Source organism: Gossypium arboreum, chromosome 12 (assembly GCF_025698485.1).
Source record: "Gossypium arboreum isolate Shixiya-1 chromosome 12, ASM2569848v2, whole genome shotgun sequence".
Classification (NCBI taxonomy): domain Eukaryota; kingdom Viridiplantae; phylum Streptophyta; class Magnoliopsida; order Malvales; family Malvaceae; genus Gossypium; species Gossypium arboreum.
The window spans coordinates 116,367,339-116,428,286 of record NC_069081.1 but is presented as its reverse complement, the minus strand read 5'-3'; the positions used below and the strand labels follow the sequence as shown (position 1 = coordinate 116,428,286).

Below are 60,948 nucleotides of genomic sequence, written 5' to 3'. Positions count from 1 at the left end.
CACAACAAAGCACACTATCCAGATCAATTCCGGTAGCTTTTGTTTTATGTTTGAAGATTTATATGGCATGTATAGAGTTTAAATGAAATGAAGTAAAGATGTTATAAACTAGTTAACAACATTTTGTACTAAAACAGTTTTTGGTTAGTAGCAGTAGTTTGAGTTTGAAAATTTACCATAAATCATGAAAATCTAATTAGAGGTTGAATAAAATATGAAATTAAATTTTATTGAATCTAGTTTCACATAGAAGAAACGGTGTAAGCAAAAGGCTTTCATATCAGGAGATATTTGAATTTTTGTGAGACAAGGTCAGAGTGATTTTGAACTCCCCTGTTCTGATTTGTAAAAATCATTAAAAATTGTAAACAATTAATTAGGAGTCATACTATATATGTATGGATTCCTTATTGAGTCTATTTTTAATAGAAATAAACGTCTTGGATATTTGAATTCTGTACATGGAGAAATTTGGTTCGTAGTGAACAGGGGTCAGAGCAGCCGAACCCTGAAACAGGGGAGACTTCAACTAATAAACTGTACTAATTGGCCTAACCAAAAATTCTAGAAAAAAGTTAGTAAGTAGATATATGAGCCTAGATTTGGGGAAAATTTACGGATTTGGATTTCGAGTTTTGTAACTCGAGATATGATTTTTTTTGCATCTGTAACGCAGTTGGACAGCTTGTTTGGAAAGTGTGATATAAATTGTTTGAATTTGTTTAAGTGCTCAAATAAGTTTAGTAATTCCTCGTGCTCGACTCCGGCGACGGTCTCGGGTAAAGGGGGCGTTACATTAAATTTACGAGAAGTAAAAAGAATATTTTAAACATAAATAAATCCTTACAAAAAAAATAAATAAGTAAAGGACTACAAAAGCAAAGCCCCAATTGGAATAGACTATAGAGGAAGCATCTATATATCTGTCACTTCAATCACTGAAAAACGTGGGAGAAAAAAATAATGGAAGTTTCTCCTTTTGTCAATATTTATTTGCTGGAAAACCTTCTTTTTAAACACCTTTGATATTCACAGTTATACGATAATATTAAAAAGAAAATGAAGTGAAGAGATAATACCATTTGGAGCCGCAGACACAAACTTTTAAAAATTGCTATTCTTTCTTTGTCCTTTAAAAATGGGTTAATTCCAAAAATAACCCCTTATTTTTGTTTAAGTTTTGATCGCTGATGTATCAATTGTTACGCAATTTATAATAATTTGATGACTTTGCCGGTATCATTGGTTAAAAGTATAACGGAATCTGTTAATTCTGACTTGGACGCCATATTTTTTATTTTTATTGTGGTCCCGCCACTTATGTATGTATTTATTTATTTATTATCTCTCCCACATAACGTAACAGTAATACTCTCTTCTTCTTTTTTTCTTTCTTCCCTTCTTTTCCTTTCACAAACAATCATAATCTTCAACCAAATTATGTTTTTTTTTAAAAAAAAAATTGGAGTAAAATTTTATACGAAAATGACCTGTTTTTTATAATGTTCACTAGTACTGTCAATCATTATTAACCAATCATCGACTTTTTTAAAAAAATATATTTTTTTAAGATTAATTTATATATTTTTTCCAGATACTCATTAAAAATTGGGAAGAAAATAAAAAAAAAATATTTAATGGCCACCACCGTTTCCAGTGTCAGAAACAATTCAGTTTTTTTGTTTTTGGTGGCTAGGCTGTGTGGTGGTATAGGTGTAAAAAAAATTTCAAACATTTTGTAAAACTGCTCTCAGTATCAGAAGTATCTATACCTTCAATATACTATCGATACAAGGACCCAAGTATTGATATCCCTAGCTGGTATCAATATCAATTTCAACTTAGAAGTTCAGAAAAATTGAGCAAAAATAAAAAATATTGACACTATTAACAAAGTATCAATACTTTCACAAAAGTATCGATACCTATCTTTGTATCAATACCGTTTTGAAGTCGCCAAACAACCTGATTGCACCCAAAATAATTAATTTTTAAAGCCTGACGACACAAAAAATTTGACTTTTTCCTAAAATGGGTGTTGCCACACATTTAAAAACAAAAAATCTTTGATAACGCTAGAGAAGACGACTACACCTATTAAAATATTATTTTTTTCTTTTCTTTCCCTAACATACTCGTATTTTTAACGTCTATTTAGAAAAAAATACATATCGGTGCCACCAAACACAGTGGCGACACCAAAAAAATTTATTCAGACAAAAACGATGATTGACTAATGATTTAGGGTCAGTGCTGCCGATGTGTTTGGTAGCACCGGCTGGCACTGTATAAAACGGGTTGTTTTTTTACAAGATTTTACTCCTGAGTTATTTTCATAATTAATTAATTTATTTGGGTCATTTCTGAAAAATAACCCATTGATGACCTAAACATAAATTTAAACAAATATAAGGGACTATTTCTGAAGTTTACACTTTAAAAATTGTGTTTGTCTCAAAGACCCAACACGAGATTGCTTCTCAATCAACCTTATGCTTTACCGTGCATTAGTGGTGGTCAGCTCAGTGCATACATATATATTTAATTGGATATTCCAGTTATATGGGATCTTTTGTTCTGTCTTGTCAGTGCATTAAGAGCTTTAATCACAAGAAACGAATTTTGGAGGGTTTCTCTTCTTTCTGGGGGGAAAGAAAAAAGCAGTCAATAAAGCTTTAAAAATCCACTGCTCGAAACAGTTTCGAACATCCAATAGCTTTCTTAGCATCCAAACACACGTCAGTTTTATTGCAAGAAAAACAGGAACCAAAGTTCTCATTTCTAACTGAATCAATTCCAGCTCTAAGAGATTCATACAAGAAGGTGCTGATTTATTGGAAATGCCAATCATATGTACATCAACAAAAGAACTGTTAGTGAGATCCCGGAGCCGGTTCGATATACTAGTTCTAACCTATGTCACAAGAACTTGGGACAAGTATCAAATACAGATAATTTTCAATTTGTTTCGAATGTTTGGAGAATCATTGACCGAACACATGTTTGAATCGGACATAGATACCTCAAGAAAAATAAGGAACCTGGGTAGCATAAGCTCTAACCGAGTTACTGTTAACAGAAGAACCCCTAACACATGTTAGGAACCATTTGGGACTTCAACATCAGAACCCAACTTGCAGTCTGTCCGCAAAGCTGATAACCATGTGTCCACCTAGGAAAAGAGAGAAAACAATCAAAGTCAAATTTGATTTTGAGAACACACAAACTTAAGAAATCGGAGCAAGAGAATTCTACGAGTTTAGAATGGCAGAACTAAATGCAAAAAACTCGTCTAAAACATTGTATTTTGATATATGCATATTGAGTACACAAGGTATACTATACCTGTACTTCAGAAACATGTGAACACTCGTAACGCAGTCCTTGACGAGTTAATATATAAAAGGAATATTGTGTTCCTTCACCTTCTCTTATAAAGTTTGGCAGAGGACCAACTTCAACAACATCGGACAGAAGTGTGGAATCTTGAGGGCTCAAATCTGCAAAGTATAAATTAAGAAGTTTATCAGCAAGTAATGTTTATGATCCACCAGCCCATGCTGTGTTTACATTCGACCAGCCTATTGAATCAATCCTTTATTGTTAGTGATCACTCTAGACCATACTTCATTTTAAACTTAATGATGTGTTCATTAAAGAAGAGAACAAATAAAAAATTGCTTGATCATCTCGAATTTGAAATTTCAACAACTTTTATGTCATTTTCCATATTGCAATTTGTTATAGTAAAAAAGAAAAAAATAAGGAGTATACATCAAAGGCTAATTACCTGTGGAGCATAAATAGAAGAATATACATTGGCCATGAAGAACAACGAATCTAGGAAGCCAGTCGTCAACATCTATATCGTCAATAGGAGCAGGTTCTCCGGGTAACGCTGTCCACCTCTGGGAATGAAAAATACATAGAAAAATCATTACCTGGAACAGTAGCAATGCGTGAACAAAATATGAAGTAGCAAGAAGAGCAATTCATACACTTCGTATGTACAAATAGCCAGAAAGACGTGCTGACCGCAAAATTTCATCGATATGTTCCAACCTGCAAAAAACAGAAACATCAATGAAAAGAAATGTAGAAATACTGAATCCAAATCTCAATATTACATCAATGGTTCAGAGACCATTAATGGCTCAAACTGTTAAATATCATCCTTCCACTACATTAAATTATGATGGACACACGTATATAGTCATGGTTCAAAAATCAAGATTCAATTGTTACTTACTGAGCTTTCAAGTGAGCTTCTCTCTCTTCTATATCGGCAAGTTCCGACCTTAGTGATTCCAACTCTGCAGCAGTCAATTGAACCTGTCAATGAAAATAAAAGTTCTGGTGATAAGAGAGGTCTCAACATCGATAAAACCAAACGGAAAAATTCAAAGAGGATAGTATATGAACCTTTTCCTGACCATCAGCACCACTCCATGGCAACCCACGTAAACTGAACAGATTCAACATGAATGCAGCCCTTCTCAATTTTCGCCGAGACCATAAACTGCTACGGGACCTATCCTAAAGCAAGAACCAACAGATATTGAGATAATATGAACTAGAAATCCTTAATGCATTATTCTCTTTTTCACCTTCAGAAAGTAATACCTCGAAGAATTTCCAGTACTTGGTTGTGAATCAGGTGAACTTCTGTTTTGAAGAGAATCCTCACTGGGAGGAGTTGAGACTTGAAAATGATCTGGAATCACCTTGATCTTCCCAAAACCGTCATCCATAAAGTTATATTCACTATAGTAGGATGTACAAACTTATTACCAATAAAACCAAAAATTGCAATCATACTCGTATAGTTCAACCAAGCTTAAGATGAGATTAACAAGCTTCCAAGTCCAGAGTTTGTTAATAAGTGCTCTAGTCACTGAGTTATTCAGAAGGCTTTACAACCCGAGACAATATTCCAGAAAAGCTGGTGTATGAAGACTGAAGTCTAAGTGATAAGCAAATTAATTTCCAAAAGGGGATTCGAGTTCTTTTGGAAGAATAAGCAAGCGTATGACCTTAAAAACATAAAAACATATAAGATTTCAGGTCCATCATAACCCTACTTGTCAACTAGCTAAATCTCTAGTAAACTACAAGGTGCCTACACATGAAAATTGACAACATTTAGGGAATATATCAGCCAAGAAAAGACAGAAAAATCACAATATAATCATCAGTCAGACTTCATATAATTAAAATTCCTTAAAGCTCTATCATTTTCCTAAGTCCTAACCACAAATTACTTGGCCAACATAATATGCAACAGGGACAAGGTTTCCATGAACAAGAAGAAAAAAAATCAAACCATTGAATTCCCATTAATTCTTTATATAATACCAAAAGTGGTTCAATTAAACCATAACTAACAGCTTAAACAACTAGAAAAATATTTCCCATAAAAAAGAAGTGAAAACCCAGAATCAACAGCTAAACCAACAACTAAAAAAAGCTACCCAGAAGAAGAAACTCAAAAAAAAAAAAAACCATCAATCAAAATCATATGAAAATAAGGTAACAACCAAGGTTCTGCAGAGCTTACAGAAAAGTTGATCTCTTGAATTTGTACAAGCAGCAAGAGTCGAAAAACAAAGGACAAGCTCGACAATGATTTGATTTAAAAAGAAAGAAAGACCTTTCCTTTTCTGTATTTACTAGTGGAAAGAGGATTTTGTGTTCTGTTTCGACTCCTCTTCTAACCATTACCGGTCTGACGAGTTGTTTCTTCCAGTTTTGATCTTATTGATATATAAAAAGACTATCATACCCCCTGCTTGTTTCTTTATTTTCCTTTTTGCTCATAAAAAATAAATAAAGAGCAAAACAAAAATTATTGTTTTGTAAGGTAGGGTTAGATTAGGATAATGCGGCTGTCATGTCCCAATTATATCTGTCGATTATCCATCCGTTGTCTTGTGGTGGATTACACATTTGGCATTAATTTACTCAATGATGTCAGCGTAGGCCTTTAACAAACGTAATATTCTCTTATTTAAAATTAATAAGAACTATAAATACTTTTAAAAATAATATTAAAAAAAAGTATATATAATTAATATTTAAAAAAATTGAGAAAAAATGTTAAAAAAGTATCACTTTTATTTTGAGTTAACGTAATTAATTATAAATTTTAAAAGTATATATTAATATTTTTAATGAATTTTAATATACATTGAAAATACCAATTTATCTAACTTGATGACTTCAAGAAATGTTTTAAAACATTCATTAGAAAAGTGTTATCCTCTGTTTTCTCCTTGCTTAAAATTAATATTCTTTGCTTAAAAGGAAAAACTTCTCTATAGTTACTTGATATAATAAAAAGAAAAACTTCTCTATATCTAATTTTAGTTAATATTTTTGTTTTTGGTGCTCTTAAGATCATTGGCATAATATTTTTTTTAAAAAAAGTTAAATGTGCTATTAAGTCGACAGAAATTAACAAAATATAATGATTTAGTGTTGTTGAATATTTGTTAAAGGATAATCAAGACTCATATATTTAGTTGCCTGGGGGTCTAAATAATTACTCACCAAAATCCTTACAAACATAATTTATTAGCCATTTCGCCATCTAAGCACCAACCTTTTACTGCATTTTCACTCCAACTTGTCTCGTTCTTCAAATTTGTAATATAAAAATAAATAATTGACTTAAACATAAGACAAATATTTTGCATAATTTCAAATCTTCAGTTGAAATAAATTTCAAATTCAGTCTCTTACTCTTTACCTTCAATGCAGAAAATATATATGTACACATATACAAAACATGTAAAAAGGGTGTCGGAAAATATTTTCCCAATACTAATCAATATGAGTTGATCTAATTAGCTTTAATCTCTTTACTTTCTTAAAATTTAAGAATCAATTGATCTATCTACTTCAATTTGATATAATTTAATCTCTTTAACAATGAGTTAATTGAACATTAAAATGATGAGACAATTTTTTTTTTCATTTTTACTTGATCATACAATCTAAACTAGGGAAACATTGTTTGAAAAAAAACGAAGTTTTCGATTTAATGATAGCAATTAAAGGTGTTGTTAATTTATATCTATTAATACCATTATAAAAGTAGAAGAGTTCAAATTATGTCAGAAGAATTGAATCAGTTGGTGAGGGTATTATCTTATATATTTTGAATATATAACTAATATATAACTGATAATGATTGAATTTGTATTTTTACAAATTAATGATAAAGAGGTAGGGATGAATAATGATGGGGTTCGGTCCACCGGTGGACCATTCAATTATTCATTGTTTTGATTTGCAGTGGTTGGTACTAAATGTACACCGTCCATTGCGGGATGGTTTGTGATTAGTATTCCCAGTTGTTAAAACATCCTAAAAGCTTTTTCTGGCAAGATTGACTTGTCAGATCATGGGTGATAGGGGGCTCTGCCATGGAGAAAAGGCGATAGATATTGAACTCAGAGAAACGTAGCAGAAGCCTCATCATCACTTGCAACTAGAGATGAAGAAAGTTTGTGGCACAGCACTGAACTCTCTTAGTTCCAGAAGATGCTTCCGGAAATGAAATTATGGGGCTCGCTAGAGAATCTCCGGGTGGCAGAAAGTACTGCCGGACTTGCTGCCACAAAGAAACTAAAACCACCAGACTCTTAACAACCTATCCTACATGTATCGCAGCGGCTCACTGGTGGAAAAGTTCACAATTTGCCTCAACAATTTTGGACCTTGCGACGAAGAATCCTAAATCTGCTGTTCTTGAAGCTATGATAGACAAGGATCCAAAAAGATATCTGTCTCAACTCTCGTGTATGGAAGGTAAGAATTATGAGCGGTTTTGACTCTTTAAGCTTAGTTAGGAATCAATCACAGGCAGAGATACTTCAAACATCACAAACCAATATTAATTAAGTACTTAAAATATACAAAACATGAATGAGAAGGAAAAAAAAAGAAGCCATAATTCATTTGATTTTCTGTGTTTATTCATTAAAAATGGTGTTTGTCCCCTTTCCTATTAGTTTTACAGCACACCAATGTCATTTGAAAATCGAAGCTCCAATATTGCGATAAGAAAAAAGAATGAGAACATTTAGAAGTCCATGAAATCATCTTCCCTGTTGAAACTCCATCAGATGATCAGAAACATCCACCCAACTGCCAAGAGGGCCAAAAAAGGATTAACAGATGTCTAGCAAGCTAAAACAGAGGAAGTGGGAGAAAAACCATTCCTCCAGTACATGCTCAATAAGTTAATTTTAAGCACTGAGCAAGACTGAATCCATTTCACACAAAAGAATAAAAGAACAAAGAGGGCCACATCAAAAACCAATAGTTCATAAGCATGTGCACATCAAAATAAAGAGGGAAACATACAATACTAATTCATGCACATAACCAAAGGATTTAACTTTCTTCACAATCCGTGAGGTTCCTAACAAATCACAAATACTATTGAGTCCATATTCCTCCCGATATTCACCCTTTAGTTATTTAACCAGTTATTTAAGAAGTTATTTCCTAGAAGTTAGTGGCTGAAATTTGTCCGTGATTTCTTTTGAGAATCATCGAAATTTGTTAGTGATTTTCTTTTTGAGAATCACAGACTGTTATAGTATGTTTTTCCATAAATAAAACCCAACTGGCAACCCCTCTTATTGCTCAAATATATCAGTACAAGATAAAAATTCTTCTCCCAATGACAACACTTAGTTCATACACGTTTGCTGCATTTTAATGCACTATGGCTAGTAAAGTTAGCGATCCCAAGACGTATAATGCAGTCAACATCTACCCAAAATTTTCATTTTCCCTGAAGTATTCATGTCAAACATGTGTTCTGCACAGGTTAAGGTCTAGGTACGTGGTATGATGTTTCAAAGATATGAAACAACTCCAGGTAATATAGGTCAACATAAACTGGCAACAGTTCTTATTGCTCAAATATGATATTACAAGATAAATTTCTTCTCCAGTAGAGATCACAAAACTTAGATCATAAGCATTTGATGCATTTTAATGCACCACGGTTTCAAAGGATGAAGTTGACTTAAGCGCCAAATTCTCTGTCCAACTGATCTCTTATAAGCAAGGTTAGTGATCCTAACACATATAATGCAGTCAACATCTACCCAAAACTTTCATTTTCCTTAATGTCCAACATGGGCTCAACAAGGATTTCAGATCTAGGTTAGCGATATGATGTTACAAGTATGAAACAACTCCAGGTAACATAGGTCAACATAAATGTCCAATGTAAAAAAAAAAAAAAAAAGATTTAAATCCTGAAAACATCACGAAAGAGGACGGATTACATACCAAAATAGCCTCAATTTCCTCATTGGAAACAGCCGTTCTTTTGGGTTGAAGAGAAGCTTTGCCTCCCACAGTTGCAGGAGCCTTAGAACTAGAGAAGAAAGTTAGATCACCATCGCCAGTTTTGCTTGCAACCTGAGCCTGCAACCCAGAATCTGCAAATATCGATTTGATTTCACATTTTTCACCAACATCCATTAATTGCAATCGCAAACAGTTTTTACAACAATTTGACTTGCGTTTACAGATTCAGCAAAAAACATCCCCCCTTTCAGTTAAACATGCAGATATAGAGAAAACCATAAAAAACATATTAAAGAGAAGGCAGAATGAGATTTAACAATACATTAAGAAATCAAAAGCAAAGAAAACACAAAAGATGAGATATAGAAGGGGTCAATGGATATAAAGAAGAATACCAGAAGGTTTGGGGTGTCTTTGAGGAAACTTGATGCGAGGGATTCTCTTCATCGCTTGCGCTAGGCCCATTTTTCTTTTTCCTTTTTGGTACAATGGGAATTTTCTCAAAGAAGTTTGACGGTGATTTTCCAATTAAGAATGATTCTCCGGTTTCAGAGATTTCTCGTTATGTAGAAAAGTAGGCGGCGATGTTTCAGGAAGGAAAAAGAGAGCGAAAATATTAAAATTGATTTTCTACTTTATACTAAACGACAGCGTCTTCGTGGAAGTAAAACAAACGCACCGTTGAACAAAATAATCAAGGGTTAACTTTATGGACACTGGCCCAATTATTAAAATAATCGGTATGTACCTTACCACCTTTTGGTAGTGTCACATGTACAGTTTAAGTGACGCATAACAATTGTCCTCCCGCAAGACTGTATTTTTGGGTTATACAATTGTCCTTTATGTTTTCGCTTCTTATTTTTCTATTCGTTCTCGACTATGCAATTTCTTAATCTAAGAATTAATAGGAACTATTCCTCGTTACTTTTTATTGATTCAGGGAATCCATAATTATAAGGTTAAGACACCGCCAAATGTTAGAAATTAAAGATGGTACATGAAATTAATTCCATCTGCTAATTAAATTTAGTTCCTATTAACTTGGGGATGCCGTAAACAACTTCAATATCAAATTTAGTTTTTACACTCGACTTTTTTTCTGACATGGATTTTCAATTAAGATTGGATTTGCCCAATTTGATAGAACTATTTTTTTAAGCTTTTAATTTGGCCCAATTTGAAAAAAATTACCTTATATTCATTAATTAATTGGCCCAAATTCCCCTGAAAATTTTTGAATTTACAATTTTGTTATTTACTTTATAAAAGTGGAACATCATAATTATTAGCCTTTGTCCTATTGATACAATACTTATAATTATTTATAACCCCTTCCCTACTCTTAAATGAGAGAATAATATACTTTAACACACTCGAATTCACGTTATCTTGCATTGACAACAATATCGATACCAACTGAGTTAAGACTCAATCGGCTTTCAATGAATAAATTGATATAAGTAATTTTGTTGATGTTTTAATTCTTTTTAAACAATCTCATTATAAATTTTGATCATATTTTATATTTTTAATTTTTAATTTAATCAATAATATAAAATTGATATTCATGTTATTATTGTTTGATTAAGTATTTCAGATACTATTAGTGTATTTCTTTTATTTCACAAATGACTTTAAAAAATTGTAATGTGTTGTTTTTTAAATATTTGAAATATTCTTATAAAATATTTGTCAAATAGCTCGTTTGTGAAATTTACAAATTTTACACTAAATATTTTCCCTTATTGCTATTTAAATATGTTTATAATGTTTTAAATGCAATTTTTTTTCTAATTTCCTCATATTCCAAAACAAAATAAAATAAAAATGAACCGGCAGTTGGATGGATTAGATTAGACCGAATCCTTGCACTTTCTTTTTTGGAGCACGGCTTTAGACTAGCATCTGTTACATCTTCCGCTCATGATTATATGTGTAAATATAGTTATGTTAATTCCTTCTCTCCCTTTTTTCTTTCCGACGATGAATAGTACTTGAAGAAAGTCGCCATTTTTTCTAAGGGGTCCACAAACAGTGATCTGATCCTTTTTAAACAATGTTCATAAATTTTTTGGAACCAAAAAGAAAAGGGTTTTACAGAGTTAATTAGTCTGTTAATTTGTGATCAAATAGGTTTATTATCACTATAAACAGAACAGGATTGAAGATAAGTGTTATAAAACAATAAGATTTGCATGTAAGGTAAAATTAAAACGACATTCTTAATTTCACACTCCATATATATACAGTCCCAAAACAAGAATTTCATCACTCAATCTTCAAGCGAACCTTTTTTTTTTCAGATGATTGAAGTGGCAACCATGCAGACATAAAAGATGCATTAATTTTATAAAAACAAAACTCCTAATAAGGCTAAGCAACGCAGAGATACATCGCTCAATGCCAAAGATCCAGAGAAAAAAAAAAAGGGTGGGGGAGAGTCTGGTAAATACTTTGTCATCGAGTTACGCAAGTATAATAGTATATGAATGTAAAAAAAAAAAAAAGAGAGAGAGGGTAATTTACAGAAAAGGGATTGAAAGTTTCATGAATTAATGACACCGTCGTCTTCCATGATACTCTCCAACGAAGGTTTCCATGAAGAGTCAAGTTTCTCAGATCTTGCTTTCTCTATTTCACCCAAAATTTCCTCTAAGCTCTTCCCACCATTGCCCTTGTTCTTCAGCTTCACTAATAACAAGTCTAGTTCCTCTTTTGTAAGAACTATCTTCACCTTTATGCTGCTTTTCTTCCCTTCATTTTCCTTCTTATAATCAGTTGAAGCTGCTTCACCAATCTCTTCTTCTTCTTCTTCTTCTTCTTCCAGATGCGGCCTTGATCCCAATGTCTTCATCATACAATTCCCCATAATTTTCTCTTTCTTTAAAATTAAAAAAAAGAAAGAAAGAAACCCAGCAAAACCCACTACTTTCTTGATCTAAAAAACTTGTACTGGGATGTATTGGAAAGTAAGAAAATGTTTGAGAAATTTTGTGGAATGTGAATGTGAATTATAAGGGTATATATAGACAAAATTAGATACACTAAACCAATAAAAACACTCTCTGTTAATTAATTAATTATTTAGTTATGTATACTTAAAAGACTTAATTTTCTTCACGAGACTTGGATTTTCTACGTACTAAGTGACATCTGAGCAGTCAACTTAATATAAATTATCACAATTTACTATTCCATTTAATTTTTTTGGTTGGGAGAGAGGATGTTAAAATTTATTATTAGTGTAATATTTTTTATATAATTTTATTATAAATTTTGATTATATTTATTTTTTTACACAATGCTTAGAAATAAAATTATTTATAATTCCTACTCAACTTATAAATAAGAAGATAATGTATTTTAACACACTCGAACCTAAATATTTTTATTTAGCCATAAATAAGAAGAAGTGTTTTTATTTTTACACCTTGAATTTTCGTTTCGTAAAGATAAACTAAAACAAAAGAAAAAAGTTAAAAAGATGAGCTAAAAATGTGATTTTCTTTTTACTTTGTAAAAAGGAAAAATTAATAATTGTATACTTGATGGCTAAATAAAAAAGGTTTCAAGTAAGAAAACGGAAAAGACAGAATAATTGTCGGCTTTTGACGATTTGAAGTGTGAATTTGAACCCATACTTGAAAGTGTATCTATTAATAAAAGTTACAAATAAAGTAATTAGACAATAATTTAATTAAATTCAAAATATATTTAATAAAATATAATTGATAAAAGAAACGGAGAAATAGAACAAAAAATATCCTAAGTATTTGTTAATTACACTCGAAAAATCTAATATAATGTCTAGAACTATTCATGATTTTTTTCTTACTTTATAAATAAAAGATAATACGCTAAGTACATTTAAATTCACATTCTCCTATATTAATAACAATACGAACAATATTTTTTTTTAAATATGTAGCATACATGCCAACTACTTTAATATAAGATGAGCCGTGATATTATATTTATATTATTAAAGTGGAGGTTTGTGTGCATGAAGAAGTGGCAGAATTTACGTAGACAATGTTTCAACTACTTTTGATCCTTTTGTTAATTTTTTTTCCTTAATGCAAGGATCGGCTTATAGACTGATAATGACAATATTTAACGATGAAATAATTAATAATCTTGATTTGAAAACACCAGTTTATGTCCATCTTCTTCTTCATCCATATTGGGTGAAAATGTTAGAAATTCAAAAGTTACTAAAAAGCAAGCACTACGTTTTAAAAAGATAAAAACAACAGGATATTTAAAAGATTGTTAAATCTTTCATGGTGATTCTCTGTCCGCAAAATATATATATATATATTAATTACTACATTTTTTCCACCTAATGCCATACAAGTTCATCTTTCCACACTTTGATGTTGTTGTTACAATAAACATAGTCAATACCTAAAAACTTTTTTAGAAAAAGAAACATGAAAATGAATAATACAAGAGAACTTTCGACTACATCTATTTAAAGGTTGAAAAATCTTGTTTTAATTAAAGTCAAATAGAAGAATAATAATTTCAAACAGATTCAACTTGTGTTGTATGGTCTGTACCGCGAGGGCAGACCCCGATCGTAACCCCAGTCCAGTTTTGTGTTTAATGGAAATCTGTGGCGAGCTATGGTCCTCGACCTTTCGTCCCCACAAATTCTCTTATTTTATCACTGTATTTATTTTTTTAACAAATAACAAAATTCAGGTCATACAATTTCTAACAGTTATGTAGACATTTTATTATCATGTTCTATTTTAATTGTAAATTATTTTTATATAAATTAAATGAAATTATTTTTAAAAACTTTATATGTACCAATTTCATATATATCTTGCATCAACAAAATGAAATAACTTCAATTAAATAATATATGCAATGTTTTAAAAAGTTTTAGTGGTAAAAAAATGGGTTTAAATCAGTCAAATCATGACTCCCGCAGTATAATACATCTGCATGGACTCCTTCAATGCTGTTTTGTTTTGTTTTTTCAAAATTAGTTAGGGTCTTAATTTCTGTCAATACACATGGTCAGCAAGCATATTTTCTACTACATGGTGTGAACACAGATTTTATGCTCCAATATCCAATCACAAAGCTCCATCTTTTCTCTATTTTATAATTATTTTATTTTTTCTCCAAAAACCAAATTTACTTACAATAGTTGTAGGATATGGAATCCACGAGTAATCGAAGAAAGGTCAAAACAGGAACGATTTCGGGACGAGGCAAATAGAATGTTGTGACAGCACAATGTGTTTTCTTATTTGGTAATCGTGTTTTAGACTTTCAGTAGGATTTCTTCTCCAATTAGATTCTGATTATTAATCTTAGCCTATTTAAAGGAGCTTTATATAATACTATTTTGATATGCCAATAAAAAAAATGGCTTTTCTTTGAGGGTGACAAGATGTAGTCGTATATGAATTTTGATGAGAATTTCGTGGTAATTATGGAAAATATTCTACACCCATTTTCTAAGTGCCCTATGAGATTTAGGATTTTATTTACCGGTTTGCTCTTTGGGATTTTGAATTTTTGTATTTAGAGTTTTGAGTAATTAACATTTAGTATATCTAGGTTTATCACTCTCATTTGTTTACTCAATTAGTGAAAAGCCGGAACTTCTTTTGCTCGTGATTTTTCCCTCTTAAAAGACTTTTCACGTAAAATATATGTATTCGTTCTTCTCTATTTTTATTATCTTAATTTTTATACGGATTGATCTCAACAATAATTAATATTTGCAAAGAATAACATCCTCTGCAGCACTGCAACAATTTTTTTTTGCCGCCTTCTTTTTTTCTTCTTCTTTCTAATAACTAATGTATGGTGTTTTGTAATGAAAACTCAAGATTTTGATTGAAAAACTCAAATAGTACATTCTCTAGAATTGTGTTGAAAAAGAAAGGGTGTAAATTGAAGTAATATGAAATAGGGGAATATGCATGTAGACGTGGGACGACCATGTTGCTTCAATTTAGGGTGTACAAAACTGGCAACCAACAGTTATAAATGACCCACTGTGTTTGAGGTTATCATGACGAACATTGACGTGTGTTAAAATAAAAAAGAGATATAGATAGAATGTAAAATTACTGTTTTTATTGCCTTTCGAAATTTAATCATTTGATCATTTTGTCATTCTCCTTTTAATTCAAAAATTTTGACTTCCCCACAATTAATGCATCATCCGACAGTGAATTATTTGATGCAACCAACTACAAAATTTAATTTCCCAATATAAACCCTTTTTGAAATATTAGTATTTGTTATATTTTGTAAATGATATATAAGATATGATTCTTTTAGATATATGTCACAAAATACTTTATAAATATATAAGTTAAATATATATTTTGAATTTAAATATTAGGGCTAGTTAGGTATCATAATTTCGCTTTTTAGTTCAAGTTAATACCTAACATTCATCTCATAATTCAAATTTGATTCAAGTCATTTACCTTAAATATTAATTTAAGTAAAAAAATTTGACATATTTATATATTAAATTGAAAAAAAAACCTAGTTTAGGTATCAAAATTTTAAACACATTCATATTGCATACAAACTCTGATCTCACACTCATCTCATATCCAAATAATATAAATATAAACCTAGCTACCTAGATGCTATTGCGACATTAGTTTGGTCAATGGCCATGTATTTTGTTGTTGATAAAATAAAGACTTTGCATAAGAAACACAAAACAATGTAGTGGACAGCCTCCGAAGATTAGGTAGTGGGGAGTGAGTGGTTTCAAATAAGTTAAAAACACTGTGGGAACACATGTAACCATATCTCTTCTTTTTTTTTTTTCATTTCCTCGTGGAAGTAACTGCAACCGAACGCTTTGTCTTCTACTTGAAACTTTGTTTTAAATATGAAGTGTTGACAAATTTGATGTTTTATTTTGACCTCAAGTGTGGGAGCCCATGCCTTGCATACACCATTTATGAATACCCTTTTTCTCTTTGCCAAAGCAAATGGAAAATTAAAACGGTTGGCTAAAAAAAACCTCAACATACTAAAAAGAACACCCTAATAAATAACACACATTTATTATAATTAATAATTAGTTATTAATTAATGTTCTTTTACTTTATTAATTGGTTAATAATTAACATCTTTTTACTGATTAAAATTAATTATCACCTCTTCACTCACTTTTTATCTTATTTAATTGTTATATATATATATATATATATATTATTATTATTATTATTAAATTAATTATAAGTATTATTATTGTATAAATTATTATGAGATTACAAAGTTTCAATTGTTGATTATTATCCAAAAATATAAATATTATTATTATTCAACATGTTTTTTTCCTTATAGGATTATTGTTAAACATTTATATGAATACATAAATACAAAATATGAGCAAACATGCTAAAATATAATAAATTAATATATATTCAACAATAATCCTCTATTATATTTAGCATTTTGCTCGTGTTTTGAGATTACATGTATTCATATGTGTATAAAATAATGAATATAATAAAAAAAATATGTTGATTAATATAATAATCATACAGTTTTAATAGATTTTTAATATTTAATAATAATACAATAATAAAAATATGTATAACAATTAAATGAGATAAAAAGTGAGTGGAGAGGTGATAATTAATTTTAATCATTACAAGAAAAGATGTTAATTACTAACCAATCAATAAAGTAAAAGAACATTAATTAGGGTGTTTTTTTAGCACAATGTATTCACTCAAGTGATTTAATTTTTGGTTTTTAGTTTGAGAAAGTTATTGATACAATTGATAAATAGCTTTTAATGGACTTTTGTCAAATATCATATTCTAATATTCAAATGTTTGGTTTAAATAGTGTTATAAATTGTCAAACAAATGGAGAGCAAATTAGACCACGAAAATACTGGAGGAACGGATTTAATGAAATTATTCAAATAATGTCCTATACCATGCAGCCTGACAAAGCCGAAAACAATCGGGGATATTAAATTTGTACAAGACATATAAACCCTATCATTTTACATGAGAAAAACGAATATCCATTGCTTTGCTTCTTTTTCTTCTTTTTCCTGTTTGTCTCGTGACCAACATAATATAGACCCCAAATCTTTACTTAAAAGACAAAAATGACTAAGCATCTTGGTTTGACTCGGGGGCTACAAGGTTAGGCCTTTAATACTATTTTTTCCTTTAATTTAAAACCCATAGCTTTCATCCATAATTAAAATAAGGGTTTGATCGTGCCTGCCTACTTTGTCTGGTGAACTCCAAAGACATCAATTTTTAGGTGGGGCCCGTGCAGTTAAATAATATGAAATGAAGTCGGCTGAAACAGCCGTATCGTTAGGCGTCGGTATGTTTTAACTTAGCCAGATTTAAGTAATAAATCTAAATTGTTTTCAAAACCTAATTTCAATATATAAAAATATTTTAAATATTAAAATTACATAAAAACATAACACTATATTTATGAAGTGATGAAATAAATTACTTAATTGGAAAAACATTATTATTAGCATGGACATTATTACTTCAGAATTAACAAATATATTAAACTCAGATTACATAATACAAAATGTAATACAATAACGTGTGATAACTTACCGTTAATAATACATAAAATATAATTATTTGCAAAATTTAATTTGAATATATTAATCATATTTATAATTTATAGTTAAGATAATTCAAGCTGATTTGACTTGAAAGCTATTTATTCTGTGTTACTTTTAGCTTGAAAAGCGTTCTCCAATGTCAATGCTAAACACCATTGAAAATTCCACAGTACGCTCGACGCGCATACCAAAATATTTCTAACGCGTTAAATTTCTTTTTGGCAAGTTTTAAAATTTTGGTACGCTTTTTAGAGAATGCTGCAAAATCCCTCAAACACCACTAAAAAACACCCTAAGATATGCAGAAAGTAGATTAAAAACATCTTTAACGTTGTACTTGCTGTTGTTGCTGCTGATAGCCTGCTAAGCATGTTGATTTGAACACGGCACATATATATTGTGAAACATAGATAGCACAACTTCAGCTAATACAGAAGTCTAGTTAACACAGAGTCATTAAAACACAAGTGCAACATAGTTCATAATATTAGAAGCAGTAGTGTCCAAGTTCAAACTGAGCCAGTGCAGTAATATCCAGTAAAAAAGCTTCAATCTACACGCGCCGTCGCTTGTTTTTAAGGTTCTCGAAAATCTGGTTGACATCAGCTGCTGTGATTGCCTTTGAAGGATCAACTGACCCCTAAATATTTAAACAAAAAAAAAGTGATAGATAATTCACACGGACAACAATTTGGCTTTTGAAAGATGCATAAACAAAGAATCTGACGTAGGAACATGAAAAAGTAAATGCATGGCTTACTTGCAATATAATCATTATAAGTTAGAACCTAAAAAGATAAGCATGCCAACAAAAACAAAAAGACACAATCAATGCCATACCAGGAAAGACCGGAACTCATCTTTGAAGTCTGCAATGCCATTCAGAATCTCCATTTTTTCTACATGACCAAGATTGTTAAAGAAATTTAATTCAGCACCTTCCCTTTTCTGCAACTTCTCTTCCCTCTTTTGCTTTGCATTTTTTTCATACTCTGCTATTGAATCTTCTTTGTCAAGTAGATAACTGATATGTTTCTGCTTGTACATATCTAAGCACTTGTCACATCTGCAGAGGACATCTCTCCAATTCTTAGAAAGAAAAAGCGGTCTACTTTCTGAATCAATTGATGCAGCCATCCAGTCTACTCCAAGAATACAAGTACCATTTGAATTGGCAATACTTTGGGACAGACTTGAGCTATCATTGTTCTGGGAGCTTTCACCAACAACAAACTTCTTGTCATCAGATACAGAGCCATGATTCATATCAGCAACCAAATTATTTTGGACAGTGTCAGAGCACACATCATTGTCAAGTTTCCCAGGTTCATCTTTAGGAGGGATGTCTTCCAGCACACTTTTATCCTTGCCAGTTGCAACAGAAGCAACAGGTTGTTTCCCTGTTGCCCGTATGGTTTTAGGATATAGAGTCAGAAAAGAACAAATCGCTGAGCATGCCTTGCATATGAAATCCTCGTATAGAGGCTCCCCTTCCTCATCTCTAGGAATCTGTCATACCAGTATTTTCAGATCATAATCTATTTCCCGATACCAATAACTCCAAGATTAGAGCAAAAGCTGCTAAAATAACATTGTTTTCACTTCCCCATTTTCAATGCCCAAGATCAAGATATAGCTAGTTTACATTGCTCAACTTCAACTATATTAACTATGTAAAAACTTGCCCATGGAAAGGTACTTCAAAGTTCAAACTAATATATTGTCATCAGAAAACATGTTTACCCAAATTTTCACTGTTTACAAATAATTAAAACCCATATCCAGCCTCAAAGGGAGAAGTAATTCATAATTAGTATAAGAAAAACAATGGCAAACATTAACATGAACTCACTCAATAGGGTATCTCTAGATTGCCAAAAGTTTTAACAGAGAAACCAAAATATTGTGCTGTTGGCAAAAAACTAGTGAAAAAAAAAAAAAAAACATGATACAGAAATGGAGTATATGCACCACGACCCAGCTTACCAACCTCATTAGGGGAACCGAGACTGATATGCTCCTCATGAAACCAGTCCTCACACATACAGCACTGTATCATTTCTTCTTGCTCCTGGAGATCTGGATCTGGATAGGGGCGATTGCAAGTACAGTATAAACCTTTGAAGTTGTGATTATATGAATTCTCTACATTCTCTACATCTTTATTTGGGGAAAGCTTGCATGAGAACTCTCTGAATTTTGAATTTCCACAATCACATCTAAAATTTCTCTTGGTCCAGAGCTCCAAAACCTTTAACACAGGGTAACAAAGAAAATCCCTTACATTCATGTAGACAGATAGAAATAATAAGATTGAATACTTATACAAAGAAAAACAAGTAAAGTAAATACTTCTCCTTGAAAACCTTGAGAAATTGGGCACAAATAACATTTCCAGCACAACACACATAACTTAAGCCCAACATTCAAGTAAGCACATGCAATTCTTTCTTATTTGATAACAGCATACGTAACTTATGTTCAGTACTCAAAACTCAAATAAGACTGCAGAATTTCTAATGGCCATCTGAGCTAATCAAAATGAGAATCTTGCATGTCCCACGTTTTAAGCAATCAAGAATTGTTAAACCAATTCACGAGTTCTTCCATTATAGAACATATTAATAGGAGAAGCAGGTAAAAATATGCCCTGAAGCCACTCCCAATGAGCAGAGTTAGATATTGGAACAGTGTGCAGTGTGAATGTTTAGTACAGTTAACACTGATCCAGAAGCAAATAGGTGAATGTTATTCCAATTTAAAAGGATGATGTAAAGGAAAAAGCTCCTTTTGTTGAAAATATTATGATGATAGGAATGAAGTTCCAACTTTGCATCTTATTGACTGTTACATGACTTGCTAAAGCAGCCTGTAACAGGGAGCATGCCCAACAAAGAGCTAACTATAAAACACAACTCAAAATGTCATGTCTAAGCAAAAACACCACACAAACTTCCCCTCTAACAAATTTCACTCACATGTTTATACTATTAGCAACGAATTAAAGCTTAGCTTTCAGAATGAGAGATAAAGTTAGCTGAGGGGATCTCCCACGCTTTAAATGATGATCCAAAGGAAAATACCTCATGGCCATCATGGCAAGACAAGCAGCAAGCCGTACAAATTCCAGCATTCCCCTCAGGGGTGCATGTCAGGCATGAGAAAATTGCCTGTCTCTTCATGTAACCTTTAGAATAGGTACACTCATCGCCCTCATCTCCACCCAAAACCAAATCAGCCTCCTTTAGAATAAAAATAAAAGAAGTTACATTTTGCCCAACAGCATATATAGCTGAAGGAAGCACAGATAAAAACAATCAATAGCTAGTTCAAACTTTTTATACTTGATTATCATTTGCACCTAATACTTTTTTAATATAAATTTAGGATATATGATATATTTGATCAATCTTAGACTTGCACTCGTACCATGCATTCCGAGTTAGTATAGAATTAACAACATAAAGCTAGACTCCCAGAAATTTTCCCAAATTTTAATCAACTTTCACACAACAATTCATGTACTAAATATGTTTCAACCAAAATTTCAGCTCCAGAAGCAAAAAATAATAATAATAATAATAATAATAACCATCTTTGGTAGCCAAAGAATAAAACGAGGAAAAAAATATTCCCATATCAGTAAACCAGACGAAAGAGAAAAGCCCTGATTAAATTCAATCATTCCTGCAAAACAAAACCCTAAACAGATAAAGACGGTAGACAGGTTTTTACCAACTCTTCTTCTTCGATACTCTCAAGATACTCGTTGATTGACACAGTCTGTTCACCATCATCGTCGAGATCGGCAGCCATTTCCCCCAAATCACCAGGACCGTCAAAAACAAAAAATCTCTACTCCTCGAACCTGGAGTTGAATATGAACAAAAACCCGAAAAATATTAACTAAAATGACAAAAGGATATTTTATTCATTTGGGGAATCTAAGTTGTGCCGTATAATGAGAAACCCTAACATTGAAAAAACGAATAAAGGTACCTTTTCAAACCCGCAATTAACGGATTTTGAGGCGGTCGATAATGTATCAAACAACTGTTGACCAAACGTGAGAGAGAAAATCAGAGGAAAAAAAAAAAGGAACAAGAATTAGGGATTGAAAATTGAGAGAGGATGAGCTAGGGTTTAAATATACCGAGTAAGATAGAGGAGTAAGGGACTAAGAAGTGTTAGGTCATTTTCCCGCCACAATGTGCCCTAATGGAATCAAATTACGTGGTCCGTTCCCTCCAATTTGCTTTCTCATTTATCTTCCAAAATGTTTTCAATGGTTACGTGTTGTTTTATTGTGAAATTAGGATTTTTCATTTTCTTGCGTCTTGATTTACGGAATTTTGGAAATTTTCATTCTGAATTATTATGTTCTGCTGTAAATTATAATCTTTACGAGATTGAAAATTTATTATATCAAATAGTATGGTTATGAATTATGCTTTCCCTTAGATTGATTATTTATTTTTCTTTAAATTACAAAAAATAAAAATAAAGGTTATATTGTGCACAATCATTTTATATTTTAGTTTATTTATAATTTAATATTTTTATTTTTATTTACATTTTAAAATCAAATCATCATATATATATATTGTAAGTTTAAAAAGTAATCAATAATACAACAACTAATAAAACTAACAAAAAAATAAGTATCGTATGCAATTTTATTAATTATTTTAGTGCAAATGCTATTTATCATCGTACGTTGGTCATTGATCAAGTTCATCATCATCTGAATTTGAATTTGTATAATTACTATTATCAATATCTTATTATTTCATGTACTATTTGAAGTATGAATAGTCTCAATTCCACCTATAATTGCAGTTAATAAATGTGCAACATGCTTGTACGATTTAACCTTTTTTTTATACTATACTAATGTAATGTTAATATAAGAAAAAATTTTAGAACAACAAATATCTTCTCAATCATATTTCGAAACCTTAAATGTCTCAAGTCAAATAGTTCGTGAGCTACTTGTGGTGTTTTTTTCTAATGATACTATTCTCTCGAATAGTATCATACCCTATGATATAGTGAAATAAAATATTTTGTATTTGCATAATTAGCATTAACATTATAATATTTAGATTTACAATCCATTTTGTTTATAGCTTTAATTAACAACTTATACAAACTTAAATTGGAGAAAACTTATGCTAGATTATATCTCATTTATAATACATTAATATTGTTTTATAAATTGTTCAATAATTTTAAATAACGTTTCTTATAAATAATTTTTTTGTCATTTTATAACTAAGTTATATTACAAAATTATAATATTTTTTATCAATAAGTATATTATTTCTATAATATGTAGCATGGACATAGAAATTAGATATGTCTATACTTATTGACCATAAATTTTATAAGTAAATATATTATAACACATTTATAGCGTATAAATTATTTTTATAATAAACTTTTGATAATAGATTTATAATTTTTAGGATTCAAATAATATGTTTATTTGTTGTAACTTTATAAAACACACAAATTATTTTTATAATATATTTTTTACGATTTATAATATAAGAAAATTTATACCATAATCATCTCAAATACTCATGTTTATAATATAAATTTTATAACTTGTATAAAATTATTTTTAAAAATTAAATTTGAGTGGTAATTAATTAAATCTAATTGTGCTTCAATGACACCCAATTCGATAATACCTACTTATTATAATAGTTACTTAAACATATTATCTTTGTATAATTATAAATAATAATTACACTCAAATCCAATTATTAAATGACTCTCCAAACACTCTCTTGTGGGCCAAATATTATCCTTAAAAAGTAACCTTGTGAGAAAATAAATATCCATTGATGAGAAACCAAAGGAGTAGTACAGCACTGAGATGAATCGAATAAGCTCCAACCATAATCAACAGCAGAGAGATTATCATCCCAAAATGGCCAAAACAAACAATCAGGGCCCTTTGGATCACCAATGGGTTCCAATGCGGTCAGATTTAAGGAGTAAAAAAATTTGAATTAAAACACAGCTCCAGTTGAGATGTTTAGTCGCACACCAATGAGCATTTCTCACCTCACTGTAACTTAAAATATAGGCTGGAGTTAAAAGCTCCAACGAACTTAGAAGTTAAAAAACCGGGTAATTATTATTTTCTCTCTCAAATTCTTTCTTTATTGTTTATTTTATTTAACACACATAACATAATTTTAAAATAATTTAATTTTTTTAAAATTATTTTTATAATTAAATATAAATATAATATAATTTAAATATAATTTGTAACATATTTTGATATTCTATTACATATTATAGTTTAACATTTTTAATAGTCATTTTACATTTTCATCTCACAAATAATATTATATTTGAATTTAAATATCTTATTTTTATTTTAATCTCACCGTTATAATAATTAAACTTATCAAGCTAATAGCACCATACATTTAAAGGAATCTTCAATAAAAGAGAAACAAAGACCAAAAGCATAGAGACCAACGAAGGAAACATGAGAGAAAACGAAGGCCACATTCCTACCACCAAAGCAAACGCCAATTGAACCAAACTTTGCTAAGAAAACATCAGCCCACGAGACATGGGAAATAGACTTGTGCATTGGTACAAGCAAAAGGACAAGCAAGCATAATAATAATACAAAGAAACGCTGGAGTCAAAACCAACAAGCACAAGGTTTGTTGCAAAGGCCGAGTCCAAACCCAAGTCCTAAAGATCCAACGCCAGGCCTAGCAAAAAGAGGATGGGAGTAACAAGTCATTGTCAATTTTAAAGGACGATACATAGTTGCATGCATTATTTTCACGTTTATTGCATTGACCAGTGACTTAAAACCAATGCAACTTGTCATTTCAAGTCTCGTTAAGTATTAATTAAAGCATCGTATTTATTGTCGTGTCTCAACAGAATGCTTCATGCATCTAAGTTTGAATAATCAAGTAGTCCACAGTCCACACCTAACCTTAAAAGTTTTTGCAATGGCTGCTACATGAATCTTCGAATTTTTCTGTCCCGTTTCATTGAACTTCATAATTCCAACTAGTTCGTTATATATAGATTCGATAGATTATATTATATATTTTATTGTCTCGTTTTCTTTGGATCATCTCGAGTAACTATAAAATTCTTCAGCAATGGCTCTCACTGAAATTGTCTTCTTCTCCATCTTTCTAATGTTCACTCTTCAACCATCGACAAGTGTTGAAATTTGCCCTGTTTTGTGTGGGACTCAATTGATTAGCTTCCCTTTCCGCCTCAACACCCAGCCGGGTCGATGCGGGTATCCCCAGTTCGACCTCTCGTGTAAAAACGAAGCACATGCCATCCTCACGATTCCGTTTTCTGGCGGCTTCACCGTCGTAAACATCGACTATATCTTCCAAAACATATGGATCGAAGACCCGGATTCTTGTGCCCCAAGACGTATTCTTCAAGGACTTAATCTATCCGGCACTCCTTTCGATTTGCTAGAGCCTCGAAGCTACACGTTTTTCAATTGCTCCTCTGCTTCATCGACTGTACCAAAACTGGCTGAAGCAAAACTCATCTCTTGTCTTAGCGGCAAGGATTTTTCGGTCGTGGCTATACCAACGGAACGGCTTGATTTGCCTGCATCATTGTCGACATCGTGTTCGGAGATGGCAAAGGTTTTGCTTCCACTTTCGTTGTCTGATTGGTCGGATCCTGGAGATGGTTTCATATTGACATGGAATGAACCTGATTGCAAGTTGTGCGAAAGCAGGGCTGGGACTTGCATGTTCAAGAATGATACGGGAACGGATGTCGGATGCTCCGGCGGGTTTAATGATGGTATGTTCTATTTTGCAGTGACACAAGTTGGTTAATTTGATCGAAAATGTCCATATTTGATAATATTAGATAAAGTAAGTATAATGAATATACATAACAAAAAATATAAAATGCAAAATTAATATAATCACCAATAAACCATATGACTTTAAACCTGATTATAATGCATAGAACAATGCACTTTGAAAAAATAGTTTATTTTAAAATTTTTATTTAAATTTTATTTAATAATAAATATAAGTGGCGTGATAATTAATTTATATTTTAATACTATTACATACTAGTCCAATTATTGGAATTGTAATTTTTAATTGTTTTATATAAATATAGATATAAAAGAATGAAAAACAAAAATACTATTATAATAGTATTAATTATAATTTTAAAAATAAATATTTGGAACACTAGTTTTAAATATAAGTAATAAATTAATCACAAATTTAGATGTGATCCAAATAATAGAAAACTCAAAGAAAAATACAAATTGATTGCCACATTTTCACACTCTTGACTGTAGCTTTAATTCCTTGCATGAATAACATGTTTTCTCTTTTCCCGACAGAGACATGTTTGTTTCTTTGGTACAATGAACATGTTAATGCAAATAAAATTAATAATTAATAACAAATATATATATATTTTTATTTTGCTTACAAAACACATGTTTCTAAATGAATCTTGAATACAGTGAAGAAGAAAAGAGAATTGGGTATACGTGATTACGAAAGCAATTTTCAATTTGCTATTGAGGTCTCCAACTATTAATTGATGATGTACCCACTAGTACATAAGGGTGCTGTACGGTATTTATCCGACATTTATGACGGGCCAAACTGTTCTCTAACGAACGAGTATTGTTGTTGTTATTTTTTTCTTAATAAATGGTGAATTAATATTTTGTTGTCCCACATTACTACATTTTTCATTAACTAGTATTCTTTTCATTAATTACAGGTCTTACAAGGAGCACTAAATTAGCCATAGTGTTTGGTGTGGGAATACCCTTCTCGTTCATCCTCGGCCTTGTAATTTACCTCCGTGGCAAGGTCCAGGATCATCAAAATCTGAACCCGACTGCATCTTCGGCCATGGTCGTCAAAGGTCTTGATGGGCAAATCCTCGAATCATATCCGATAACATTATTAGGTGAAAGTCGACGATTAACACGGCCGAGTGATAACATTTGCTCTATTTGTCTTAACGAATACCACGCTAAAGAGATATTACGAACTATTCCAAATTGCAACCATTATTTCCATGCCGTTTGTATTGATGAGTGGTTGAAATTAAATGTTGTGTGTCCTTTATGTCGTAGTTTCCCTATGAAACTTATTTCGAATGTTACCTCATCTAGGTCTTTAATATCATCATAATAATTATTGATTTTAAAAACAGTAACATGTACTTCCATTTTAATTCTTTAAAGAAAAAGAGATTTATTATTTTACATGAAATTGTTATTGAAAAAAAAAAAAAGAGCTTTTCTCCTCTCGTGAGCATAAAACCTAATACATTACATATTAATAAACTATCAGTAACCTAGTAAAGTAATATTCATAAAGAAGAGATACAGCCAAGCTCTAAATTGGAAGTCCGAGTTTGGGCTCACAATCTTTAATGCCTAGGGTCCTATGGGCAAACAACAACCAAACAATCAATATAGACTCAATTAATACGGTTTAATTGATTTATTCATATTTTTAGTCATATTTTTAAAACTCGTGAATCAGAAAAGATTTTAAGAATTTTTTTTTGAATTACAAAGAAAAAAAAAGTAAAACCTTAATAACAATATAACTAACGTGATTCGAATTCAGACCATACTTGAAACGATAAACACCCTCAAATTAATACCTGATTAAGGAAGACTTTAATTTTAAATTGACTGCTTTGAATTTTGACCTCATTTATTTCTCTTTCAAAAGTCATCATGTCTTTTACCCAATTTAGAATCTTCATATTGTGGCACATTGTCTTTAACGTCCAAAATATACCTAACTCCATTTCCTTCAAATTGGGTCGTATTAGTTAGCAACTTAAAATTATATTTATAATTCACTTTAATACATTTAAACTAATTTCTTATTGTATTGATAATAATATTCTCCTATGTTTAATATTATATAAAAATAATTAGTTTTCATAAATGCGATTATTTTGGAAAATAAAATGACAGCTAATGGTTGGGCTAATATGGACCCAAAATTGTCAAAGGCAGCCCATTCCATCCATCATAAGAGGACGGGATTACCCTCGAAAACCCACACTACGTTGAGGGCAAATAAAAGAACAGTGTTCGAGGAAACAGAAATCGGGCTGTTAAACCCTGTTCTGTTGGAAGGGCACCTTGAAAAAACCCTTCTCTATTTCGATCGCCGGAGATTGAAACGGTGAGTGTTTGCTTCTTCGTTCAAGTATTATTTAAGTCCTTGATTTTAGCTTCAGAAATTTTATTGTATTGCTAGTTTTTAGTGATTTTTTACTGGAATAATAAACGAATCTCGAGAAATTCTTTAATGTTTTTAATTTCGATCTTGATCTGGTTATGGTTTTAATTTGAACATTCTTATTTTCGTTTGATTAGAGGAATTTTTATTCTTCGTATCAATGGCGTTTAGCCGTAGCCTTTCCAGTAGAGCAACCCTAATAGCTAGACGGTATCAACCATCGTTTGCCTACATTTTCCATGATGATGAGCGTAAGACTCATCCTTCTACCGAGCCTCAATCTACACAAAAGCCTGGTAATTTTGTTCAACAAAGATCTTTTGGAACTGGGTTTAGTAATTCATCCTCGGGGCTTTGTGGTCTATTGTTCCAAGATAGAAGATGTTCCCAACTAGCCTTTCTCCCTGGAACTGGTGTCTCTTTTGGTCGGTTTATGTCGACTAAGGTTAACGATGGGGCGAAAGAGGTCGAGTTTATGACTGATGTTGCTGAAGCTTTTAAGGATACTGCCATTGAAGCTGTGACTTCGCAGGTTCCTGCTGTGAATGAGGTTGCCATTGCTGCTGCTGATTGTTGGTTACCAGTTGCTACATTGCAGTATGTTATTGATGCGGTTCATTCTTTTACAGGCTTCAACTGGTAAGTTGCTGTAGTTACTTAATGTTATTTTCTTCAGTTATTCATGTTCATTAAGAACGAATGGCATGTGCAATGCTAATGATTTCAGCCACTTGTTGAACTACCAATTCTCTAATGCAATGATTTAATTAATTGTCTTCAAAAGTGATTGTTCAAACTATCTATCCAGGCCTTAATTCAGATGATGAAAAGGTGACAGCATAAACTACCGAGCTATAAATATAAGGATTCCTGTCTGTAGGACACTGGTTAAACTTGCATGCTATATTCATTTCGTTATATTTGATAATTAAGTATCTAGTCAAATCAATTCATTATTATGAGGTTGAATTAAAGTTATGATTTGCAAGATGATGAAAAGGAATCCTGATGTGAATCTATGCATGCATCTTGTGAAATATGTATCTTCTGACTTCTTCGTTTATGCTAATACCAAAGTTTTAGTAAATTGCAATGTTGAGAATAGAACCATTGTTTTAATCTTTTAACAATATCAGTGTATTATTGATTTCAGGTGGGCTTCCATAGTAGTGACAACGCTTTTGATTCGAAGTGCAACTGTTCCACTTTTGATAAATCAACTTAAAGCTACCACAAAAATGACGGTGGGTAATTTTAATTGTTTTTTTTATGCCCTAATTATATACACTTCCTATCTTTTATTTTACTGCTGGGTTATCTGTATACACTTCCATCTTTTTTATACACTTCACCTAATTTTGATATTAATAGTGCTACTAACCTTTGGATGGCGATCTTGCCTTTCAGACATTGTTAATAGTGCAAAACAAAGAGAAAGAACTGAGAGACTTCACCTTAGTGTTCTAGTTCCTGAAAATTTAGCCTGCCTCTGCTGAATTGTACATTTTGGTGCACCCCCCCCCCCCGGGGTGCCAAAAAAGAAAAAGAAAAAAAAGGTTTGCCTAGCATGCATGCCAAAAGGAAAAAACTATGACATGGTCATGGACAAAGGAATCTTTTAAAAAATTTGGCCTTTAGTGACTTAAGTTTTGAAACTGATAGACTACTAATAGCTTGATTAACAAAAGTGATCTTCCTAATCATTTAAGTATTGATATTCATCTTCGCTAATTTGTGTTTGCCCTGCAGCTAATGAGGCCACGCTTGGAGGAAGTCAAGGAGCGGATGTCAAGCAAGGTCTGGTGTCAGCTTTTGCTGTAGTGGTGTTATTATTTTGAACAATCTATACTCTATAAATAGGATGCTGTTATATGCTGTTGTGCATAATTGCAGAGCATGTTCAGATTCCATGGACGTTTTACAATGATACTATGAATGAGTTTTACAATTTTTCTACTTATTTTTGTGCAGGGTAGTGATGCCTTGTCAATGGCTGAAGGTCAAAATGAAATGCAAAAGCTTTTCAAGGAGTAAGCCACTTTTTCATTAGAACAAGCTTGTATGTCTGTTGAGAGTACTTGTCATAATAAATTGTTTGCATGCCCTTTGGTTCCATGATTGAATCATAAAAATCAGTTAATTGGCTTTTTTATGCTATTATCTCTTTAACTTTCTGAAGGGCCCTGGTTTAAATGCAATTCCACTTTGATATTTCGTTGATGTAAAAGATGCTGGGAGCTCCACATCGATTTAAATGTGTTTTTAATTTATTTATTTATAGTGCTCTTATCCCTTTCAGTAACAGCCAAACTCCAGTTTTCTGTCTTAGTCTGAAGTTATGGTAAGCAGGGATTTAAATTGTGGTCGCGGCCGCATTTTCGGTTGCGTTGCGTTTGTCGCGGTTGCGGACATAACGAATGCTATTGCGGTCATTGTGGGTATCGCGGTCGTGAATTTTAAAAAAAAATTCACATAACTTATTGTAAAACAATAATAGCGGTTTCGGCTGTAGCGGTTTCGGACGGTGCCGCTACCGCTATATAACGGCCGCTGTAGCGGTATCAGACCGCTATTTAAATCCCTGATGGTGAGTTCTTAATGTTAGCGTCTCCCTTAAAATCTGACTTGGAGGATGCTAAATGGATTTATTCTATATATTGAAGTAAGAAGCACATGTATATTAGACTTGAATTGTTTTAGATGATAATTCATTTGGTAGTATTCTCTAGATTTTGGATGATCAGAAATGTGCTTAATATAGTCGTTCACTTAAATGTCTTTCTAACTCTTTCTTTTTTAACCTGACAATTTCATTGTTTGTCTTAAATACTTACAGATATGGCGTGACTCCATTTACACCACTGAAAGGGATTTTTATTCAGGGTCCCATCTTTGTCAGCTTTTTCTTGGCTGTAAGATAGCAACAGTGATTCCTTAAATATTACTGGTTTGGTCTTAGAATTGCATATAGTGCATTTAGAATTATATCTCATGACCTGATTTTTCCCCAGATTTCAACAATGGCTGAGAAAATGGAATCATTTAAATCCGGTGGAGCATATTGGTTTACTGATCTCTCTACTCCAGATAGTTTATACATCTTTCCGGTTATGACAGCGCTAACTTTTTTGTTAACTGTGGAGGTAAGCATCCTATTTTGTTGATACCTTAAGGCATCGGGCAACATCTTGAAACACCCTTCGATCGTTGGATCGGTTTTGATTAAATGCTTTATATCCTCAGTGTAACATGCAAGAAGGCATGGAAGGGAATCCTGCTGCTGCAACTATAAAAAATGTTTCTCGGGTCTTTGCTGTTCTTACAGTTCCGTTTACCATGAGTTTCCCAAAGGTACGCTTCCTTTGCTGGCTTCTGCATGTTCTTGTGTCTGCCATCAGCTCTCAATAGCAGTAATATTTTTCCTACTCGAATAGGTCATCTGGGCCTTTCTAAAACGGTTTCCCTTAACAAGCTTGTATGGTATGTTCGCATTGCCTACTATAACAAGCTAGTGCACTATTTTTGCTGGTTTTGGCAAATGGTACCGTTGATGAGCTCTATGTAACTCCTAGAAGTCTAGAAACTTTGGGTGCAATGCAAGATTGACAGAAAACAACTTTCTCTGGAGATTTAATTGCTCTGAATATTTACTTAATGATGATCATTTTCATCTCATTTATTCGACAGGCCATATTTTGTTATTGGATCACATCGAATATATTTTCCCTTGGATATGGATTAGGTGAGTCCGTAAATGTCATGCTATCCATCGACTAAACATTTGATTTGCTTTTCCGAGATTTCTGAATATGACTACATGTCATTTCCTTTATTTGTTTGTTTTTTCAGTGCTTAAGGCTCCTGGAGTGAAGAAGGCTTTAGGTGTTCCTGAAATACCGAAGCAACCAGTCGATACTGCACCACGGCCTTCTATTGATCTGTATACGGCTCTCAAACAAACTCTCAAACAAGCCAAAACCGCATCACAGCAGTCTACCTCGTTGCCCATTGAACCAACAAAAGTTGCGAACCAAATAACATCATCTTCATCTTCTTCGTCTTCGACCATCAATCAGAGGCTTAGAAATTTAGAGAAACAAGTAAAAGGAAGGAAGAAAAACAAGAAGAGGTGAGAAAAGCTATTCTTCCGGAAATTGAACTGCCATTGAGGATATTAGTTTTATAACTAATGAGTAATAGCAATATTTATTTTAGAAATTTGCATCATGTATTAATTTTTGTAGTCATATAAACAAAAATGACTGAATTAGTTTATATTCATTGCGGGAGTTTTGAGGTTTTCTATTTTCTCCGGAATTTGGGGATTTTTGTCTGTACCGGATAACTGATGTATTCGCTGCATTTGTGCTTTACGTAGGGAAGAAAAATAAATGACACTATTGAGTGGATTAGAATAATATTGAAATTTCACTTATGATATTAACTTTTTATATTTATTATACAAATTGTAGTGTTATTATTTTATGCAAATAAATTTTTATTTAAAAAGATTACGTGTCACAATTAAATAAAGGGAATATGCAGTGGGACATAAAAAAGGGCATGTAATTTTTATTGGTGAAAATCAAACATCAAACTAACTTAAGAAATGACCAAAACAAGAAAAAGAGAAGATATTCACCATTATTATGGTTTTCACATTAACTAAAATTACCAAAACAATTAGAAGAGAAGATACTCATCATTATTATGGTTATGGTTTTCACATTAACTAAAATTGCCAAAACAATAAAAAGTCGTTTTCAAGTTTTAACTCTTTTTCTTTTCATTTATTTTAATTTGATAGTTTGAATCTTAAATTTGGTCACTTTTCTAAAATTTATTTTTAGATACTACTCTCCTCATAGAAATATTTTTTCTGCAATTCTGCGTGTATGTTTTTCACACTGCAATTGTTAGTTTTGGGAAGGTAACACCTGAGCAAAAAGCAGAAGCTAAGTATAGTTTGGCAATATATTCTTGGGAAGACTTTTTGCATTTGGTAAGCACTCCTCTGTTATTCTCCTCTTGAATTTATTAGCAAATAATAACTAAAACATGACTTGACATGACAGAGAAACACAAACCCAACATAAATATATTAACATGTTAAAATCTATATAACACAAATTTTTAATTTGTCAAAAGTTATGTAAATATAAAATAACTTGAGCATGATTATGACACAAGAAAAAAACATGATCTCGACACAAATATACGAATTGCTGAGTCGAATATCATTAGATAACCATATGTCATGCATATTTGCTAGTTTAATTTGCTTACTTACTCTAACTTACACTGCATTTTAACTTGCAGGTGACAAACAATTCTTGTTCAAGTTCTGATGTATGACTCTTGCAGGGAGCAAGAAAGCAATTTGATCTTCCAGAGAAGACGAAAAGTGATATATGGACAATAATGTATACTAGCGGAACCACTGGTGATCCCAAGGGAGTGATGATTTCAAATTGTAGTGTTGTTACTCTTATAGCAGGGGTGAAACACCTGGTAGAGAGTGTAAATGAGGAGGTGATCCTTTCATTGAAATTTTTTATTCTAGGACAAATTGTTTCACTAGTCATTTCATTTTAACTTTCTTTTCTCCCAACTCTAAATTTTGAGTTAATGATTTTTCTATTTTTTGCTTTTCCCTCTCATTTGTTTTTTTTTTCTTGTAAAATTTTACAGTTGACTGAGAAGGATGTATATCTTTCTTATCTTCCTCTTGCACATATATTTGACCGGGTGATTGAGGAGTTTTTCATTTCTCAAGGTGCCTTAATGGGATTCTGGCGCGGGGTGAGCAGGATAAATTGAAATTATATCTAAGATAAAAGAGCTTACTCAAATTATCACTTGCTTATTTGTTGCATATTCAGGATGTGAAACTATTGGCTGATGATATTGGGGAGCTAAAGTCAATATCTTCTGTGCGGTTCCTCGTGTGTTAGAGTCCATTCAGGTAAACTTTCTTATATTCCTCAATGTGCCGATGAGACTGATTTCCAGCTTTTTTTTTCTAATCATTTATAAAGGTGAAGAGGTTTTATGAATCTGGAATAGGTAATGTCTTTTTGGGTTATCTGTGAAGTTTAGAGTGCAATGCAGTATCTGTTCTGAGTCTGTCATAACTTCCGTACATCATCAGGTTTACTACAGAAGGTTTCTGGGGGAAGCTAATTGTCTAAGACGCTGTTTGATGTGGCATACTCAGTTACATTCATTTTTTAGTTTGCTGTGAAGAAGATCATTGTATCTGTTGAATTCCAATAAAAAATAAAGGCTAAAAGTAACAAGGAAGTTAATTTTATCACCATAGACCCACCAGGTATCAAGAACAAAGGATATTGGCTTCAATAAAAATAAAATTATCTCAATCATTTCAGCATTAAGCTTTATAATGGAGCTTTTGATTACGGTTGTTGGCTTTTGTTTTACATAATTCCGTTTATGGAAAGTGGTTTCCAAATTTTTCTTTGTTGTTATTTGATTCTAATATCTATGATAACCCTGACAGCAAATTCGGTAACATGAAGAAGGGCACTAAACATGAAGATGCATCTTTTATCTGTGACAGAGTTGTATTAAGGTGATTAAAGACTTCATTATTATATCATCCACACAGGTCCTTGCATCTCGATCACCTAAACGAAAATCTGTCAACTACTTGAATCTCATTCATATATGTAATCTTCTCAGGTAAATAGCGGATTGGGAGGGAATGTACGGCTCATTCTATCTAGTGCAGCACCTCTTTCTGATCACATCGAAGAGTTCCTGCGAGGGGTTGCATATTGTCATGTTCTGCAAGGATATGGTATATCATCCTAGAAATTAGCCTTTTTGTATATGTGATTCTTTTTTCTTTACCGATTTTGCACACTTACTGCAACATAAACATTGATCAATTTTGTTTGGATCTGAATGTAGGCCTGACCGAGACTTGCGCGGGGACGTTTGTCTCGTTACCGAATGAATTGTCTATGCTTGGTACTGTGGGTCCTCCAGTACCAAATGTAGATAGATGCCTAGAATCTGTCCCTGAAATGGGATACGATGCTCTTGCAAGCATACAACGTTGTGTCAGGAGAGACACTATTTTCAGGGTAGTACAAACGTGAAGACCTCACCAAGGAGGTATTCGTCGATGGATGGTTCCACATAGGTCCGTCAATTCTTGCCTCTTATTAAATCAAGGTTCTATTACCATTGTCTCTGAGTTGACATTCTTTTCATCATGTTTATGCATTAGGGGATGTTGGTGAGTGGCAACCAAATGGAAGTATGAAAATTATTGATCGAAAGAAGAACATTTTTAAGCTTTCACAAGGGGAATATGTTGCAGTTGAGAATCTGGAGAATGTTTTTGGTCTTGCATCTGTTATTGATTCGGTAATGCCTTTGTTCCTCTCCTCAGTACTTAAATCATTCATTGCAGTCTTTTAACTCGACCGTGATCTTGTCTTTCATCGATTTTTTAGATCTGGATTTAAGGGAACAGCTTTGAGTCCTTCCTCGTTGCTGTTGTTAACCCCAAGAAGCAAGCACTTGAAGGCTGGGCTGCCGCTAATGGTGTACATGGTGACTTTAATTCCACCTGTCAAAATCCCAAGGCCAAAAGAGTACGTAGTCGAGGAGCTCTCAAAAATTGGAAAAGAGAAAAAGGTTTGTCATTCAATGGGTTTTGTACTTCACGGGATATTTGTTCAGCCACTATTAAAGCGAACACTTATCTTCATGCCAGGGGGAAAGAAAATGGAAATTGAACCTTTGTACTTTGTTTCAGCTGAAAGGTTTTGAATTTATAAAAGCTGCCCATATCGACCCTGTCCCGTTTGACATGGAACGCAACCTTCTCACCCCAACGTATAAGAAGAAAAGGTCTCAACTGCTCAAACATTATCAGGTACGTAGCTATTTTTCTGTCATTTCTATTGTACTTTTATTTCCATACTGTTATGGCTTAAGTACTTTTTACACAGAACTAGGCAATAGCCATGAAGTCTTTCATTAATGCTTTGCATTTATTGATGTCTTTCAATTCAAACGAAACATCAATAGACAAATAAAAATTAATTAATTAGGGAATTTAAGGATTTGAGTAATGAACAGATTCATTTAAGGGGAAAGCAGAACAATTTAAGGATGAAACTTATATATATATATATATATATATATACATCATTTTCACGATCAATGGATCAATGATCAATGTCGTTTGGATGCAGAGTGTGATTGACAACTTGTACAAGAGTGCAAACAAGCCAAATGCTCGACAAAGCTTTCAGCGGTTTCAATATATGGTGAGTTACACTTCCTTTTCTTTGGACTGCAAAATGTTGTTCCTTCATGTTTGATGTTTCCCTTTCAAGATTAGTGTATACTTATTTTATTCATTAAATAATTATTATTTATTTTAAAAATTCAGTAATGTATTTTATAATGATTCTTTTTGGACCAGAAATAATCTATAATACATTTTAACTCTATTAAATAGTTTAATATTAAAATGACTGGTATCCTGCGTTTTAAGAAGACACCAATTAATTGGTGTGTTTATTAGTTCATAGGGAAATTACAGAATCACAAACTGAATCATGAACAGGCAATGTAGGGACAAAACATTGTTGTGCGAACTGTATTTATATGGAAAACATATAATGCTAAAGTTTGCAGTTACAACACAAACAACAAAAAAAAAGGACATCAGCTGCTGCTGTGTAAGTAGGAAGTAAAAAACAGATTCCTTGCAATCTTATTGAGAAGTAATTTGTTTACTTTCTCAATTTTCATCCTCTTTTACTGTCTCTCAATTCTATCTATTTCTCCTCCAATCTTCCACTAAATATCTGGTAGAACCCTAATTAAATAACCCATTCAACAAGTAAAGTTGAAAATCCCCAAACAGCGAAGAAAAAAAAAAAGGAAAACCTTTTTCTTTGACGCATTCTGTATAGCTGCACAAATTCTAACACCACAACCCCAGAACCATGTTGGAACTTACCCTTTATTTTTTTTGCAATGTCTTCCATTATTAAGCTAAATTGTAGCTTGAAACAGAGACATCAGCAGGAGAAGCAGCATGGATGTATACAAACTCAAGACTCTTTCCGGCAGGTAAAGAGTTGAGCCATTCTGGGAAACCATAAGAATTGCCAGACTTGGTGAGACCCCATATGGGACCATAAAGCTTTGATATTGAGAGCTTGAGAGCCTTTAATGTCTTGTAAGACTTGTTGGTCACTACTGTGGAATATCTGTAGTAAGTCTTGCCCTTGTAATTCCAGGAAGTTGTCATCTTCTGGTTTATAGTAATTGGACTAGAAGATGAGGCTGCAAAGCAAAAATTCCTAATGTTTAGATCTTGCCATTCAATACCTTATTGTAATGAGACATGGAACCAAACAGAAACTAGAACATACCAGGAGTTGGATTCCGTTTGGGCTTCGGTGCCGGTTTCGGTTTGGCAATGACAGGATTAGGCACTGGGGCAACCACTGCAGGAAAGCCAAGGTAATGATCATCATGATTAATTGAATATGCGAAAACTCGAAGAAGTTAATACCATAAAACTTAAATGGCGATATAGGGTTAAAACTTACCAGGAAGGAGTTGGTTATATCCACCATGACCACCAGCTAATCTAGCCAAAATGCCAAGAAGTGGAGCATTGTTATAGGTAGCAGGCTCTGTTTGCTCATAATTGTCTCTTTCATCAGCAAAATTATCATAGGCATCAGGCCCTCCGACCAAAGCACCGGTGAGGACATTAGGATCACTAGCTTTCCTTGTATACCAAGTTGCGTAACCTTGTCGGCAGGCAACAAATTTAGGGTTGACCTTGATCGAAACAATCGAAGAACCTCGGTGGTGAACTTGTCTTGGATAATTGTTTCCGTAGCCAACCATATAGCTTGTAGCTCTTGGATTGTCTCCGAGAAGGTAATCCACCTGAGAATTCAACATTGCAAAACATCAGAAAAATTGTTAAAAGTCTCAACTTGGTCACCATTTATAAGAAGTATAAAGATTTAAATCCATGAAGAGATCGATAAATCACCTGAGATTTCGCAAAAGAAAGAAGCTCCGATGGTGCAACATTGCCAGCAGCACACTTCAAGCTTCCCCTATAGGAAGTTAGATAATCAGAGTAGACGGTTGCCAAGAACGAAGCGCTTGTCACGAACTGCATGTTGTTCCATCTCTGTCTGTAAATCAAACCACCGGGAGTCTTCTGAATATTACGGCTACCCTTTCCGATCAATGAACACATGAAGTACTCCGCCTTCTGACGGTACTTCTCGAAAACTGGTGTATGGTGACCAGCTTTACCTTGCATTAAAAACTGCAGGTGATGCAGAACATACCACTTAAAACAATTTGAACCACAAACAGTAACTACATGTTGATGAGATATAACTGCATAACCAATTATTGTACAATAATGGGAGACAACGAAGTTACAGTTGAAAAAAATAATAATACCTTGGCGACAAGGGTCTGAACCCCAGCATACTTGACGTCCCAACCGAACTCGGTCATGGCCCAGCCGGTTCCACCCATTGAGTCACCATTTTTCGCAAGATAGTTCAAGTAGTATTTATTGTTACTAGCTTGGTACAGCCATGCAGCGGCCCACAACAACTCATCCTACACAATTTCATGCAATCTTGGATTTAAATTCAAGTATACGCAACATCTTATATTCTCAAATTATGACTTTTTATATAAAAATAATTTATTTTTTGTATAAGATCGAATTTGTGACAGATGTGAATTGAAGATTTAAACACGAATCCTTTGTAACTGACCACTGTTTTGATAGAATTTTTTATAAAAAAAAATATTAATATTGATGAGAACTTAGAGAAGCTTACGTTGTAGCCACTGATGGATCGGTAGTATTTTTGAGCGACTGTGATACTACTGTCATATTTGCCTCTGTATTTATCAGCAAACTCGAACAGCTGAAAACAGAAAAAGAATCAAGATGTTAAATAATTAGTTTTATTAGTAAATTGGATCCGAAAGGATACCTTAATAATAAAATTATTCTTATTCTTATTATTATTATTTTTGTCTACTAAATTAATAATTTTATTTCAATTTATTGCAAAAAGCAATAACAATCAATAACAACAATTTTTTGGTGAAAATAAAAATCATACAAAATTACAAAAATAAAGATTGAGTGAATGTAACACTCATTTGTTTGACCTTATCAATAAGGCTATGGGTTCAACATCAAACACTTGTATATCAATTTTTTCGATTAAAATTTGTTTAGCTAAATAATTAGAATAAATTTTTTTTATAATAACTTATTGAATTCTACACAATTTTAAATAAAAAGAGATAAAATTAATAATTTAAACACCATACATTACCCAAAAAAACTTTGAAAACCAAACTTAGAATTGAGTTATGGTTGAGCCGGTTCTTGAAATTTGCCGTTAACGAACGATTGGGCTAGGCGATGTAATATGAGAAAAGAAGCAAGGGTACTTTGGGACATGGGGTTTTATTAAAAGCACCGACAAATGTTGGCACGTGAGGGGAAAATTGCGGCTTTTGGTGGTTTAAGATCTGTACGGTCAAAAGGAAAAGTAATTGGCCGTGATGGACGGGGTAAAGCGAAGTGCTCCAATGATCCTAATTATGCGCCGAAAAAGTTTACCCGCATTATATAATTTTCAATTTCAAAACCATGAAGTTAATGATCCAATAATAACGACGTCGTTTACAAAAGAGTGAGCAACTGTCTATAACTACCTATTTACTATGGTCTAAGCTTTTTGACTGAAAAGGGCAGTGTTTGGGAATTGTGAAAGAGAGTGTGTAAACACCATACCTGGTAGGCATGGCGAAGAAGCTCTCTGGAATAGGCAGGATTGGAGCGGCGGAAGACAATGGAAGCGGCTGCCATTGCGGCGGCGGTTTCACCGGCGAGATCCGACCCGGGATTACTTGGGTCAATCTTGTAAGCATGACGGTCGGTGGTCATGTCCTCTGGTCTTTGCCAACAGTAATGGTCACTGTTACCATCTCCCACCTATAATAAAAATAAGACCCACACCAAAATTAAGCAACGAAAATAATTTTCGAAATCGGTCTTTTATTTAAATTGTTAAATTCATAGTTACTCTATCATGTTGTGATTGAATACCTCTCCGTAAAGGACATAAGGCTGGGGATGAGCTTTGATGAAATAGTCAGTGCCCCACTTGACGGCTTCCATGGCATGGCCGAGCTCACCATTAGCAGCCATTTGTTTGCGGTACTCTATTATGCTCCAGGACATCATTGTTACGGTGAATGCCATAGGCAACCCGAACTTCACATTGTCCCCTGCATCATAATACCCTCCTACCAAATCCACCTGCAAAATTATTCTCAGACAATTTGAGCAAACTGGTTTCGAATTGGTTCAGCAATTAGGAAAATGAGAGTGGAGCTTTTAGCTTACCCCACTAGCCTTGCCGTCATTCAAACCAGAGTTAGCTCTCCATGTGACTCTCTGGTTATGAGGGAGGTAACCAGATCTTTGAGCTTCAAAGAAGAGAATACTCTTACTCAAAGCTTGGTTATAATCATGCCCACCAAATGCAAAAGGAAGGCAAAGTAGCAGAAACAGAGGAGCCATTGAAATGAGTCTCATTAACTTCCCCATATATTCAAAGTTATCAGAGGACACAAAAATCAAGTTTCCTTTTAACTTTCTAAAATTGACAAGAAAATGCAGTCTAATTGGAGGAAAATGTGAAATGTGGGTTATAAATTATCAGTTGAAAGTAAAAATCCTGATAAACCCACAAGCAAAAAAAGAAAGGGAAGAAAAGGAGAAGAAAGAGAAAGAGAGGGAGCGTTGAGAATGGGGAATTGGAAGAGCATGAGGCCACTATATATGGTGGAGGGGAGGAAAGTACCAAGAGGCTAGAAATAGGCAGAGATCAAATAAATGAACATTATTTTATTAATTTTAAGTTTTTTTGATATATATATATATGTGGGTCAAGAACAGATCATTTTATGTATTTTTTAGAAGTAAAAAGAAGAAGAGAAAATTCTGCGATAGATGAAATTATTGTTAGAGAATACAAAATTCGAACTTAAAAAGACGAGCGTTTGCCAGTTATGGCTATTTTAAAAAAAACGGAGTTAAGTCTAATTTTTAAAATTACTATTTTATATTTATTGTAAAAATATAAAAATATATTATATAATAATTTTTTAGGGAATTATATAACACAATCTTAAAATATTCAAGTGAGATATTTCTATAGTTTAAAAGGAATAAAATTTGGTATATTCTTGGTAGAATTTTTAGACTCTACAAGTAGAAAATTAATAAGTGTAAGGTATAATAAAATATTAAAAATAGATACATGATAGTTTTTAAGATTACTTGTGAAAAAAAAAGGTGTATTGTCAGTGTACCAAATATTAATACAATGTCAAATACATATAAAAATTAGAAAAATTATTTGGGATAAGAATTTAACAAGTATATTATAGGGTGTAGTAAAAAAAAAAATCTTAATTACATAAATAAAAGTGACATTTGTTACATCCTCTGTAATACACCAACCCAACTTGATTGTGGGATTTGAGATGTCACGTTCTTTGCTGAAGCAACTACAACTTTATTTGCATATCAAATAAATAAATTAGGCAAGGCATTAGATTCAATTCTTAATTGTAATATGTTATTTAATCAAATTCATGTTATAAACGAGCTTACAGAACATTTTACGATGAACCGATGTTGATTGAGGGACTAAAATATAATTTTTTTCAAAATATCGAGTTGACGTCATGGCCATAAGAGAATCACATCGCGACACCAAAGGTAGAAACTCAATGTCGTGACTTCAATAGAGTAGTGTCGCGACTTTGAAAATAGGAGGTTGGCATTTACAAGGGACGTCATGACGTTAAACGTAAGGAAATTCAATGTCGTGACTTCAACAAGGGGAATCCCGACCATGGAAACATAAGCTCAATGTTTCAACATTAAAGAAGTAATGTCACGACTTCAGAAGTAGTTTCCTAGCTTTGCAACATTTAACTCAAACATACCATTTACATAATTTAATTAATTTAAGGACCAACAAATATCATTTAACTCATCATAAACTTTAGTTCGAATACTTTGATTAATTTCATTGACATTCATAACAACTTAATACATATTATTTTAAGCATATCTAAATCCATTTGAATCCTATGTTTCATACACATATACTTACCATTCATATGTTTACATTCAAAATATCATTTTCCACCTAAAGTACCAAAATGACTTCCCGCAATTTAAGATTGATGCAACCTTAAGTACATGTCATTTGTTGAAAACAAAATGAGACTATACTAATTTTGCTGAGTGGAGAGCTGCAATTTAAATGTTGTTTTACTCATCGAGACCTCGAGATTCACTGGTACCTACGTATGAAATAAACAAATTGTATGCTGAACGATAAAACTCAATGATACTTTCATGATTTAAATCAATAATAAAATATACAAAACATGAAAATAATGCAATCATAACATGATTAATTCTCCACAATTCAAATTACCATTCATGCCTCATGCACCAATTCATGCATTTTCCCATTTGACAAATTCATATGAATATATCATATCATGTTTTCTATCAACAAGTTACATTCATTTTCATTTCATAACAAATCACCTGTTCATTTCATTTTCAAATCTATTGATTCATTTTATATCCATATTGACCGCCAAGCTTGTTTAGATCGGTTCGCATTATCTTTCACATGCTACTGTTTATCACATTTCTTATTAGACGCGAATCTAGAGAGGCTGATAGGGACTCCGACCCCCCTAAAATTAACAATTATTATTTAAGCCTTTTAAAATTTTAAATTAGTAAAGGTAAAATTACACATTGCCCCCTAAAATTATAAAAATTTAATTTAATCCTTTAAAAATTATAAAGATATAGACTATTAAAAATTAAAATTTCATTTGACCCCTAAAAGTTGTTAAAACTTTTTTTTTTATATATATATACATGATATACCAATTTTCGTTATCAACATTTTGTACCAACTATCATTTAACAAGTTTATGTTTTATGATCTTCGATATTCAAGCCTATAGTTTTTTTTTTTAATTTCATATTATGTTATTTCTCTTTTATTTATATATATATTCAGTAATTTATATAATATACAAAACTAAATAAATAATATTAAAATATGTAAAGTTGATCACTTTGATAAATTTAATAGAAGGAAAAAAATTAAAAACTAAATATTAAACGAAAACTAACAAATTTCATTATTAACCTGCATTTATTTGTAAATGAGTGATTGGAAACTTATATTGTCAGGCAACCAAGATAAGAAATGGATGGATGAAGAATTATGCGAAAATGTTGGAGAAATAAAAAGATAATTATGTTTGATAAAGCCGTCTGAAAATTTCCCAGAAAGGCATGTGGAACTTGGTAGGGATACCTGCACTGCCGAATCTTGTGGTTAGAAAAACAATGGATTTCCAAATGTTGGGTTTGACTTTTACTACTCAATTCAAGTTTTGAACTTAGTTGACCCATAATTAATGCAATCTTTTTGCATTTCTAAGTTTAAAGAAATGTCCCCTAACATTGATCTATGGACATCTTAATTAAATTTTAAAACATTTACAGCCGACCTGACAAATTTCAAAATATTTGGGAAATTTAAATTTAAACTCCTCAAATCATAAAAGAAAAATAAAAATACAATGTTTAATTTATAATATTATTGACTAATATTATTTTAATATTAAAATTTGTTAAGAACCATAAAAATGAATATTTAAAGACTATAATAATTTATTTATGAAAGGAGCAGATCAGTAGAGACCATAATACTGGCAGAGTTGCAGGTCTAAAAGCAGATAAAAGTATTATAATTTTTGTTGACGTATAATTAAAAGTGGGGAAATTTTGTAATCCATCTCACATTTCATCATTAATATCCTCTGCAGAGCTAATTAATTTGCCTGTTTGTATCCGTTACTACTATTTGTGATTAAAATATTTAATCGAAATTCGAATTTGAATTTAATAAGATTTGGTTTGATGAATTTCTATTCAAAAGTTGTTTTTAAGGAATAAATAGAGGAAAAGAAAATTGAGGAAATTTTATATAAAAATGTTTTTTTTTTTTTTTTTTTGGGGTGTTAAATTAAAGGCGGTGGAGACACTCTTGTGGGGGTCTTCAAAGTATAGGCATGCTTTCACACCACTTTGCTTTCTTCATTCCTGTTCCTTTTTATTGGGTTTGGTTCTTTACAAATTTTGATTACTTTTCCCACTTGCCATACACATTGTTGTTAAAATAGTCGAATTAATTGGTGCAATACCTTAAATTCAAAATTATTGCAATACCTTAAATTCAAAATTATTCATAAATTTAAAGAATTGGTTATAATTAGTAAAAACATGAAATCAGCTTCAACGCAGAAAAAAAACTAGAATTTATATTATATATTTCAACAAAATTTTTGGATTTTTCATATTTTTTAAATATAAAATTTTTAAAATTTTAATTTTTATAAAATTTTCAAAATTATTAATTTGATTTATCTTTTAAAATTTTAAAGTGATTGAATTGAAAATCAGATATCTAATTGATTTAACATCCGATCCACTTTTACAATATTAAAATATAGTTATAGTGAAGAATTCAAATTTATTATTATCCATAATCCTACAACCTTTACATCAAAAGAGGATATAGTTAAACGTCCTCAAATTCACAATTTTAATTGAACTAAAATTCACGCTATAAAAAATTATTTCTTAAATACTAAATTTCTAGAAGAAGCACCCAATGCCATGCATTTACTATGGCGTCATGGTATTTGCAAATTATAAAACCAAAGAGAGTCCTTTCAATTTGCATAAATATATATAATAAAAGCATAATTAAATTAGTTACTTGTTTAGTTGAATTAAGGATCATTTTTACATGGAAGATACATGGTGTTGCTTTAGCGTAGATTTCTTTGGCGACAAACAATGAGCTTTGACTACAAATTATTGGTACACATGGTTAAAATTTTATAGACACTACAGGCTTTAGCGGCGTTTTTAGCGGCGTTTTATCAAAAAACATCGCAAAAATTATAAAACACATAGCAATAGCGGCGTTTTACCAAAAACGCCACTAAAAACAGAGCAATAGCGACGTTTTAGTAAAAAACGCCGCAAAAAATAGAGCATTAGCGGCGCTTCTATCAAAACGCCGCTAAAAACCAGAGCATTAGCGGCGCTTTTGGAAAAACGCCGCTAAAAACCAAAGCATTAGCGGCGCTTCTAACAAAACGCCGCTAAAAACCAGAGCATTAGCGGCGCTTTTGGAAAAACGCCGCTAAAAACCAAAGCATTAGCGGCGCTTTTGGAAAAACGCCGCTAAAAGTCATATAACCCATAAACCCAAAAAAATCATAAACACTAATCTATAACCCCTAAAACAATAATTATTAAAATTTATGGTTATACAATATATTAAATATTTTCTTATATAATCGTAAAAGAGATAGTATTGAATTTAAAATATCGAATTAATTATCATTATAGTTTATGGTTTATGGTTTAAGATATATGGTTTAAGGTTTAAGGTTTATGAGTTAACTATAGTTTAATATATATGGTTTAGGGTTTAAGGTTTATGAGTTAACTATAGTTTAAGATATATGGTTTAGGGTTTAAGGTTTAGGAGTTAACTAGTATTTGAAGGTTTATGATGAATTATGGGTTTAGGGATTATGATTTAGGGTTTATGGGTTAGGGTTGGAGTTTAAGGTGTAAGGGTTTGGGGTTAAGGGTTAAGGGTTTAGAGTTTAGTGTTTAGTGTTTAGGGTTTAAGGTTTAAGGTTTAGTGGCATTTTTATCAAGCGCCGCTAAGAGTATAATTTATTTTTGATTGTGTATTTAAATTCTTAAAAGAAAATAATGACACGTAGATTAATTTTAAAAGTAAAAACATAGGAAAATATTTATTAAAAATGAAATAAATTAAAATATTATTATTTAAAATAATTTAAAAGTTTTTGGTATATGACTAATTGTTTTTATATTTATATATTAAATTTTTCTTATATAATTGTAAAATAGATAGTATTAATTTTAAAATATTGAATTAATTATCATTATAGTTTAGGGTTTATGATTTAGGGTATATAGTTTAGGGTTTAAGGTGTAGGAATTACTAATTTACGGGTTACAATTATGTAATTACTAATTTACGGGTTACAATTATGTAGTACTTTAAGGTATTGATTTAGGGTTTAACGATTAGAGTTTAAGATTTAAGTGTTAGGGGTTAATGAGTAGAGTTGGGTTAGGGGTTTAGGGTTTATGAGTTTAGGGTTAGAGTTTAATTAGACATGTGTATTGTGATATTTAGGGTATCAATTAGTTTAGGGTTTAAGGTTTTAAGGCGAGATAGGGGGTTAGAGGTTTAGGCCGATTTTGATTAATTATCATTTTTAATTTATATATTAAACGATTTCTTATATAATTGTATATATAATATTTATCTTAATATATTAAAATTATATATGATTATAGTTTAAATTACTAAAATTATAAACTTTATATATATATTAAAAGGTTTAGGATTTAAGTGGTTTACTTGAAATTTTTAAATTAATGATAAAATTTTTATACAATCAATTGATGCTTTTTAAAACATATATATGGATATAGGTACTATATCTACTTAATAACATTATAAACACATAGAAACCATAGAAATTAAAATATAAGGATTAAATATTAAGCATATTTAAAAGATAAAAACTGAAAATTATCTACTTAGTAAAATGTAAAAAAAAAAAAAAAAAAAGATTAGTATGTACGTACCATATATCGGAAGAGATATAAATCTTTTAAACTTTTATTCATAATATTAGGATTAAATTATAACTAATTATCATCATATTAACATTTATCATCATTAGTATTAATAATTAAAATCATTAATTAATCTAAGCAGTTAATTGAACGAAGAATTCAATTCAAATTAATTCCTCTACACTTAATTTATATAAGTGAAATTTAAACTTAAAATTTCAAAGTTATCATACAATATAGATATATTATTAACTATTGACTATCATAAGTAAATTATTATGGCTACCAAATTATAACAAATAAAAAAAAGAATAAAAATTAAGAGATTAGTGGCGTTTTTTAAAAAGACGCCGCAAAAAACAGTATAGTTGAAAGAAAACGGCGTCGTTTTAGATTGATAGAGTACTAGTGGCGTTTTTAAAAACGGCGCAATAGAAGTAAAGTGTACTGGAAGCGTCGTCGTTTTAGTTCAATATATAGGGGATTTGCGGCGTTTTTATAGAAAACGCCACAAAATACAGATTAGTTTAACAAAAACGGCGCCGTTTTAGTATATACGGGTATTAGTGGCGCTTTCAAAAACGCCGCAAAATAATTCAAGTTTATAGTACATGTCGTCGTTTTAGTTGAGTATATAGGGATTAGCGGCGTTTTTTAAATAAACGCCACAAAAAACATTAGTACTTAACAGGAACGGCGTCGTTTTCTTCAAATATTAGTGGCGCTCACCTGGAAACGCCGCAAAAGATTGTTTTTGGGCGCTTTTAATAAGCGCCAGAAAAGTGATTTTTTTTCAAAAGCGGCATCGTTTTCATTTCAGAATTTATGTCCTTCTTTCATGCCCGATAGTCTCAGCCTTCTTCCCCAAAAGACTAAAATAGATTTCCCCTAATCCCTTAATTTCCCCCAAATCCCTAGGCATTTCAGTCGATCGACCACCTACTCATCGTTGTTCGCCGTCGTCTCTTCTGCGTCTCTTCTGCATCCTTTCGCCGTCGCTCTCCGCTTCCGCAATTAGTCGGTAAATTTCAGTACCTATTTGCTGCAACTCTAGCGTCTCATTTTCATAGACAGGTTATACTTTTTAACTTAGTTTGTTTTTTCTGCTCATAATAAAGGTTATTTGTATTTACTATTTGGTGCATACGAAATTTACAGACTGAACTTCAGGACGAAATCAGAAGATGTCCTCACCTGAATTTCGGTTACATTTAAGCAGTCGATCTGCATACCATTAGCACTGACATTTGTAACCGAAAAAGAAGACAAATTTTATGACTTCAATCAATTCTCGAACAGCATAAGCTCTGCGATACTATGAAAATTTTATTGACTCCAGAAACTTTAGCCTCATGCATACTAGAATTAAGTTTTTCATTATATGAAGAATCAATGGTATAATGGAGTCATTCGAGGTCACCCTTTTCCATTTTCAAATATTGGAATCTGAGACCTTCGGAGTCCAAAACCAAAGACTCAATTCTCAAGTTCCAACAGAGGAAATGGGTATTCGGGAAATTTGGCACGGGATTTTTAAGTTATAACATCTCTGTAATGCCTCCGCACTAGCAGTATCAATAAGAAAGATTGAATCACCCTAGAACTCTAAATTAGAAATTGCTTTACTATTTAAAAGTTCACTTTCTTTCAACGTGTGGTTTAAAAAAAGAAACTGAATTTTGTTTTTAATTTTCATTCTCATGATACCAATTGATAACAAGTTTACTGAAATGCATCAATGATATTCCATGGATGAGGCATTGAGCTTAGTATCTATGTTGTCATGGTGATTCTGACATTGTATTTGGTTTATATGCAGTGACATGGTGATTCTGTCATTAGTTAAATTCTTCATTCATTTCTCTTTGCTTGCAAATTGCAGGAAGGTTATATGTAATTTAGAACCCTCGTTGATGATACCATTTGTTTAAAATAAAATTATAACTTATAGGTTCTATGGAACAAATATAGGCACTTTCATCTAATGGAACTTGACGTTAGTCAAGACATTGTTATTGAAAGGGTTAGCCAAGTGATCTAACGTGTTACGGTATGGTCCTACACATCACGAGCCCTTGTATGAAGTAACCCAAGATTGCCAACATTGCCAATCTCCCATTCTTCACTTCTTTCAGCTTCAAATCCTTCAATGACTTCTCATCTTTCCCAAAACCAAGTGGGTTAAACAGTGGTCCTCCAGGTATGCTTGGCTCACCAGACCTCCAAGGTACTTCTCGAACCCCAAGAAGTATTGTTTCCCCATCGAACCTGGTTTGGCTCAGTCTTGGAACCTTCTGTGCTCTGCAAATCCCACGAGTGCCATCTCGAACACAAACAAAGTGTAAGGGTCTACCCAATAGTTATATGTCCCTGCTAGTGGGATCACACCAATTCTAAACCAAGGGAGGGCTGTTTCAATTCCTTTTTTTACTTATTATATATATATATATAAAATAAAATATAAAGGTTGAATAAAATGTAGATTTTATGTGAAAGGTTGTCTCATTGGTCAAGAATTGCATAATTAGTTATATATATATAAGAGAAAAATATTATTCATGTAATGCCTATGTAATGCCTTCTTATGTTTGCTCTGACATTTCATTTTTCATGAAGTACCAATGTGCGGCACTTGTGTTTAACATGTATCCAGACAGTGCTCTGGGGATGATGATCGTCAAAATATATGGAAAAACTTAGAACAAATTTAACATACTTGTGTTAGACATATATCCATACTGTCACACCTGAGTCCAAGTAAAATAGATGCATTCTGATTTCATTATTTGCATTTCAGTACATCACCGGTGTAGGATTTGCTATCCCGTCATTCCATTGTGCTCAAGATTGTACCTCAGTGATCAAATTTGGCAAAGTAAGTTTCATTAAGTAAATTCTTGGTCTCTTCTTTTTACGATCATGCTAATCCTGTTTCACTTACCTCAATAAAATCTTTTTGAAAATGTGTTAATTATATGAATAAGTGAATATTTTAATATTTATAGGAATAAATATTAAATTTATACATAAATATTGATCAAACTTATAATTTGATACATAAATTTTCATTTGGTGTTATTATATAAATGAAACTTAAATTGCGGTTCATATGTATGTATAAAACTTTGATTTCTTTCAATTGTACATGTTTAAAAGAAATAAATACATACATTTTTTGTTATATTGAATTAATATAATTGTGTGAATGTAATATAATTGAATAATTATATAATGTGTTAAGTTTGAGCATTGTATAAGTTAGTAATGTTTTATATGGAGGACAAATTTGGAAATATCTGCTAAGGTAGGTCTCTCTCCATACTTGGTATGATTTATACTATTGTTCGTTTTGTGTTATAATTTGCGGAGCATTGGATAATTATATAATTGATGGTGATCATTGTGGAGCCTTAGTCTATAAAATATTACTTTATTATAGTAACTGCATTTATAAGCAATTAAAACAATAGCTGACCTTCTCTCCAACATTATTTTAAATATTTTAAAGATTCAAAGTATATAGGCTGGAAACCTGACGGGTTGCCTTATATCGAGCTGTAAAATATAATGGATCCTCCTTAGGTGTAACAACGCCACGTATGATGAATCTTAAAAAATTCAAAAAGACTTGAAAAAAGTTCTATCGAGCTCATTTACTAATGAATATTTATTTCCAATTTACTTATAAAAATTAAACTACGATTCTTTTTTTATATTATTATATTCAAATTACTATTTTTTATATTAATAATGTTTGATTTTAATATTTAAATATTTTAAAGATTCAAAGTATATAGGCTGGAAACCTGACGGGTTGCCTTATATCGAGCTGCAAGATATAATGGATCCTCCCTAGGTGTAACAACGCCACGTATGATGAATCTTAAAAAATTTGTATGTTTCAATTTAATATGTCCCATCTAATATACAAATATTTAATAAAATATTTTATATAGTTTTAACTTAAATTTAAATTATTATTGAAATATTCTTGTCCGTTTTATCATAAATATTATTCTCCGTTTTATCACAAATATTATCGTCCGTTTTACCGTTTAATTTAAACTTTTTATTCAAACTAAATCATAGCTTTTAAGCTAAATACGGATGTCCACACAGTGCTTTAATATGTACTTAAGATAAGATGACTTGTAAAACATAAATTAAATTAAGTGTGGACTATTTTAACTGCACATGTGATTTGTCAAATAAAAGCGAACGACATGTATATTATTTAATTAAAATAATTTTTATAAATATTATTTAATCCGCTACTTACTTGTAGATACTTGATATTTGATATGTATTATCCATGTGATTTTCCACATCGTGAAATAAAAACTTACATAATACATAAATATATTTGATATCATAATTTACATAACTTATATAACATATATAACTTACATAACTTATATAACATACATAACTTATATAGCATACATAACTTATATAACTTAGATAAATATATAACTTACATAACTTACATAATACTTAAATATATATCATATCATACATAACTAGTTTACTTAAATTTACTTAACTTACATAATACATAAATCTATAGTCGAAAATCCTGCACCTTGCCTAAATTAGTTTATACCCATTAGAGACTTGATATTTAGTATAATGATATGATTTAAATCAATTGAGAACATTTAAGTAACTGTAATATGTTGTCAACTTTAGATTTCAAGAACTACAAAATGGATAGGAGTTGGATGAAATTGTCAAGGGTAAGCAATGCCTATCAAAATGGAGTACAAACTTTTCTAAATTTTGCATTTCAAAATGCAAGCCAAGAGAATATGATTCTTTGCCCGTGTAAGAAGTGTGGCAACATCTACTGGCATTTTCGTGAAGTTGTCTACGAACATCTAATTGTTGATGGCCTTATTCGGGGGTATAAAAAATGGATTTTCCATGGAGAGTGTACATCTAGTGGAACTTCTTCAACGATTAATCCGACTTATCCCGATCTCGATTACCATCGTATGTTAGACAAGATGACATGGAAGATATGTTGGGGATGCATTTAATATGCGTACTCATGGTGAGCAATCGTTTCCACGACTTTATTATATCGAGGATTGTAATATTGGTGGAAATGTTTTTTGCGAAACGGGAACAAGTGCACCTAATGAGGAGCCAAATGAAGAAGCGGCTAAGTTTTACAATTTACTTAATGAAATGAATGAAGAACTTTACGAGGGATCAAAATATTCGAAATTGTCCTTCTGCATTTGTCTATTTCATTTAAAATGTTTGGGAGGGTGGACTGGAAACTCTTTTACAATGCTGCTAGAGTTTCTAAGAGAGATGTTTCCGTTTGCAAAAATTCCCCAGTCTTGTCAAGACATGAAGAGACTAATAAAAGATTTGGGCCTTGGGTGCGATAAAATTCATAGTTGCCCAAATGACTGCATGTTGTACTGGGGTGATCAAAAAAACCAACAATCTTGTCATGTTTGCGGTAAGTCTCGTTGGATGAATAGTAATACAGAAGATGTGAATACGGATGAAGGTGGGGCACAGTTAAGAAAGAAGCCAGTCAAGGTCTTGCGATATTTTCCCCTGATACCAAGACTTCAAAGGCTTTTCATGTCCTCAAAGACAGCCGAATCTATGACGTGGCATAATGATCAACGGACCGATGATGGATTATTAAGACATCCTGCGGATTCTTTAGCTTGGAAATCATTTGACAGTAAATTTCAAAGCTTTGCAAGCGATCCTCGGAATGTGAGGCTTGGGCTAGCAGCTGATGGCTTTAATCCATTTAAAATCATGAGTACTTCGTACAGTACTTGGCCTGTAGTGCTTGTTCCTTACAATTTGCCTCCATGGATTTGCATGAAGCAATCTTCATTTATTTTATCAATGATTATCCCTGGAGAGAAAGGTCCGGAAATGATATTGACATCTATTTGCAGCCACTTATTGAAGAGTTAAAACAATTATGGTCGGTGTTGAGACATATGATGTATTGAGAAAGGAGAACTTTAATTTACGTGCAGCTTTATTGTGGACAATTAATGATTTTTCGCTTATGCTAATTTATCGGGTTGGAGTACTAAAGGACGTTATGCTGTCCTTGTTGTCTTTGCAAAACTTGTTCAAGTGGTTGTATAATGGGAAGAAGTTCTCTTACATGGGCCATCGTCGGTGGTTAGATGAAAATCATAAATTTAGATTTCAGAGGACTCTATTTGACCAGCTTGAAGAGTTCGGAGGAGCTCTGAGCGACCGTTGGATCTGAAATCTTGTTTATGTTAAAAGATATCAACTTTAGTTACGGGAAGATGAATCAACCACCTATCACGCAAACAAGGAGAAGATCGAGGGATGAATCTGATGATGAATCTGACGAAGATGATGATCCTAATGAGGCGGAGTTGTGGAAGAAAAAGAGTATTTTTTTTGAGTTGCCTTATTGGGAGCACAACATTTTACGCCACAATCTTGATGTCATGCATATTGAGAAGAATGTCTGCGAGAACATAATTGGGACAATTTTAAATGTCAATGGAAAATCAAAAGACAATCTTCAGAGCCGACTTAATTTAGTTGACATGAGAATCCGGCGTGATCTTCATCCTTAAGTACTTCCGAATGGGAAATATCGGTTGCCGCCTTCTATTTTTTCAATGTCAAAGAAAGAGAAAGAAGTTTTCTGCATGGTGTTGAAGGATATGAAGGTCCCAGATGCGTATGCGTCAAATATATCTCGATGTGTGAGTTTCAAAGATAGAAGATTATATTCATTAAAATCACATGATTACCACATCTTGATGCAAGATTTACTCCCAATTGCTTTACGGTGCTGTATGTCAAAAAATGTAACGTCCTGTATAATTGAACTATCCAATATAATGAAAGCTATCTGTGGCAAAGTTTTGAATGTCGAAGAACTTGAGAAAGTACAGGATCGAGCGGCTTTGACTTTATGCAATTTAGAGAAGATCTTTCCACCTTCTTTCTTCACTATTATGGTGCACTTGGTAATCCATCTCCCTCACGAAGCAATCCTTGGTGGACCGGTTTTTTATCGATGGATGTATCCTATAGAAAGGTGCTAATTTATTTCTCAAGTATTCAACCCTAAACCTCTATACATTTAGTTATAGCTTTTGATAAATATTGTATATCGTGTTTAGGTTCCTAAGCAAATTGAAGTCATATTGTCGTAATAAGCGTTATCCAGAAGGATCAATTGCTGAAGGCTACTTGGCAGAAGAATGCATGACCTTCTGTTCTAGATATTTAGAAGATGCTGAAACACGATTGAATAGACCAAGTAGAAATGCTGGGCTCAATGATAATAACTTGGCCGAAACTTATTTATTTCAAAGTTATGGAGAACCAATCGGCAAAGTTGAAATTGTAGAATTAGATGATATATCGTGGATACAGGCACATCGATATGTACTTTTTAACCACGATTCAATTGAACCGTTGCGCAAGTAAGTTATAAAATTGTCTTACATATTCGTCGTTTTGATTTGTTTATCTTCTAACCAATTAAACGAACTTGTTTTTAATATAGTGAGTAATTTAGTTAATCAAATAAGAATGTTTTTACATAATACATTTTTAATTATTTAATTTACTTTCGATCCAATAGGTTTGGAGTGGGAAGGACGTCAATGACGAAGTTAATTGGCTTTCCCAAGGTCCGAACAGAGTAATAAAAAGATATAGTGCCTTCCTCATCAATGGATACAGATTTCATACAAAGTATCGCGAGAGAATGAGGAGAACTCAAAATTGTGGAGTTGTTGTTAATTCTTCAATTACAAGTTATGCTAGTGCTAGGGATAGTAATCCGGTTAAGGGTAATGTGGAGTATTACGGACTTCTTACCGACATTATTGAGTTAGATTACTATGGCAGATGGAAAGTTATCTTATTTCTGTGTGATTGGGCAGATGTTAATACTGCTCGAGGAATTAAAAAAGATCAATTTGGTTTTACAATGGTGAATTTCTCTCGCTTGATTTACACTGGACAACAATTGATGGACGAGCCATATGTATTTTCCTCTCAAGTGAAACAAGTTTTTTATTCGAAAGATCCAACTGATGAGGGTTGGTTTGTTATACTCCGGAACACCCCTAGAGACTTGTTTGACATGGGTAATGGAAGTAGAGATGACATCGTCGAAAGATCAGAAACATTACCTTTTCCAGAACAAAACTTAGATGAAAATATCCCTAGTACTAATACACAACATCAATGGGTTCGACATGATGTGGATGAAGATATTTACGAATAATCTTGTAGTAAGATTTTACAATTTTAATTATATGTAATATTATAATTTTAATCTTTGTCATGTTATATAATTTAACTATTTTATATGTACTACTATTGTTGTAATTTGTTACTAAAACTTTAATTATTTTATGTGTATTGCGGGAAAAATGCGTAGAAGAAGAGTACGAGATTTAAGTATTGTCCGAATACTCCAAATTCGGAAGAAAGAAATAGTGAACAATGCAGACGGTTGTTGGATCTTGAATGTGCGGAGACACTTGATGAGCTTGAAGAATTTCAAAGTAATATTATGTTCATTTTACATGTGTTGACTTTTATTATTGAATTATTTGTCAATTTTACTATAATAATAGTATATCATTTTTCAAATGAAAGTGGTGGGACGCTTGAGTTCGAGGACGTCGCTACTTAGAGATTTATCGACTTAGATCCTGTCGAACGTGTTAAAGTAAGTAGAAATACTCATGGTCACTGTTGGATCTGAAGCTCGACTTTTAGCGAGGCTATTTGGGCATTTTAGCACGAAATGCAAATATGTTGCCCATCAACTACGAATCATGGCATCACATGCCCGATAGCAACAAAAACCGTGCTCTCGCTAATATTAAGGTAACAAAATGTGAATGCAATTTATAATACTTTGGTTTAAGTTTCATTTATATTTACATTCTAAACTTATGTTTTTTAGAGAGATTTGCTTTAGAAGTCTCCGATGATTATATCAAGAAGGCATTAGGTAAAAGATGGAGAGACAATAAAAGCACTTTAAAGAAACAATATTTTAAGAAAGACATAAGCCTCGAGGAAAAACTGAGAAATGTTCCGCCAGGAATGCTGAGGTATCAATGGGAAGATGCGGTTAGATTTTGGAATTCAAAGAAAGGAGAGGTATTGCGTATTTCCAAACTCTTATATATAGTGTTTACTATATACGTAATAATAATTTTATTATGTAGGACCGTGAGCGAGTTGGAACAAGCAGTAGGCAAAAACAAAAATTCACGCACACGGCAGGGTCGAGAAGTTTTGCTTCTGTAGCTGAGGCCGAGGTATTATGAATTTATTAATTCTTTCAAATATTAATAACTTTCTATTATTAAATAATATTCTTACTACTATATTGTAGGAAGTCAAATCCGGACAAAAAGTTGGACGCCTTCAGCTTTTTGAGATTACGCATAGGAAGAAAGATGGATCTCCTATGACATCCGAAGCTGGAGAAATTATGATATATTCACTTAATAATATTTGATTTATTTTAAATATTTATAATCTTTAATTATAATTGTTTAATTCAATTCATCATTAGTAGTTTTAAAAATGTTAAGTTATGTTGCATTTCTTTTTATTATATATTTCGTTTCTAACTCTTTAATTGATTTTTAGGAGAAACTAAAGGAGAAGAAGGCGAATATGAAGCGATTGCTTGGTGATAGTTCTGTTAATCTTGAGAACATTGATAATGAAATTATCACTTTGAAGTTTTGGGTCTGAAAGGTACGGTCGGGTTCGATTTCAAGGATCCGTGTTACCCACCCAATATTTTGGATCCGGCTCTCAACAATACATGCCTTCCTAAGTCAAGCTCAAGTCAAGTTCAGAGGTTAAGAGACCGATAGCTCGGATGCAAGCGAACACGATTGAGCAAATTGCCGAGGTTCAACGAAAATATGAAGAACTCCAAGAACAACTTAGAGCAGAGGCAAGATAGAGGAGGCAGGCTGCAGCGAGAGAGGCGAGGCACGGCGATGGTAGCGAGCGAGTAAAAAGTACGATGACCTCCATTCTGACTTCAAAGAGATGATGCATATGTTTCAACAATCGCAAAAGCCACCGTCTTAGACATTAGTTTTCTTATTGTAAGAATGTTTTAGGTTTTGTCACGTTTAACATTATTGTAAAAATATTTTAAATTATACTTTATTATTAATTATATCATATATATTTAGTTAAATTTGAAGTATCATTTAGAATTAAATTTTTGGTTGTATTTTTATGTTAAATTTGTTGTTTTTGGTGCATTTTATATTATATTTGTTGTATTTGGTTGGATTTTAATACGGAAGAATTTGGATATTGGTGAAAAAATACTACAAATCGCCAAATTTAGCGGCGTTTAAAAAAAGCGCCGCTAAAAGCCTTGACCTTTAGCGGCGCTTTTCCATAACGCCGCTAAAAGCCTTGACCTTTAGCGGGCTTTTTCATAAACGCCGCTAAAAGCCTTGACCTTTAGCGGCTTTTCCTAAACGCCGCTAAAAGCCTTGACCTTTAGCGTTTTTTTCAATAAACGCCACAAATTTTGTATGGCGTTACATATAGCAGCGTTTTTTGGTGTTTTAGAAAGCGCCGCTAAAAGTTTTAGTGGCGCCTAGAAGCGCCGCTAAAGGCTAAAAAAAGCGCCGCTAAAAGTCTGTTTTCCTGTAGTGAGACTAGTTGGATTTGCTTCGTAGACTTTGAGGACTCGCATTTTTAAGCCAATTTGTTGGATTGTTTTTGCACCCAAAACCCGGGGAATGGTGTTGCTTAACAAAGGAGATCCATTAATTGGCAGGTGAAAGTTGAAAGAGTTTAACTTGTTAAACTATATATAATCTTATTATAGCTATAACGTTTATCCTTACAATTTTCTTTTATTACATAACTTCTACGTATACAATTTTAGATTGCAGAGAATATTTTATTTGGATGATTTGAAACTTGTAATAATTTGTTATTATTTTTAAGTTAGCTCTTGATGTAGCTTTCATATAATTTCGTATAAAAGAATTAACTTAAGCTATAATAAATTTGTTCAAATTAAAAAAAAAGAATCTTATTTATAAGAATACATGTTCTACAACTTTCGTGTAATTTCATTAAATTATGTTATAAATATATTATTTAAAATTGTCCCATTTGTCACCCTTAAGTCTACCCGAGATCAATTGGTATCCATTACGTTAAGTATATTTTTGGTATGTAAAGATATAAATTTAAATACGTGATAGTACACTTGAAGGTGACAAAACTTTGAATAATTTATGAATATTCAAAATAGATCATTCTGAATTATATACTTACAACATGATTTTATGGGGATTGTGACACTATATAAATTATAAATAGTATTATTCACTATTAATTTTTAAAAATGCTGAAATTTGAAGAAACTTAGAAACTATCATGAATACAAGTAAAGTCTATTATGCAGAGCAAGTGAAGAAAGGGATATGTGAGAAGGGAGCGGCAAGGGACATGTGCTGTGAGATGAATTTTAAATGTATGTTCCACATATATCCAAGCCACTGTCTCTTTCTCTGCATCTAATACGGAAGCTGGAATGACTTGATTAATAAAGAACAAGTGAGTTAAGTAAACCAGAAACCAGTCATTGTCACTTGTTTAAGTGCGTAAAAAGAACATTTTTGTTTGATGGCAAATAACTTTCTACTTTTGGGAAGACTTAATTAACAAAGTTTTACTACGATGATATGATAAGATTAAGGTTGAATTGTTTTAGAGGATGTTATTATAGACCCCTTTTAGACAAAGATTCTCCTAATTTATTCCCCTATCTATTACAGTAAAGGTTTCTTTTTTTACTTAAATTTATTTTAAAATGGTTTCTTTCTTTCTTTCTTTCTTTTTCTTTTTTGGCTTCATGTGGCTTGATCTGCCTTGAGCCTATGGTTCATGAAGTTAGTAAGCTAGCCTTCTCCATGGTTGAAAAAGAATTCATACAAGTAATCAATAACATGAAAATCAAGATGATGAAAACCTTAATTAGGCATGTCCATCAATCCGATGGGTTGAGTTAATTTTTGGTTAGATCAATTTGGATGAGTTAATTAGGGTTTTAAGTTTTTTTGAATAATTTTTATTTTAATTATTTCGAATTTTGGTTAATTTCAAGTTTGGGTCATTTTAAATTACAATCAATTGGGTTTGAGGATTGATATTTTCAATTAGATCATTTAGGATTATAATCATTTCAATTTTGATCATTTCAGACTCAAATTATTTTATTTACTTACATATATTACGTATTAACAAAAATTTTAAAAATAATGACAGTAATTTCTATTTAGTGAACTTATGAGAGTAATATTTTAATATAAATATTTAAATGGAACGAATAAATAACTAAAATGAATCATATAAAATGTAACTCATATTTCCATCCAATTTTGATTTTTAATAAGCAAATCGAATTGTATGTGAGTTTTATTTATTGAATCATATTTTCAGATTTGAGGTCATAATTGAGGGTATATTGGCTGAGGCTAGAAATTGCCTCACACTTTGGCTTATAAGTTGCATTCAAAACCTGCACAGTCTCTTTTTAAACTTTGGGTGCTCCTCCAACATTTCATTTATTATTAGAGAAAAACACTAAACTATGTAAATTCTTAACCAATAGTAAAGCATCAAGCATTGCATAATTGAGAAAACTTTCTTTGAACAAACCCCAAGAAGGGCGTTTCAACAAGCAAGGAATCAATGACCTTGAGTGTCTAAAAAGCAGTGGAGACGTCAGCTCTCTTTTTTTTCTTTCATTTCTTTTTTCCCCATTATATTAAAGAAAATCATTTGATATGATATTGTATTTACTTTTGAAGCATGAAAATAAAGCACGCATTATTTTATAGATATTAGATCCTTCGAGTTCGAGGTGATAGTGACACTGTAACGAAGCCGTAAATAAGGAGGACCCCCAATGATTCAACAAGCATGCAACGAGACAAGACACATTCTTCTCTGCAGTTTTAACTTTTACTTCGGATTTACAAAGATTTCAAGAGAAAAAATAAAGTGAAGCTTCTCATATTAAAAAAATTCTAATGATTCGAGTTTAGTTTATTTTGGATTTACGTTCACACGTGAAAAATAAACCCTTTCAAGAGACAAACGGGCCTATGAAGATTTTTGGTGATATATGCATGTCTCCTGTTGAGGATGATGACTTTAATGCAGGGAGGGGTCCTTCATTAAAAGCTAAAATTAGACGAGGAGAGGCTTGGGATGATATTTTGGCGATAACCTTTTTCCAAGCCACACTATCATTATTTATCTATCTAGCAAATTTATCGGGAAATTTAACATCATGGTTCATCACACATTGTTTTAATTTTGTTTGTAGATAGTGTGTCATTTCTATAAATGATCTAATCTTGAAAGTTTTTTTTTTTTTTTATCTTCGTGAGTTTGAATTATATTGTTAATTTTATTTATAATATGTGAATTCATTGCAATTTATTCTGAATGTGTGAATCACTTAAAATAAATAAAAAATTCATATGATTCATTTCTCTTAAATTTTTAATTTCAAAATTAAAATTAGTCATTAATAATAATAATAATAATTTTATAAAATTAATTTTCCTTCAGTTTTCTTTTACTTGTTACTACTTTCTATGTTTATAATCGATACGTGCAATATGGATCCTATTAGTCATCCTTCTTACCTTTAAAAAGAAAAAAGAAAAGCAATGACTTTTTTGAAAAAAGAAAATAGTGGATTAGTGGGTCGTAAATACACTACCTATAGCAATAGAACCCTAAAAAAACTAAAAAAGAAAAAAGAAGCAGAA

At 32.0% G+C, this 60,948-nt stretch overlaps 7 protein-coding genes and 1 pseudogene across 9 annotated transcripts; 3 read left to right on the top strand and 5 right to left on the bottom strand.

The window, feature by feature from the left end:
- Positions 1 to 2,717: 2,717 nt before the first annotated feature.
- On the bottom strand, positions 2,718 to 5,755 carry LOC108479317 (uncharacterized). The gene is made up of 8 exons (XM_017781845.2): positions 5,558 to 5,755; positions 4,624 to 4,764; positions 4,423 to 4,531; positions 4,250 to 4,332; positions 3,999 to 4,062; positions 3,791 to 3,908; positions 3,346 to 3,500; positions 2,718 to 3,172 (listed from the first exon to the last, which is right to left on the bottom strand). The coding sequence occupies exons 1-8, from the start codon at positions 5,716 to 5,718 to the stop codon at positions 3,098 to 3,100; spliced, it is 906 nt and encodes a 301-aa protein (XP_017637334.2). The 5' UTR covers positions 5,719 to 5,755; the 3' UTR covers positions 2,718 to 3,097.
- Positions 5,756 to 7,957: 2,202 nt separating this feature from the next.
- LOC108477296 (uncharacterized) lies at positions 7,958 to 9,970 on the bottom strand. The gene is made up of 3 exons (XM_017779799.2): positions 9,729 to 9,970; positions 9,313 to 9,464; positions 7,958 to 8,151 (listed from the first exon to the last, which is right to left on the bottom strand). The coding sequence occupies exons 1-3, from the start codon at positions 9,796 to 9,798 to the stop codon at positions 8,134 to 8,136; spliced, it is 240 nt and encodes a 79-aa protein (XP_017635288.1). The 5' UTR covers positions 9,799 to 9,970; the 3' UTR covers positions 7,958 to 8,133.
- A 1,585-nt stretch (positions 9,971 to 11,555) lies between these two features.
- On the bottom strand, positions 11,556 to 12,400 carry LOC108478825 (uncharacterized). The gene has a single exon (XM_017781282.2). The coding sequence runs from the start codon at positions 12,203 to 12,205 to the stop codon at positions 11,882 to 11,884; it is 324 nt and encodes a 107-aa protein (XP_017636771.1). The 5' UTR covers positions 12,206 to 12,400; the 3' UTR covers positions 11,556 to 11,881.
- A 5,922-nt stretch (positions 12,401 to 18,322) lies between these two features.
- Positions 18,323 to 22,247, bottom strand: LOC108476485 (uncharacterized). 2 transcript variants are annotated; one of them, XM_017778686.2, is made up of 7 exons: positions 22,104 to 22,247; positions 21,950 to 22,003; positions 21,686 to 21,818; positions 21,034 to 21,192; positions 19,941 to 20,201; positions 18,791 to 19,459; positions 18,323 to 18,590 (listed from the first exon to the last, which is right to left on the bottom strand). In XM_017778686.2, exons 3-7 carry the CDS (start codon positions 21,764 to 21,766, stop codon positions 18,504 to 18,506), a joined length of 1,257 nt encoding a protein of 418 aa, XP_017634175.1. In that variant the 5' UTR covers positions 21,767 to 21,818; positions 21,950 to 22,003; positions 22,104 to 22,247; the 3' UTR covers positions 18,323 to 18,503. The 2 variants fall into 2 exon arrangements, with proteins under 2 accessions (XP_017634175.1, XP_052879143.1); XM_053023183.1 differs by having other exon boundaries at positions 21,950 to 22,211.
- Positions 22,248 to 24,862: 2,615 nt separating this feature from the next.
- Positions 24,863 to 27,228, top strand: LOC108477536 (RING-H2 finger protein ATL22-like). 2 transcript variants are annotated; one of them, XM_017780075.2, is made up of 2 exons: positions 24,863 to 25,774; positions 26,729 to 27,228. In XM_017780075.2, the coding sequence occupies exons 1-2, from the start codon at positions 25,099 to 25,101 to the stop codon at positions 27,145 to 27,147; spliced, it is 1,095 nt and encodes a 364-aa protein (XP_017635564.1). In that variant the 5' UTR covers positions 24,863 to 25,098; the 3' UTR covers positions 27,148 to 27,228. The 2 variants fall into 2 exon arrangements, with proteins under 2 accessions (XP_017635564.1, XP_052879142.1); XM_053023182.1 differs by lacking the exon at positions 26,729 to 27,228 and adding an exon at positions 26,463 to 26,682.
- A 781-nt stretch (positions 27,229 to 28,009) lies between these two features.
- LOC108476646 (mitochondrial inner membrane protein OXA1-like) lies at positions 28,010 to 32,639 on the top strand. Its single transcript, XM_017778918.2, has 10 exons — positions 28,010 to 28,164; positions 28,359 to 28,860; positions 29,375 to 29,465; positions 29,971 to 30,018; positions 30,193 to 30,251; positions 31,058 to 31,133; positions 31,233 to 31,364; positions 31,465 to 31,572; positions 31,909 to 31,963; positions 32,071 to 32,639. The coding sequence occupies exons 2-10, from the start codon at positions 28,382 to 28,384 to the stop codon at positions 32,352 to 32,354; spliced, it is 1,332 nt and encodes a 443-aa protein (XP_017634407.1). The 5' UTR covers positions 28,010 to 28,164; positions 28,359 to 28,381; the 3' UTR covers positions 32,355 to 32,639.
- Positions 32,640 to 32,830: 191 nt separating this feature from the next.
- On the top strand, positions 32,831 to 36,734 carry LOC108477537 (long chain acyl-CoA synthetase 4-like; annotated as a pseudogene).
- Positions 36,735 to 36,848: 114 nt separating this feature from the next.
- On the bottom strand, positions 36,849 to 41,289 carry LOC108479871 (endoglucanase 6). Its single transcript, XM_017782699.2, has 9 exons — positions 40,691 to 41,289; positions 40,391 to 40,603; positions 40,076 to 40,276; positions 39,102 to 39,191; positions 38,710 to 38,874; positions 38,285 to 38,569; positions 37,827 to 38,175; positions 37,647 to 37,721; positions 36,849 to 37,557 (listed from the first exon to the last, which is right to left on the bottom strand). The coding sequence occupies exons 1-9, from the start codon at positions 40,892 to 40,894 to the stop codon at positions 37,259 to 37,261; spliced, it is 1,881 nt and encodes a 626-aa protein (XP_017638188.1). The 5' UTR covers positions 40,895 to 41,289; the 3' UTR covers positions 36,849 to 37,258.
- Positions 41,290 to 60,948: the final 19,659 nt, after the last annotated feature.

Excerpts from the sequence above, each read along its gene's own strand:
- LOC108479317 (XM_017781845.2), bottom strand. The coding sequence starts at position 5,718 with ATGGTTAGAAGAGGAGTCGAAACAGAACACAAAATCCTCTTTCCACTA. Across the intron at positions 4,532-4,623 it reads AGTACTGGAAATTCTTCGAG|GTCCCGTAGCAGTTTATGGT; the intron begins GTATTACTTTCT and ends GCTTTAGGATAG. Across the intron at positions 3,909-3,998 it reads GCTATTTGTACATACGAAGT|AGGTGGACAGCGTTACCCGG; the intron begins GTATGAATTGCT and ends TTTCATTCCCAG.
- LOC108477296 (XM_017779799.2), bottom strand. The coding sequence starts at position 9,798 with ATGGGCCTAGCGCAAGCGATGAAGAGAATCCCTCGCATCAAGTTTCCT. Across the intron at positions 9,465-9,728 it reads AAGACACCCCAAACCTTCTG|ATTCTGGGTTGCAGGCTCAG; the intron begins GTATTCTTCTTT and ends CGATATTTGCAG.
- LOC108478825 (XM_017781282.2), bottom strand. The coding sequence starts at position 12,205 with ATGGGGAATTGTATGATGAAGACATTGGGATCAAGGCCGCATCTGGAA.
- LOC108476485 (XM_017778686.2), bottom strand. The coding sequence starts at position 21,766 with ATGGCTGCCGATCTCGACGATGATGGTGAACAGACTGTGTCAATCAAC. Across the intron at positions 20,202-21,033 it reads CTTGCCATGATGGCCATGAG|GTTTTGGAGCTCTGGACCAA; the intron begins GTATTTTCCTTT and ends CCTGTGTTAAAG. Across the intron at positions 18,591-18,790 it reads ATGAGTTCCGGTCTTTCCTG|GGGTCAGTTGATCCTTCAAA; the intron begins GTATGGCATTGA and ends TTAAATATTTAG.
- LOC108477536 (XM_017780075.2), top strand. The coding sequence starts at position 25,099 with ATGGCTCTCACTGAAATTGTCTTCTTCTCCATCTTTCTAATGTTCACT. Across the intron at positions 25,775-26,728 it reads CTCCGGCGGGTTTAATGATG|GTCTTACAAGGAGCACTAAA; the intron begins GTATGTTCTATT and ends CATTAATTACAG.
- LOC108476646 (XM_017778918.2), top strand. The coding sequence starts at position 28,382 with ATGGCGTTTAGCCGTAGCCTTTCCAGTAGAGCAACCCTAATAGCTAGA. Across the intron at positions 30,019-30,192 it reads AGGAGCGGATGTCAAGCAAG|GGTAGTGATGCCTTGTCAAT; the intron begins GTCTGGTGTCAG and ends ATTTTTGTGCAG. Across the intron at positions 31,964-32,070 it reads TTCCCTTGGATATGGATTAG|TGCTTAAGGCTCCTGGAGTG; the intron begins GTGAGTCCGTAA and ends TTGTTTTTTCAG.
- LOC108479871 (XM_017782699.2), bottom strand. The coding sequence starts at position 40,894 with ATGGGGAAGTTAATGAGACTCATTTCAATGGCTCCTCTGTTTCTGCTA. Across the intron at positions 40,604-40,690 it reads ATGACGGCAAGGCTAGTGGG|GTGGATTTGGTAGGAGGGTA; the intron begins GTAAGCTAAAAG and ends ATAATTTTGCAG. Across the intron at positions 39,192-40,075 it reads TTCTTCGCCATGCCTACCAG|CTGTTCGAGTTTGCTGATAA; the intron begins GTATGGTGTTTA and ends TTCTGTTTTCAG.